The 72,089-nt window shown below is 36.7% G+C and overlaps 3 protein-coding genes across 3 annotated transcripts; all 3 read left to right on the forward strand.

Moving 5' to 3' along the window:
* The first annotated feature begins 13,708 nt into the window (after positions 1-13,708).
* On the forward strand, positions 13,709-18,931 carry pold3 (polymerase (DNA-directed), delta 3, accessory subunit). The gene is made up of 12 exons (XM_015056977.1): positions 13,709-13,858; positions 14,261-14,316; positions 14,911-15,010; positions 15,098-15,137; positions 15,666-15,798; positions 15,879-16,134; positions 16,216-16,285; positions 17,227-17,362; positions 17,463-17,566; positions 17,757-17,836; positions 17,918-17,996; positions 18,520-18,931. Exons 1-12 carry the CDS (start codon positions 13,802-13,804, stop codon positions 18,720-18,722), a joined length of 1,314 nt encoding a protein of 437 aa, XP_014912463.1. The 5' UTR covers positions 13,709-13,801; the 3' UTR covers positions 18,723-18,931.
* Positions 18,932-23,885: 4,954 nt separating this feature from the next.
* LOC106962517 (kinesin-1 heavy chain) lies at positions 23,886-47,029 on the forward strand. Its single transcript, XM_015056972.1, has 26 exons — positions 23,886-24,276; positions 31,568-31,655; positions 31,737-31,810; positions 31,892-31,996; positions 33,155-33,203; positions 33,651-33,706; positions 33,796-33,883; positions 33,989-34,113; positions 34,252-34,356; positions 35,591-35,736; positions 36,834-36,982; positions 37,081-37,268; positions 38,075-38,143; positions 38,349-38,555; positions 39,710-39,853; positions 39,955-40,146; positions 40,255-40,372; positions 41,620-41,675; positions 41,764-41,873; positions 43,020-43,121; positions 43,228-43,288; positions 43,368-43,439; positions 44,115-44,219; positions 44,359-44,575; positions 44,668-44,800; positions 45,553-47,029. Exons 1-26 carry the CDS (start codon positions 24,151-24,153, stop codon positions 45,554-45,556), a joined length of 2,889 nt encoding a protein of 962 aa, XP_014912458.1. The 5' UTR covers positions 23,886-24,150; the 3' UTR covers positions 45,557-47,029.
* A 2,822-nt stretch (positions 47,030-49,851) lies between these two features.
* Positions 49,852-59,528, forward strand: LOC106962516 (rho GTPase-activating protein 12-like). Its single transcript, XM_015056971.1, has 3 exons — positions 49,852-50,223; positions 57,638-58,394; positions 59,490-59,528. The coding sequence occupies exons 2-3, from the start codon at positions 57,711-57,713 to the stop codon at positions 59,526-59,528; spliced, it is 723 nt and encodes a 240-aa protein (XP_014912457.1). The 5' UTR covers positions 49,852-50,223; positions 57,638-57,710.
* Positions 59,529-72,089: the final 12,561 nt, after the last annotated feature.

Raw genomic sequence — 72,089 nt, forward strand, 5'->3', positions numbered from 1 at the left:
CAGAACACGCTGCGTTAGCAGAAGCTGCTTCGCTCTGAGTCGGATTATTCATAGATTTTAAAGTCAAGGATCTGCTGCCAGTGAGTCGCAAAACAAAACCCAAAGCAACTATCCATCTTCAAAGTTCATTTTATGGGAACATATTCAGTCTTCTTGTACCACTTGAAATATTTCACCACAGTCTGCAAAAGCATTGAAAAGTTCCTGCAAAGACTCTTGACATTTTATGCTAATCGTCACTTATTCGCCTCCATTTGACCTTGATGGAGACAGCAGCACCCTCAGGCCTGCAGGAGAAGAGTTGGTACTGATTTGATTCCAGCACAGATGTGCAGCACAACTGCATTCTGCACAGATTTCAGATTGGAGATATGCTCTCATTAAGGTGGATTTTATTTTTAGAGCATATGCAAAACATGATGAATGAGCATAAAAGCTAGTAATGTGGACCAAAAGGGACCAGCAAGCACTGCAAGAGTTTAAAAACTCCAATATGGCAAAAATCTTGGAACAAAGATCCTCTCTTCTCTGCAAAAACACAAAATATAATCATAGTATTGTTGGTCTAGTTTCTAGTGTTCACTTAAAATAAGTGAACCAATATTTCAGAAAAACATAGGAGCTTGTTAAAGTCAATAATTCCTTAATATTGGTTTTAAAAAGTCCTAGTTCCACTTGCAGATTATTTCACTTGTAACATGGGAAGACTGTCTTGTTCTAAGTTAAATAATCGACTAATAGTAAAGCTCCTATGTCTTACTGAAAAGTTACTTAAAAGTTAGTTTTGTCATATTTCAAGCGTACTATAAACTCAACCAAAATACTTAGTATGATTTGGTGTTTTTGCAATATTTTGACCATGCGTTTAAAGCTGCATAAACATAAATCCTTCCAAGTATTTTTGGTCTAGTTTCTACAGCAAATATCTTAATACACTTGAAATAAGATAAGACTAACTTACAAGTAACTTTAATCAAGATGTAGGTGCTTGTTTAATATCCTTAAAGCCTTAGTATTGATTAAAAATCTATCTTTATTCCACTGGCAGATTATTTCTCTTAACATGGAAAAAATGTCTTTATATAAGTGAAATGATCTGCCAGTGGAAAAAGTACTTTTTTAAATTAACATAAAGGAATTATTTGTTTAAAACAACCTCCTATATCTTTCTTATAAATCAGTTTTGTCTTATTTCAAGTGCACTAAAATGTTTGCACTAGAAAGTAGAATAAAAATACTTAGTAAGATTGCATGTTTTTAAGCCCTTTCTATTTAGCGTGATTCAGAAAAAGCGCTTCACTTCAGATGTTGCATTTATGAGAATTTAAGCAGCAGATATTTCACCCTCTGAGTGTGTTTGTCCATCTGTTGGTTGCACAAGCTTAAGTCATTTTTTGTAAGCAGAAAAGCTAAAAGCAACTCCGGCAGCAAAATCAAACCAAAACTGAAGGTGAAATAAAACGAAACAACAAACTGCCAGTTGCAGATTTAACTGACCGTAGCTGCCTGTGCGGCCATGCATTCAATAACAGAGTAATTCCTACTGTAGGGTGTAATTTAAAGGACTGAAAGTTGAAGTTCAATTTAGTTTACTAAATTCACAACCAATGTCATCTCAAGCCTCTTCACAAGACAAACAAAAAAGGACCAGAAGTGGTTATTCTTGGGTGTTTACCATAAAATCAGAGGCAATAAACTGGAATAATTTCATGGGAAAGGAAAACAACCAAACAAATTTTTTGCAGGGTTGCTTAGAGAAATCTTTCTTTGAATTGACTGGTGAAAGACATGAGTACTGATGTAAGTTTGTGGAAAAATTTTATCACAAGGTCTCTTGGGACGTTCCCAGCGTGTAAATTAAAGCAAAACAGGAAGCTATCGCCAACCTTGGTGCCCATCAAATCCTGGCACTCTCAGACGTCTGTAATGAGGTTTCATTCTGATCTCCCTCAGAATAAAATATAAACCCGACACTGTCACCTGGTACACAAAACCACCTCTGTGATGTTCCTGCGACAGTAGGATGACATTTTGTCATGATGGCCGCCAAACCCACACAGCCGTATTCACCTGAAGAAAACAATACCAGTCACACTGGCAATAAATCACAGTATTGACACAGAAAAGTCCCCCAGCTCCTGCAACCTGTCCTCCTCCTCTGTCTTTTGTTGGAGTGTGGTAACACCCACCTTCTCGTCCTCTGACAGGCGATCATTTAGCTCATTGACAGCTTGTCGCCATAACAACAGAAACACACAACGGAAAAAGACTGGGGAAGGTTTCTCTCCCCGTTCCTCTCCAAGTGGGTGTGTAAATATTGTTTTTGGTGCCTTGTTGACAGTTGGTTTGGGCAGTTTCAAAGAAAGAAAAGCTAAGTCTCATTATAGCTCTACTAATTGTGGCAGCTGTGACAGAAAACTTTTCATAAAATATTTAAAATGAATGGAGTATTTTAATTGGTTCCAAAACTTGAGTATTTTCTTTAAAACATGTGGTTGTTTACCATCTTTTAACTTACTGTCAAATGTGCTGCTTTTGATTTTTAAAAAATCCCTTAAACTCCTTCAAACTGTGTTGGAAAGTTTTTTTTAAATATATTTTAAGATATTTAACTAACTGATTCTGGTTGAGTACTGTGTTAAACTGATTCCAGTCTTACTTGACAGATAGAAACTACTTTGTATTATTTGGCAGTTATGAGTAAACAAACGATCACAAGGCTCCAGGAGCATGAAGCAGATAGGGCATTGTGGGTAAATTCAACCAAAACATATGCTAGCAAAGAAAATGGCTCTTGTTATTTTACAAAAAACAAAACAAAAATCCTACAACCAGTAAAATCTGACGCTACTCCATTTCTGTTTATATTTTGTGAAGAAGGAAGTTGCGCTCATGTCGTCTTCTGAGGTTTTTGTGTTGTTTCCTTCAGTGGTTCTTGGTGCAGCGCCCCCACAGGTGAAGTGGGGAACTGGTTTTTGATTAGTTCATTTGACAGTCAGTGAGAAAGACAACCACAGCAGCTGGAAACTTAACAAATCTTATAACTTTGGTCCCCAAATGAACAGAATCAGGTGTAAACAAATATCATAAGACTCCAGACGCAGGAAGCGGACTACAGAGCAGGGCACTCTGGGTAAATTCAACCAAAACAATGTAAACAATAGTGTTCCTGTCAACATTAAAGCATTAAAATCTGAGGCCAAATGAAAAACATTCCTGTAGATTTTCCAAGATTTTATCCATTTGCAGAACATTTTAGCTTTGTGCTGCCTCCCCACCCATTATATGAAATTATTTGTGTCATGCACTCTGAAAAAAAGTTTTAAGAAATAGTATTTATAGCCAAAAATAACCAAGTCAACTTTGAAAGTTATATTATTCAGCTCTACTGAAAAAATAACCATGCATCTGCAAGTAAAAACAGAAAAGCAATATTCTAAAATAATTTCCTTTTTAATTACCTCTTTAAGGCCAATGGATATGAAAACCCATCTAATCTCTTTCCAAGACTGAGAATTTCATTTTAAATATGACTGCACTCTAAAGACGAATCATAGTATTCAGGGTCTTTTTTTAATATTTTCTTTAAATCTGTAAATGTAAGCAAGGACGAATAAATGACACAGCAGAGATAACATTTTATCTCAGTTCTAAATGTCATTCCAGAGAAGCATCCAAGGTTAACATGTTCACCTCCCTTCACTATCTCTCCGAGTTCCTCAAAGCGCATCATTCCTGAAAGCAAAGCCGGAAAAAACGCTACAACCGAGAGCAGCCAGGAGGTCACCGGATTTCACGGGGAAATAAGTTCAGCTGTGAAGATGGGAGCGCAGCGCTACGCTGAGCATTAAATTTCCATTCATTAAAGAGTGAATTGAGACCCAGCATTTCACAGACTGTGAGCCAGTTTAGTCAGGCTCAATTTAGTTTTTATTAATCCCTTCATAAAATGAATATTCACACTGACACGCTGCACCCAAGTAAATTTCTATAGGGATTTAAATAAAGCATTGCAGATGTGTCAACCAGTGCTGAATCTCCAATTTAGGTTATGGAGTTTGTATAATAGCAGCTATAATTTAGCTGATTAAAATTCAGCCTAATGTGCTAAACATCATCTTTCCTTCAACAACTATTTGTCTGCAAAGATGTTTACAGGTAACATGTATAATCTGTTGACAGATTATACTTGCTATAATCTGTCAACAGGTAGTTTTTCTTTACTACCTGTTGACAGATTATAACAGCACTCATGCTGTCAAGATCTACAGCTGTGTCCGCTTTTATCATTTCTGGGCTTATTATTATCCAAAAGGTCTTGCCATAATCAGTTGTTGTTATTTCCATTAGGGTTTTCCATACATTTTCATTACTTTGTGTTTTTTTCCAAAAAAATCTTGTCTGGGGGCCTTTTATAACTTTAAATCCAAATAAGCTGCTCAACATTTTAACTCACACCTAAAATTGTCTTCAAACAGATGTGCAATTATACAACTGTACATCTATGAAAAGCAGAAGTGGCACCTCCTGCGCCACCACCAAGGATGTAACAAGCGGTTTCTAAATGGTAAGTCAGCAATAATAATAATAATAGCACTTGTCTTTTCCAGCAGCCATTGTACAGCGAATACAGTGGTAAAACATGTTGAGCTAGTTTGGGGTTGCTAGGAAACGGCAGTGTGACTGACTCTTAACAGCTCATTTAAAACATTAACTTATTGCCAAAAAACAATAAGTTAATGTTTTTGTTAAGGGCTTTGGTGTTTCTAGAAGCATTTGAGATCCAAATGGACGTATAAAAATGCGTAAATGATGAACTTTGCATAATGGATCCCCTTTAATTCAAAATGATTTATATTTTGGATTTCATAGACATGGATGACTTCAGTAATCTCACATCTATTTTATGCCATCAGATGTGAATGCCTTATCTGTGCAAACAAGCTGCATAATGCATGGTAGGTTACTACTGTACAGGCCTCTGTAGTGCAGTGGGGGCTAGTCGTGTTCTGGCAAATCTGAGGTTCAGATTCTTCATGAGTGTTTTGATGAGGCTTCAGGATGACTGAGCTGCACACTAACATGCAGGGTATTGACATGCAGCTCACTGTGAGGGCTGCGATCATCATGCAGATCTGGTAGTCGAAGTCTACAGAAACCTGTTGAGCTCTAAGTGTTGCTTTTTAATGATTAAGAAGACTACAATTACCATTCAGACCTGGTAGCAAGCAGCGAGAGAACAGGGCTTGTGTTTGTGCGTGCAGAGGATGAGAGTGTTTGCTAATAAGCTTTAAATGTGAGCGTTTTATTCTTTCTGAGGATGTTTTGCGCTTAGCAGCTTAAAGAAAAAAAGAAAATCAAAACAAATGCAAAAACATACCATAATAGTCAAGCAGAAAGCCGACTTCATTAGAAAAAGCTGTTAGCGTTCATGGGGAAATAATGTTAATAATGATTTTTGTTTGAGTCAGTGAAGCTAGAGACTAAAACGTCATGGTTGGAGCGCCGAGAGGTAATGACATGAAGAGAATATCTGCCAGATCCGCCAGAGATGAGCTTCGTTATCTTTAGCAGTAAACAAATTACTTGGCAGAATCTGACTTTTCTCACTAATAAGAGACATTTAATCAAATCTCCCTTTGAAGATTTAAATATTCATTTCTTTTACATTAAATACACAGATGCAAGATGTAAAAAGGAAGCTGCTTTGGCTTCGTACTTTTGTGACTGGATTTATTTTCCGGCTTTTACAATGTGTTGAATTCTGACACCTTCTTATAGTGACAGCGATTTTATTTACATCAATACTGATAGGAGGAAATATGGTCAATGTTTTATGATTACATAGTTTAAAAAGATGAGAGTGACTGAGAAATTATTCAAACATCTTTAAAAAAAAAATAAAAAAATACTATATTGTTTGTAATTTTCTCCTTGACATGTTTTCCAAACATGCTAGTCTCTGACTTGTGGAAGAAATTGTGTGTTGTCTTTTTCAAAAGACAAAAAAGAAATCCTACAACAGTTAAAATCTGACAATATGTCATTTCCTTCAGAGGTTCCTGGTGCAGCGCCCCCACAGGTGAGGAGGGGAACAGGTTTTTCAATTACTTTAGATAGTTTGACACAATGCAGTGTGAAAGTGAACCGCAGCACCTGAAAATATAACAAATGTTGCAACTTTCATCTAAAATCAAACCAAGTCTAAAGTACTACAAAATGTGAAAATACCCTAAAAGTCTTCCAGAAAATGCCAATAAAACATCAAGGAATGAACTATTAAACAGGCATAAATTATAAAAAGTGTAAATAAAAAAACATTATTTTAACTTTGATTATCTCCAAGTTTTGAAATCAAGTCAGCACTGTTGGATTTGGGGGTTAATAAGAACCCACAAACACCAACTTCTAGGGATTTTATTGTAATTTTTTCAACCTGAAGACAGAATCCTTTTGCAATACAGTTTGTAATGTAAAGGTATTACTTGGAAAAAAGTGAAATAAGCTTCGGGTTGTAATGTGGCAAAAACTAAAATATTTCAAGGAATAAGAAGGCATACATCTATAGATGTGATTGCAGTGATATCTGTATATCCATCTGTATTTCTTGTGTGCTTTGACCCATCTCATCTAAAATCTAAATCTAAATCTAGCAGAACTTTGTGGGTGCTTTGTGCAGACATGAAAAAGAAGGAATAAAGCAACTTTCAGAGAGAATAAACTCAGATTTTCAGATGTGAAACAAGCAACAGAAATGTTTCTTTGGTGTTTGACCTGAGTCAAACCTTGATGATGGATTCTTTTTTAGTTATATATTTTATAAGAAAATAAATGCAAACCCTCTGGAAAAGGCAAAGGACTCCTTTTATTCATCTGTGAAAATATCCCTGTACTTGCTGAGCCTGCCAACATTTTGAGGTACCATGCTCATTTCCTCTGATAACACATTCTGGCTGCTATGGTGCTTCAGATCCCTCAAAGATATCTCCTCCTAGAAAGATCTATAATGAATGTATTAGATATCCCCTGAGCCGCCTTTTTTCACAAACTTGATTGCTTTTCTGATTTAAAACGTCTGATAGCTCAGCGGAGAAGTAAAGCACCTAAATCCAACTTCCTAAATGTTCCACAGAAGTCGTGCCCTCCTTTGCGTCTCTCGGGGAAGAGGACACATGTGAAATAAGACGCACGGATCAGACAGATCCACAAAGAAACGCAAGAAACAAACAGACTGCACTACCTCCTACACATGTCTGCTTCAAAAGCTCCGATGCCTTTTCATGTCAGGAACCCCACGAAGAAGCTCCAGAGCAAAGATGAACATTTTCACAACATGTTTTCCTCACAAAGACAAGCTAAGGGCATTGTTGTCTCTACACATGATGCTGAATATGAAGCATAATTGTGTGTGCTGCTGGAGTGGAAGGACTGCAACCGTAGTAGAGATGAAATTCATTATCCAAACATGTTTTGGTCTCAGCGTGATGCTTCAAAGCCACAGAATGATGAAACTGACTGTGGTTTGTGAGGAGGCCTTTTGCTTCGCTTGTCTCTGATGTCGATGGTTCACTTCAATGAAACATTTTGACAAGATATTTCCCTTTAGTTGAGAAAGACGTCCAGATTGTCAGAGCACTTTGGGGAGTTCCTGCAGAAAAGAATTTACCGCTTTAAAGTTGTGACAGCTGTACAAACTTTGCTTTCAGCTCAAGATAACTGCAAAAACAAAATCTTACCAAGTATTTTTGCTCTTGTCGTTTCTAGAGCAAATATCTTAATACACTTGAAATAAGACAAAACTAACTTACAGGCAACTTTTCAGCAAGATACCGCAGCTTGTAATTCCTTAATATCGGTGAAAAAGTACTGACTATATGTGAAATTATCTTGGAACAATAAAAAAAAAGTAAGAGTAAATTTCCACCAAAAAAACCCCATAAATTTTAAGATTAATTTATCTCTAATTTTCTAGATAAAATAAGAAAATTTCTTAGTTTGAAAAGTCAAAAATTTACAAAGAACGAACGCAAATTTTGAGACTAATCTCAGAAATTTCTGAGTTTCAAAAGTAAAAAAGAAATTACAAGAAAAACTAAATTTTCACATCAATTAATCTCAGACATTTTCTTGAAACACACTAGAAAAATTTCTGAGGACGAAATGCTGACAATTTTCTAGTTTAGTACATGTCCAAGTTTTTTCTGGAAATTTTCAGAGCTTAATCTCAAAATTTCCTTGTTTTTTATAGCAAATTTTAAACTTTTGATACTCAGAAATTTCCTTATGTTTCTAGAAAGCTTCTGAGCTCAATCCCACAATTTCAGATTTTTTTCTAGTAAATTTTCAACTTCTCAAACTGAAATTTCTATGTTTTGTCTAGAAATTTCTTAGGTTATATCCAAACTTTCTGAGTTTTTTTGTGGAAATATACTCACTTTTTTTATTTATAACCGTTTTATGAAGTAGTGGCTGTGAGGCCCAGGAAATACCTTTTTTTGTTAAACTATCATTCTGATGTGGTCACAGTTCTCTGTGTTCAGAGTAACTTCACTAACTAATTACCAGCAGACGTTATCAGACTGACAGCAGCCATCATTCATGTGTGCAGCTGCCATTTCCCCCTGCCAGTTTGATCCAGTGACCTTTCAGTCATTTGTGTCATTTTAAAGCCACTCAGCTTCTTTCACCCTGAATTTTAATGACTTAGTTTGTCATCCACTCTGTGCACTTTATGTGGTGTTTTTTATTGAAATTACATGCTAGCTGTTGCTGTTGGTTTTACCCAGACAGGAAGTTGTAGCTGCGCCTCGGGCCCAGTGTCGGGCTCAGTGAGCGGGGAGGATCATTACCCGCCTCCCTGAGGATCTGGTCCCCGCTCCGCTTCACCCTCAACCCTTTGTGGTGCCTGCTGATAAGGCCAAGCTAATATCTGCTCAGTCTCAGAGTGCACTGGAAATGATTAGCACAGGCTGAGCTGCTGTCCACTCCATCAGGACAATAGGAGCTGGAATCTAGCCGCAGGGCTGTTGTTATTCTGAGAGAGAGCATGTACAGCACAAATCCCAACCAGGTGCTCAAAACAAAGAACGAAATACCGAAAGCATGAAAGATAAACCTAACAGCTGCGTTGTAAACAAAGTGCAACGGTTTCAACCGCTCACACAGTACATGCCCAGACTGTCAAAATGCCCTTGAGAAAGATCATTTTAATGGTTGTTTATATTGACAGGTGACAAAATGAAGAAACAATTCTCTAAAACAAAAAGAAAAATAGCTACTGTGAATAGGATAATAGAACATTATTCTCTCAGAATATAGTCATTGTCTTAAGCAGAGCTGGACAGTAACTAGTGCTGGATAATAAATCAATAATAGTATAGCAATAGCAAAGGACACATGATCAGTATCAGTAGATAATACAATATATAGCCCGCTGTGTTCCATTTATTGCATGAGTCTCCACCTGTATGCATACACCTACCGCGCACTTCACCGCCATTCGCAGCCTCAAGGTAGTAGTTCTGAGAGGAGAAAGGTTGTGATACTTCTTGTGTGACCTATGTGTTTCTGACGGCTTCTCTTTGTGTGGATCTGAAACAAAAAGAGTTGGGCAACCTGCGGGATCATTTGTCTTTAATTCTACATATGTATTTTCATACAATCACCATAACGGTAAGGTCAGTCTGGCAGAAAAACAAGCACTCCTTCTCGCCAGTGATCATCATGGCTTTAAAAAAAAAAAATCATAATTAAAATGACAATAACAACCATAACATTTTTGGGGATTACAGTGATCGGATAGTGGGTTTCTTTTACAATAAAGAAACAAGTGAGTGTCGATCTCAAAGAAAATAAAGCAATTAATTAAAATCTTCTGAAAACAAAATAAAATACTAACATTTTATTTACCAGATGCCTTTTCTGTTGTTGTTTTAGATTTAATAGACTTAAATTTCTGGAAAAATGAAAAAAAAAAAATAATAATAATAATAAATTCCATCTTAGTCCTAACCATCTGCTGCAGTAATAAAGCGATTATGTAAAAACATACCTGCATTTTCACACAATGAGCACCGATGTAAGGTCAGTCTGGCAGAAAAACAAGGAAAGCCGCAGTGTTGCAGCGTGGGAACTTTCCACCATGCTTTCACACGAGCTAAACGATTCTAAAACACGAAAATACCAGCATAACAGCAGAACTATTGTGACCTACACTAAACACATTGCAATGATATGCAAAAATGAAAACTATAAACATACTTTATAAGCACCTCTTTAGTAATCGTCATTGAGGATTACCCACAATACCTTGCTTTCCAAGGGTGATTGCAGTATAACTTCTGACCAGCAGATGGAGCATTTTAGCAGGATTTATCAGGATGCCCGGACCGAAGTTGAAAATTGGACGTTATGCTGCTAGCCATAGCTGCTAGCACGGCTAGCACTTTCGTCAATGCTGCGTAACACCAATACAGACCGGAACACGGTTTGCTAAATAGTAAAACATAATTTAAGAAAGCATTGAGGCAAATAATTTGCCTCGATGAACATTAATAATTGAGGTACTCTTACTTTATTTGAAAAAATGTTTCTATTGCCTGATTTTATTATGTAATTATGTTATTTATATCAATTATTTTTATCTGTTTCTTTAAAATACTCAGATTTCCACATAGTTTTATATTTTTGTTCATCTGATGATGTGATTTTTAAATTTAAATGATTGATGTTTTGGTCAGATACTCTGAACTTGAGGAGTATTTTTTTCACCAAGTACTATTTTTACTCTTACTTGAGTATTTTTTAAATGTACTTATTTATTTGAGTGGCTACTTACTTGAGTAAAAATATATTTAAGTAGTGCTACCCTTTTTTGAGTACAATCTTTGGTTGTCTACCCACCTCAGGTCTTAAGACATTTGTTTTTACAAACAGGCAATATTAAAATGACAGACTTATTTAAACTTCTGTGTTTTATTGAGACTTTTATGTGACCTACACAACATAGTGCATAATTGCAAACTGGGAAATTATTCATTCTGTTTTACAAATAAAAGTCTGAAAAGTGTTGCATGGAATTGTATTCAAACTGGTTTTTACTGTGCACTCCACACATAATACATTTTGATCGACATGACATAAGCAATTTAAAATGTAGGAAAAAGCAAAGAATTGCACACAAACACTTGCATAACGTACAAAGGCATTTTGCACAAAGGAATGAGAAACTGCTTGTTTTTACTTTGCACAAGTGACACAATGATTTGAAGACTGAACAAATAGTTTTGAAAGTTCAATTTTGTTCTGAGGAATACACCAAAGCGACTTAGAAAAACTGTATTAAACCTCTATTTTACTAAGCACAAGAACAAGTACAAGTACAAGTTAAGAACAAGTCCTATTTCATTAAAGACAGATTTTCTTGTGCATGTCTGAAAATAATGGAAGGATTTTTTTAATACCTCACAACAAGGACGGAAAACCAACAGAATAACCAGGCAGCATGAGTCACTTTGGTAAAACTCATTATTTGCATCATTAATTCCTGCAGCTGTTCGGCATGTTTCCCTGAAAAACTACTTCTGGTTTATGCAGAGTTGAATGTGATAGGGCCAGAAATCAGATGATGGATTTCCACTTTGAGAAGACTGTTATCTTATTGCGCTTTGGAGGAAATGACATCTGAATCTGTGTTCGATACGACTCAGATCACGTACAACTGTGACTCATCCTCATGTTTGTGTGAAGCAGCAGGTTAAAAACAGCTCAGATATTGAGTTACTTTGGTAACTTAACAAAGAGATTAGATCTGTAATTAAAAACTGTAGACTGATGTTCTTATCTAGACATAGAAGTTCGATACTGGCTGTTTGTTCAGTGAGGGCAGCAGGGAAAGTAAAACCCATAATTAATCTCCACATTGACATATTTCAATTCAATTACAGTGGAGATGGTACTTCTTTATATCTTTTTAATGTTTTCACCCTTTGTTAAGCTGAAACACACACACTTCTGCAACTTTCAAACAATTTATTTTCAAATATATACATGAAAAGTTATGCATGTATATTTATATTCCATAATTTGAACTGTGATACCCCTAAATAAAATCCACTGCAGACAAATAAATCAGGTTGAACAGTGAGTATTATGTAAAATTAACTTTTTTTTTAGCTTTATTTGTCATCCTTCCCTGTCAAACTCTCCCCTACACAGTTCTGCCAGGCTAGCAGCAATTAGCAAACACCGTATGAACTGCTTAATTGACCAACTACTGTAAACGACTGTAAATGGGATAAAGGAGGTGCAATGTTGTGATGACGTATTGAAGGCGAAGTGTCAGAAAGAGTAGGAGCATCTTAAAGAGACAGAGGCCCAATTCCCAGACATCAAACTACAAAGTTAAATTTCTTATAAGTTATTTTTGATATATGCAGCATTTTTAGAACTGAAGATAACATAGTTACTAGATTGTGCTGATTGCACTATATGCTTGGACTTTAAGGCACAACCATAAGGAAATGTAGCGGTAATTGCAACAAAAAGTTTGATTCAGGATAGATAAAAACAAACGCATGCCACACTTTATAGATTTATAGATTATTTTATGTACAACATGATAAGATGCTATGAGAACACAAGTACTTCTGCAAACCTCATATGTTCATACAATTTCCTCATGTTGTTTTTGTGTCAGTCAAAAAATACCCAAACGTGATTACAACTGTGGAGGAAAAAACTTGGGAACTTTAATCTGGTAAATCAATTTTCATGAAATGCAAAAAAAAAGGTTCTTAATGATACAAAATAACTTGAAGATCACGGTCTGAATCGAATCAGATCCACTTGAGGATTTCGGTCTGCTCTGCATCTTCAAGGTCAGACAATTAGTCTTGTTCCTCGTCATCATTAGGGGAATATTTTTCCCGCCTCTGCAGCACGTCTTTGCCCTTCTGTTTGACATTTCTGTTGGATGTGGTCACGCAGCAGCCAACATCACAGCAGCAGCATGAATAGAAGATTTTCTTTAAATATTGCATCTACTGAGTGCAGAAACAAACATGCATCTTTGTGACAAATAGATTCATCAGTGTGCGTCATGCAGAGTGGGAAAAACATGTTCCTCCAGTTAGCTGAAACTTCTTTGAAGTAGTTTCAAAAATGTCAGTTTTCCCCAAGTTGATTTTTAAAGCAGCATAAATGTGACACAACTTCACTTCACTGTAGCTACAGTTCTTCCAACTCAAACTAAGATGAGTGAATCAAGTGAAAGAGTAACTGTCCACTAAATCTGTTAACATCACCAGCAACCAGTACATCATGGTATAGAATATTTATAAAATGTTTCCAAGAATAATATTAATCTCACAATATCTAATTTGGATTTAGGTGTAAACTTTGACTAGAGCACTACCAAAAAAAAAAAAAAAAAAAAAGATTTTCCATTACTTTTGTTTGTTTGTTCCCACTAAACAAACTGAAATTATTGCCTAATGACTGTCAAGTTGTTGTAGTAGCAGCAGCAGTAAATTGTTTATTGTTTCGAAAATTTGTGTTAGTTAATCATTTCACTGTTCTGTCCTCTTTTTTTGGAGAATCTCAGTTATTTTTACTACGGGGCGAAACTTAAATGAATGTGTGGTTGGCTGCATTGGCGCCTGTTAGCCTATAGAGGGCAGCCTACAGCTTCACGTTGCACCAGAACACGATGCAATCACGTGACTGTAAGCGGAAGTAAATAAACTGCTTTCCCGCGCAGTCAAATAACTACAAGCTAGGTGCTTGTGGAAAATCCGACACAATGGACGAGCTTTATTTGGATAATATTGACGAATATGTCAACGATCACAACAAAATAGTAAGAATATCTTAAATTTGTGACGTGTTCCGTCATATTTAATGTTGGATTTTCTTATTGTGCAAACATGTAGCCGCGGAATTACGTTGAATAATATATCAGTTAAATGTCTTATAGCTTTCAAAACAAAATACTTCCTTTTTCTAAGGGAGTTAATTGTACAGTATGAAAGGTTTAGTTCGTCTGACTCATTCGGCTTTAATTTTACAGTATAAATTTGGCTAACAGTCGACAGTTTTTTTTCTAACGGTTGAGTTGTTTCACTGAATACATGGAAACCCCAACAGCTACTTTAGAACAAGACTCAGCAGCAGATAGCTATACAATATCACTGTTAAATAAACTAGTTTTTATAGCTTCTCATGTAAACACAAAGTAATTTTATGTTTTCTTATTTCTCAGGTAACCTATAAGTGGCTCAGTCTGACTCTCGGAGTCCATGTCAATACAGCTAAACAGTAAGTAATCCTGGTTTTCTCAAAGGGAGAAGTATTGAAAAACATTACTGTGTCTTCATCTTCCTCATAGGTCAACAAATTTGATTTCTAACAATAAATCACCATCTGATGAGGAACTGTAAATTCATGTGAATACTAAAGACAAACATATACATGGTAAAATTAACACTAATGATGCAGTTTTATAACATGTGCTTTTAGTTATTATAGTTTTTTTTCATGTGATAACTATTATAATATTGAGTTAAACTCTAAAGAGTTTTTAAAAGGGAGATTTTATTTTATTTTAAAAAGGAGATTCTTAGTTTTGTTCATAATGTTTTACTTTTTTTCCAGAAAACTACAGGAAAAAACTTATTACACCTTGCAAAAATAACAGGCAATGTTCACTTCTAGTTATTGATTTCATGGTTTTTCAATCACACCATTATTATGTACATTTTTGGGTTAATAAATTTGGTTAAAATGGGAAAAAATGGAATTCAGAAACGGAATTGTGGGATTGGGAAAATAATAAAACATATTTCATATGTCTTGAAGTATGTTTTGAAATACATGCATCTTGAGTTAAATGCATGTAAAATGTGTTTCCAGGATGCTTTACCATTACTTGGAGCACAAGAGGAAGGAGAGCTCACCTCAGCTCCACGCCACATACCTCGTGTCTGGGAAGCTTGAGGACAAAGGTCAAACAGTGAGTAACAGGAGCTCCTCTGACTCTCACCTCATCTCTTTTTAAAACAGAAAATGTCAAGTTGATTTTATTTTATGATATTCTTAGTGCCACAAGGTGTCTGTTGTCAGAGAAGAACAATTGGAAGGTAAATATCACGTCCTTGTTTTCTTGTAGTTTCAGTCCTAAGTAATAAGTCCTAAGTTTATCATAGTTAACTAAAACTAGTGAAATAACAAACAATTACTTTACGCCATCAGTCTTTTTAGTAGCGGCACTTACGTTTGCAAAATGGAGACAGCAAAAGGTGGGAGAAAAAAACAGTCAGTTGGTTCAACAATAATTTAATAATTTTTTTTGAAAACGGTGTCTTGTGTTTAATATCCATTAACCAAATGATACATACTTAATCACAGTACAATTGTTTGGGCATTTTTAGGTGCAAAATTTAAAAAGGTCAAAGTGTGAAAAAACTAAAACTATACTTATAAAAACTAAACTAAACCTAATCATTATTTATTCAGTAAAAACCAGCAAAAATATTCTAAAACTAATTGAATAAGGCAATCACAAAGTCCCAACAAAATAAAACACAACTATTCTTTTTATTGGGATTTTCACTAATAAAGCACAAAAGAAACAAAAACTTGTCTTTAAAATTTGTTTTCCTCTGCAGATTTCAAATCCAAGATGAGCTTGATAGTGAGCGTTCATGTCTACAGCGTGCAGAAAGCTTTACTCAAAGACAGCGGCCCCCTCTACAGCGTTGACTACGATGCCGTTAAAGACAACCTGAAGAACTGCAGCAGGTTTTAAGATTTATTAATAAAATATCTGCTGGTTTTAACGCATTTAGCTGAGAAAAACCGTTGGGCTTTCTGATGTGTAGATACAGCGCGATCCGATGTGCCGGAGCAGTGCCCATGTCTGCTGTGGAGCTGCAGCAGGTCCAGGAAATCCAGCGAGCTCCTCCATCAGCACCTGAAAATAAAAAGTCCGCCATGAACGGGGACGCCAACATGGCCTCCAAACCATCAAGCAAACCACAGAAAGGCATCATGGGAATGTTTGCAAATAAATCTGCACCCAAAAATCAGGATAACGGCAAAGAAGTCAAGCCTGAACCAAAAGAAGAATCTCCTGTGGTAGGAGTTTTTGTTGTTGGTCATAGTTGATTGTTTTTATTGTTTTAAAGTAGAGATTTAGATTTTTGTTTTGTTTTTTAGCCAGAGGCTCCAAAAAGCAAACCAGCAGCAAAGTCCAGTCCGATGGCCAACTTCTTTGGCGTTCAAACAAGTGAGTTATATTATTATTATTAGAATGCAGGAATCATCTGAAAGTTTTTTCATTTAACTTCTTATGTCTTGATAAATTGATTTAATCAATTAGTTGTATTTTTTGTTTTTGTAGATTTAACTTTTGTAAAATCTGGATTTTTATTTTCACCAATATACTTTATTGTTTCTATAATTCAAAGTTATGTTATCACACCAAAGAACTACCATCTTGTTTCACAACCGTGTTTTGCAGATTGGTCTTTAAAGTCAGGTCAGTTCACAGAAGGGATGGTACAAATAGAGTTGTTGTGTTCCACAGTTGCCACATGCTTGATGAGTTTAAGGGATTAGCATTGTGTGATGTACAAAAACGTATTATACTTTATTGGAAAGCTACGATCCTTGAGATTCCCATGATTTATGCCAATAAAGGATACAATCATAAATGTAGACACTGTAAACACTTTTGTCAAGCCACTCAGAAATGCAAAATAATGTCTAACTCACCGTTCAAAACCTCATATCATTGACAGGACACAGGCATTGCAAAAAAACTGTATTTTCTGCATCCACAAGAGTCCAATTAAAGTACTAAAATAAAATAATTAGTCCACTACAAGTCCTTTGTCTGCAATCCAACATAATCTGCTGCTGAAAACCTTTGAAATTTCCTTCAGATGTGTCCATTTCTGACCAAGTTTTCTTTGTAGCATCTATACAAATTTTGGGGGGGGGTAAAAATTTGCAGGAAATTTAAGGGACTGTGAAATTACTTCAACTTTATTGACTTAATGTGTTATATTATTACTAGGATTGACCTAATTTTATATGCTTTTATAATTGGATTGTTTATTTTTCTGTACATAAACCAAATACCTGTCGTCTTGTAATGCACTGAGATTATATTTGTTCTGAATTGGAGTCATAGAAATAAACTGAATTGATTTGTCATCTCTCCAGAAAAATCAGAGAAACCTGCAGAGAAGCCGCAGGAGGCTCAGTTGGCCATCGCATCAGAGCAGCCGCATCAGAGAATGACGGCGCAGGAACCTGCAGCCGTGGAGCCACACATAGAAACCAAAACAGACCCCAGGAGGTTTGTCTTCACAGTCATATTTTTAATTATGAATTAAAGTGTGGATGCAGTATGTGTTAAAATATGAATGTTTTGAATCTGTTTTTAACAAACAAAAAAGCAAAACAAAGCGAATGGAAGAGTCTGATAGCGAGGAGGAGAAAATGGAGAAAAAGAAGAGGAGAAGGATCAAGAAACCACAACCAGACAGCAGCGATGAAGACAGTCAGTTTTTTACTTCTACTTTCTTTAATTCTGATATTTGATGAGCAGAAGAGAAAAATCTTAATATTCACAATTTCTTAAAGTCTATGTTCAGATTTAAAAGGCTGATGAATTAATTTTAATTGTAAAGCTTGACATCACCAGTCAAATTTACCTAGAAAACTGTCTGAAGTTAATCTTTTTTTACCAGTTATTCCAGATTCTCCACCTCAGATGAAAACAAGCGAGCCAAGTCCTAAAAAGGAGCCTGAGGCTGTCCAACATTCACATGTGAGTGAACAGAATCAGGTCATTCATGGAGCAACAAATACATTTTTCTGATGGACCTGGTTTGTTTTCTGTTGCATTCAGACGAGCTCTGGATCCAAAATAAGGAGGAGGAGAAAAGTCCTGAAGTCGCGTACCTTTATGGATGAGGAAGGATGCATTGGTAGGAACAAAATTATGAAATTAAATTTGATCTTTTTTACTTTTTTTTTTTAACATCCTTTGATTTTTGCTTATACATCCTTCAGTTCATCCATTCATTTATCAATCCTTCCATTAATCTCTTTATCCTTTTGGCCAACAGTCCAGTGTTTTTCAGTTAATCCAGGAGTCAGTCATCTTTCCGTACATCTATTTAGTTTTGTCCATCAGTCTATCTCTTCATATATACCTGTTCATTAAGTCTGATTAATCGATTATTGACATAACCATCAACATTCAAAGTGATCTTTTGCATCAATACTTTGGGACATAATTAGTTGATTTGAGAAAATTTGGATTATAAATTTGAAAATAACTTTTAATCTAATGGCTGTATTATTGTTGCTTTGTTTAAATAATTTACACATCTTCCTGGTTCAAGAAATAAATCCATAAGCAAGATGTTTGCCCTTTTGGTCTGAAACATGTTTTTTAGGGATAATAACTATACATTCATCTCCCACTCTGTTCTTTTTTTAACACAGTAACAGAAAAAGATTACGTGAGTGAATCTTACTCTGAGTCAGAAGATGACTTTCAGAGCACCAAACAAGCTCCACGCAACAATAAAGCAAAGCTAACGTCGAGCAGCAAAGACGACGACAAAAAGACTCAGAAGAAATCATCAGCGAGCTCAAATAAAGGAAGTAAACAAGCTTCCATTATGGGATTCTTCCAAAAGAAATGAGACATTTCTGTTGGCTCTGAGGAACGACGGCGAACTGTTGGCAGACATCCTGCGAAGACGTTTAGATAAACTGACTTAGTTCTCTTAAACGGACAGTCGAATGGCAGAAAAACACGTCTCAAATGGGCCTTTAAACATGTTTAATTCAGGAAGATCAAGTTTTTATGACACTTTTCTGATCAATTCAATAAACATGGAAATTAAACAAAGTGTGCTTTTTTGTGATTAATGGGGAAGGCTTCTGTGATTATTGTGGACAAAAAAAAACTGTAGCAAAACAAACTGATATGATTGGGCCAAAACAAGTCTAGTTAACAAGTGTTTGTGTGTTTTTAGCAATTGGAACCATATTGCATTGAAGGTTTTGGATTTCTAATGCGTTACTTTACATTACAGTTCTAAAACAAGTAGGGCTGAAACGATTGATCGGATTAATCGCGATGAGTCAATTATTTAAATAATTGTCAACTAATTTAGTCATCAATCATTAACTGCAGTATACAGACTCAAAAAAAAAACATTTGAAGTATTAAGTGAAACTGCACAAAAAATATATATACATTTTGCATTTTATTAGATAAAATTCAAGAGTTAAGGTGTGTTCAGCTGAACTTCCTCAGTTTGAGGTCCAGGTGGGTCTACAGCAGGACGACAGGTGACATCAAAATGCTGGGATGCAAAACAGAAAAAGATTAGTGCATAAAAAAAAGCATTAATTCATCAAGCTGCCACTTGAACCCTTCAGCCATCTTTTCAATTTTAAAGAGATGAATTCCTGCCAAAATAATACTTTTTTGGTATTTTATTTCAGGTTTTGGTCTGTTTTCTGAGTACCAACCTGTCTGAGGGCTCCTGGTGTCAAATATAGGTGTCCTGCTGTCCACATGGGCACCATGAGAACAGACGACAGGGTCATCGTCCAGCCCAAAGCGTAAGCCCAGTCAGGGTAAACATACCACTCATTAATCTTAACGTGTTGAAAATGAACCAGATGTAATATGAAGGAAATCTGGGAAATTTAACATAAACATGAGTGGATTTTGAAATATTATAAACATTTTTGTCTTTTTGTAAGAAGTTTTTTTTTTATCTCCCTAAGAGAATAACTTTTTTGTAAGAAGTTTTTTACAGAGAGATTGTGAATTTCCAGCAGAATTTAAATAAAACAGGTGGTTTGTGTCCTGTCATGTCTTCAATAATGCACAAAAGACGATCAGCTCCTAATTAAAGATGGGATTGTCTATTTTGAATATCTTAAGAATTACAAGACTAAAGAAATGTGTTTTATTTATGCTTTGCCAATAAAATCAGAGGCATTTAAACTGAGTAGTTTTCAGTGAGATGTAAGATGTGTGAAAAAAAAACTTCTATGGGAAAAAAGACTAGAAAAATCGAGAAAGAAATAATCATACTGTTGGCAGATTTTGGTGTAAAATTATACTTTTTAATCTTGTTTCTTTTTTTCTTTTTTAAATCAAGAAGTGAATTTCTGATTGAAAATGAGAGAAGCATCTCCCTAAGGGAATAACAAAAGTATTAATAACAAAACGTATTAGAAATATTTTTATTATCCTGAATAATAAGTGAAAAAACATGCCATTGGCATAATTGTGATCAAAACCTTATAACTGCTGAGCAACTTTTTGCATGTTTCATTTGGCATTTTGTCAATTTATCTTTTATGATGACTGCATGTCTTCACCATTTGAGGTTATGCCACTGTAGAAAAAAGTGAATTTAAGTCCTTTGTATCTTTACCAGTAGTGGTAGTTATTATCAGTACTGTTAATTTTATGACAAGTTTCACTTATCAAAAACTTCAGAGCATCGAATGCATATCATATTACCACAACAAACTATTTAATTGGGGTTTTATTAAACATGCCAACACTGTGACTAGTTTAGTTTATGGTTTGTGAAACATGTCCGCCTGGACTAAATGCGTGCGAAAACATCCTTGATGATGCTCTTGATCCATCGAGACACAATGTCTAAAATCTTATTTCACAGGAATATAGTAGGAGCAAATGAAACTAATGAAGAATTTTCATTAAAGAAAATGGTTTGTTGGTTTCCAGTGGCCATGCATACCTTGCTTTGTCTTCAAACTTATGTAGACAGTTTTATATTGTTTAAGTATATTAAGGTAGGTTTTATAGTACTAAATAGGCAGAGACTCCAGATCAGATGTGACCTCCAAGCACTTTGAATTGCCTTGTTGCTGAAAATGTGCTATATAAATAAAATTACCTTACCTTACCTTACCTCCACCACATTTAGCTGAGGAGACCATTTGTTCAGGATGTAAGATTAAAGACATATGAATACTTTGCCAGAGACTTTATATAAAGGAAAGGAAGATAGGCTGCAGGAGTTTTCTTAGAGTTCAAAGTTGGCTCAGAAGTCCTTCAGGAATGTGTACTCAGTTTTTTTGTTTTTACTTCATCTGACACATGACTGTGCTGTTAAAGTCAACACAAGAGAAGTGGTGGGAAATTGTGCATTACGACTTGGTAGTACACCTGTATTAGCCACAGAAAATATTCAATAATTTTCATGATTTTGCATGCAAAATGTTTACATGCAAATTTTGACATTTGAAAACACCTCTGGCAAAAGAACCACAGCAATAATCGTTTTAATTAAGTCACAAATGACTTATTTATTAATTTTGTTTTCTAATTTGAAAGACTTTTATTGTTAAGGCTACAGAAGAAGGACATGGTTATATTGTCATCTCTTTGCACTAAGTCTCATTGATGCCCACGGCCTAATGCTTTCACAATGAAAATAAATCTTCAGTACAAGCTACATGACTGTAATGAGCGAGACACAGCTGTCGACTAAGAGGCTTAGCTGGATGCTGAGCTGCATCGTACACAGAGTGGAGGGGGGCTCAAATAAATATGTAACTGTGTGGTAAATCAATCTATCAGTTGTTTTCTTTTTTACCGTTTTGTTTAAAGTGGCAGAATATTTAATACAGAATGAAACAAGAGCTGAAAGTCGAGCTTTCCTTTTATCCCAGAGCACCAGGCTGACAGATGAGATGCAGCAGGCAATGTGGTCTGCAGGGATGTGTTGTTCTGTAATGTTTAGGCTGCCAAGCTACCCCACCCTCTCACTCTTTCTGTGAACACACAAGTGGGCCAGTTGAACTGGTATTTGGATTAGCTAAGGACTGTTACTTGAAAAAGGATATCCTGTGGTGTTTCTGGGAGTGGTCTACAAATGTTAGCAGACACTGGTGGTTTACCGTGGCTTTCTGCTCCATAATGGCATCCGTTGAATGAGGTCAGACATGATTCATGTACTTTTTCTGTATTCGAAGAGGAGCTTACACAGCTGCAGCCTAAAAGACAGCTGATTCACAGGCTGAAGTTACTGTACATCCCACGTTGGGTGTAACAAAGACAGTGCTGTTCCTGATATTTCCCTTAAAGCAAATTAGATTAACTCAACTTGACGTATCCGAAATGTTAATTTATCCAGTGTTTCACTGAGAATTCAGGAGAACATTCAAGTTAAAGGGGACCTATGTGGTGGTGCAGGGGCAAAGCACAACCCAAGTAGTGAGTCGTCTCTTTGACGGTGGTCGCAGGTTCGATTCCCGGCCTGGTGACATTTGTCACATGTTTTCCCCCTCTCTCATTACCCTCTTTTCTGTTGAACTACTTTCAAATAAAGGCCTCTAGAGCCAACAAAACCTTAAAAAAGGTAAATAAATCAGGATAGGTCCATGGGCTACATAAAACATATTCATTACACTTTTTGCACAGTTCGTCTGCTCAGTTCTGCCAATTTTGAGCTCCTTGCAGAATGAGCTGTTTTAGGGTTTTATCACTTTTAGGCAAATGAACTGCTACTGGCCACGCCCTCACACCTCAATATTTACACTTGCATTTTATACAGAAAACAAAAAGATGCACAATGGTCAACAATAAAACTTGTCTTTTCCAGCAGCCATTGTAGCACACATACAGTGGTAAAATCAGCCTACCAAATGTCTAACAATGAAGTGAGTGGAGCTTTGGTTGTTTGTTAACTGGGCACTACCCACCCATCGTGATGTCATAATCAGGAATTTATTGAAATGGCTCGACTTCCAGACACCAAAATAATTTACATTATTGCCAGAAATTGGTATGGCAGGTTTGTTTTAGAACTTGGGCTGTTTCTAGAAGCAGTAGAAAGCCAAATGGAGGAACAAAACGTGCAAAAAGTGAATTTTACTTAACAGGTCCTCTTTATATGAGATTTGCTGATTTATGCTATGCAAATACACACCCCTCCCTTTGTAAAAAAACAAAACAAAAACAAAACAAAACAAAAACAAAACAGATAGATTCCTGAGAGATTTTGAGATTTGGCAGAAGAAAACTGTGATCCTAGTAAACTGAAGATAAAAGTGCAATACCTTAGTTTTTAATTCATCATTAAAGTAAAACTATGAAGACAAGAAAGGAAATTGGTCCAAAGATCCAATTAGATATTGGTATTGGTAATGCATCCTAATTCATTCAAAAGTGCAGTTTAAAATTTAAGGGTGCATTCACACCATCCCTGTTTGGTCCGCTTTAACAGACTTGGAATGTCCGGTTCGTTTGTGGAGCTGTGAAAGCGTAATCAAACCCTGATGCGGACCAAAAAACCGAGCTCTGGTCCATCTAAAAACCTAGACCTCTGTTTGGTTGAAGTGAACTCTGGTGCAGCTCGAACATATCTCTGCCTGCCAAGCGGATCGGAGACCCCTCTGGAAGCAGACTATAGAGCAGGGGATTCTGGGTAGATACAACCAAAACAAACACGCAAGTCTAGCAGGAGAAATGGTTCAACAACAAAGTCCCAAAACCGCCCACATTTCATTTTTGTTTACATTTTGTAAAGAAGAAAATTGCGCTTATGCCTTCTTCAGAAGTTTTTGTGTCGTTTTTTTCAGTAGTTCTTGATGCAGCGACACCACAGGCGATGGAAGGAACTACTTTTTCAAAGAGTTTCTATCTATCTATCTATCTATCTATCTGTCTGTCTGTCTACATCTATCTATCCAAAAATAACAGTGTAGAGGGTAGTGTCATGGTGCAAAAAGTCTGGCCAGGAAATGCAACCATAGCTTTAAGGCTGCTTTGTGTTTTTGTTGAGGGGAGCGCCCTTTGGGATGATGTCATTGTGATCCAGAGCAGGAGGGGCGAGGCGGACAGCCGCTCATCCACCGGTATCATGGCTTCCTAACCGGAGGGGGAAGTGACTGAGAGGAAAACAAGGACTTTTCTCTGTTGAATACCCGAATTATCACTGCCCTTTCCAGAACCCGAGATTTAGGACAGAGGGGTTCGGCCTCCCGACTCTCCGCCACTGGCCGCCCCTGGGATCCAGGCTCTTACTTTAGTTTTCGTATCGGTGAATTTCCATTCGTAAACCGTGGAAGATGGCCGACCCGGCGGAGTGCACCATCAAAGTGATGTGCCGTTTCAGGCCCCTGAACAGCTCCGAGGTTACCAGAGGCGACAAATACATTCCCAAATTTCAAGGGGAAGATACTGTCGTTATCGGGGTGAGTTGTTTTATTCTGAGTGCCCGCAGGCGGTTACTTGACAGAATGCTCTGACACATCTCGCCATTTCCGATTGTCCTGTAGCTACCGCGGTTAGCACCTTTAGCTTGTTAGCTTCAGCTAGCAGCGCTGAGCTGTCATTCAACAAAGCCACAGGCTGCCACAGGCTAAATTATCAACAATCCCAGTCCACCAACTTAGTATGTGGATTATTTATCAAGATATAATATATTTCGTTTCTATGCACCTGTAACTGTAAAGCTGACAGTTATGAACCGTTTGCGTCAGTATGAAGGGTAAATCAGCTTTGATATGGTGATGGCTAGCAAACAGTTAGCTAACAGGCTAGGCCAGCTTCTTCATTGCAGATTAACTGGCCCATGCTAGCAGGCTAGTTTTAATGCTGTAGCTTAATTAAAGCTAACATGAGCTATCTGGCCAGCTGGACACGTAGCGGACCCTCCTATAAACCGTGTCGTAGAGGAGGTCTGGCTATCACAAAGAAGTGTGTTGTCATTAGAGATAAGGGAACAGCTTGGAGATATAGTAATTATCGTGGTAATTAGATATAGTGTTGATCTAATTTAATGTATTTAAAGAGCCAATTCTCAACATGCGTCACTGTACACGCACAAGTCATCTCCAGGGATGTTCAGTTTTGTCAGATTTCTCCAACCTTTTACATTTAGAATGGAGAACATTATAGCAAACAGTTCAATTACATCCAGTTATATTTACTACCATAGATATTCACTCATGTTTTCCCAGCTGGTACCATGTCTGGTCTTCTGACCTGATAATTATTTTTTAGCAATTTTTTGGGGATTCTTCCTCCCTGTAAGGATTATAACTGTGAAGTACTGGATAGATGATGTTAAATCAATTTCTTATGATGATATGCCTGGTACAGAAACCAACACTAATTGCTCCTTTGGACCTATTTCATTCCTTACCTTCACAGTTACTTTAACAGTGAATTAGAAATTAAGATGGTACACTTTTATTTTCAGCCGTATTGAGAACTAATTTCAATTTTCATGTTTCTGCAAAGTTCAGCTCGAGAGCCGCGAGTAGCTCTTTGGCTCTGTGGCTCACTTAATATATTAAACAAATGAAATATTGCCCTATTTTCATGAAAAGCCCTGGCCCCACCCTAGCAACTTTGGTAAATATGGTTAAGAACTACCACTAACGATAACATGTAAAAGGAAAATATTCCAAAGGTTCTTTGACCGACGTGTCTTATTGACTAAAAATGGTGGGAGTTTGCAGTTTTGATCCAAAATCAGCCCACAAATTTAAATCAGCCAATATTTATCTTGAAGATCACTGGAAACTGGCTGATTCTGATCGATAGTTCATCTGTATACCACTCAGTCAAAATTCAGCTGACTTTAAGGGTTTCTTAAATTGATTTTTAAAATGGATTTCAAAAGAAGCCAACAGTTTCTGTTAAATATTCAGTGTTTTGTGAGGACAGAAGCATTCGCTCAGGGGTATTTTCTTTAGGACAGGAGAACAGAGACCACATAAATTACAGGCAGCAATACCTGCAGGTTATGCATAAACTGGGAGTAGACAATAAAAAGGCCAGAACCTATAAAAGCACAACTACAGAGATAATTCAGAACAAACCAAACCACTCAAACTATAAAGTAAATCAATAAGGAAAGTTTTAGGTCTGGTCTTAAAGCAGACAAGGTTTCTGACTAATGGACAAAACCTGAGGAAAAAAACCCTGCCCTTTGAAATCTGCCGTCCATTCAATTATTATATGATAAAGCACGCTTTCATTAAAGACAAGAAAACCCATTAAATTCGCGTTTAATTTAAACAGGCTTTTATTCATAGAGTTCATGCAACAACATATTAAGTGCAGCGTGAAATTAGGAAAGATGACATTGTTATATTATTCATGAATGTCATAATGAAAATATTGATTGGGGTTGACCCACCTCAATATGTCCTTTTTATCATTACAATGTCTCCACCACTCTTCCTTTGCTTTATGATCGAGGTCACATCTTGCCCAAGAAATCCAGTTGCATTTTTTGCTCTCATTGAGATTGATGATGATGATGGTTGTGATTCAGTGTGCTAACATTTCTGGTTTTACTTTATGAGTGACTTTTTAGAAGTTGCATGGTTGGGACTCAATCAGCCGTGTGGTGTCGGCGCTGTCATTCGCTCCCTGGTGATACAAACCCTTATCAGGCTTGGTCAGGATAAAAAGCTTTTGTGTAAAGAGGAAGTTTTATTTTCATTGGCCTGTACAGAACAATATAAAAATCCCAGTTTACACAAATTTACTCTGGCATGCATCAGTCCAGATTACGCCTGTCATGATGACGCATTTTTCTGGACGATAAATTGCCCCAGAAATTAATGTGAAAACAATAAGATTGTTGTTTTAAGACTGTTTCAAGTAATATGTTAATGACATAATGATGCAAACTTGCCCTCTCAAAGACCAGTAAACTTAAATTTTGTGCAGAACACACCACCATGCTGGAACTGGAAGATATCTTAAAAATCCAAAATAAAAGGCATTAACCCAAAACGATAAATAAAAAACAAATAAAAACAACATACAGCTAAGGTTGGGTGATATGAACTTTGAAATTTGTCACAATATTTTGTGGGACTATTGTGAAAACAATAAAATTATAATGGATCAGGTAACTGCTTTTGAAAAACATTCCTATTTAAAATTGACTTCTTCAGGATACCAGTTATTTAAAAAGTGTGATTTATATCACCAAACTGCACACACTAACTGAATTTAATCATATTTTCTATTGTACTGATATTTATCGACTCTCTTTTGCAACAAACTGTGGAGAAAATAGTAAAAATTCAGATGATGGTGTCAAATCATTAATTTAAATTTATCTAGACAATAAATCCTACATTTTATAATAAAAAATGTGAAAAATGGCTACACAAAACCATAAATCTCTCTGTATGCAAAATTGCCCTTCAGAAAATATTATTCATAAGAATGGAAATGATCAAGCTCCTTTTGATTTTTTTAAGAGATTAATTGATTCATTGTTGTGTGTGTCCGGTTTCATCCAGATCTGTTTGGCTGAAATGAACCTATTTGTTTTTTTGTTTTTTTTTATATATTTAGTTTGTTTCCTCTCATCTTCTTAGCTGTCTAAAAGTGTGCGCATATTCTGCCATAAAAACATGGTTAAATATTAGAATTTCCTTGTGGACTTTGACTGCAATATACTAACTCATACAAACTCATATAATCTCATATTAAACAGAGACTACAAAGCCTTAGAATTTTTCCTTTTGGGCTGATCAGATATTCATCCCATTCCTCTTTTATTTAAACTTTAGGTGTTAAATGTTGAATACAACAGAGTTATTCATTTGTTTCATGCAAAACAAAGGCGACTGTTGTAACTGCAGCCACTTCCTGAGCAGCCGTGCCGACTCTGGCTGCAGGCCTTTGGCTCTCAGAGCCCCTAAGGCGTGGTGCAGCCCTGCCCAGCTCAGAGTGCCAGTCATGCTGCTGGAACAGCAGTGCACGTTAGTGGAAACGCATGTGTTGCAAAGCAGCAGCCTGTTGCCTCTGATGGTGCATCTGCTTTGGCGAGTGCAGCACTCGTAGGTAGCAGCAGCAGCAGCAGCATTGCCCCCTGGGTAATCTCCTTGTTTTCTCTCCTGGTTACCAGCTGTTTGACCAATCAGGGTAGGCTGCTGGCCGGGAACTGGGCAATCTCTCGGGGTGGGGAGGGTAATTATTATCGTGATGTACTGATGCTCTAGAGTCATTTTGCTTTTATTTTTGGTTCATTTTTAGAAACCTGATGTTATGGCTGGGCAATATGGCTTAAAAATGATATCAGTTGTTTCAGAACGGATTCAATTGGCTATTTTAATTTTTTTTTCCGAAAGACAAAAAATATTCACAAAAAGTGAATTTTATTTCCACCATCCCTTCTGTTAGTTGTGGGATGTAGTATCAGGGAAAAACTATGAGATTGTTTTTTTTATTGCAAGAATGTAGATATTAGCAGAATAAATATGCAATTATACCAGAAGAATATCTTAAGTATAGGAAAAAGTTGTTTTAATGAGGAAAAAAGCTTGAATAGTTATTAAAATCTGACTTGACCAGCTCAGTTTGTTGTCCTTTCTTTGAAACAGACACATTAGTTTGCTCAATTCTTTAAAAATAATTTGATGCTGAAGTGTTCAAATTTGAAGTATTAGCTTATCTGTAAAACACATAAAGTGTAACTTTACAAGATGCTTACATTCCCCATTTAAATTTTTTTTGTTTCGTAAGTGATGCACCACTTCACTTTTTCACTTCTGATAAAAATATCTCAGTTTTTATACCGGCTGATACAGAAAAACAGCTGATTTGACTTAAAACATTTTTTTAACACAGACATAAATGTAAAGAATGACAAGTATATTTAATAACTCTGCACCAGTAAAGCACACTTAAACACTCCAATAGCTTCACAAGTTTGGTCAAACATGTAAAACAACACAACTTGAATTTATTCAGTCAGTGCAATTAACTGACAAATGTCCACTGATACTCAAACTAGAATTATTGTCAATATCGGCACTGATACAGATATCAAATCTGTGCATCTTTTTTATTTATATATATATATGAAGTTCTGTTTCAACTTTATTCTCATAATACTACGACTGTAATTCTGCAATAACATGACTTTTTTCTTGGAATTAATAAACGTAGCCTTTCCCTAACATTCCCTCCTAGAGCTGATGTGAGTTCAAAAATCTAAATAAATAAAAACCGTAAAACATGTTTATGAAACAAGATGGCGGCTTTGGACGGATTAACTTTGGTGAACCCAAATTCAGATTTGGGTTCACCAAAAATTTGATTAATTGATAAAATGTGTTTATCGCTAAGCCCTACTTGAGGTTTTGCCATTACCACATTGATATCACTGTACCTGAGTGGATACAGACTTTTATTTAAAAGCATCTCATTACAACATTCTGCTACTTTTTTGCCTGAAAGATAGGAAGATAAAATTTCCAGATGAGGTTGTACTGGTGGTGGAGTTACAAGCTTGATTCGGTGCTAAGGGCAAACACGTTTGTGAATTATTCATGCTGCTGCTGCTGCTTCTCCATTCACTTGTAGGCTAAAATATCAGATTATTATCCTATGGTTTCCTGTCATTTTCCTGGTTTCTATTCAGGAACCCAGGGAAGTCCCATCAAACAGAAATGAGCTATTTTTAGAGCATGGCAGATAACCTTGTGCACTGTAGGATGGCCTAGTTAAAGTCTGATTTCTGTTATGAAAGAAGCAAAGATTTTACCCAAAAACAAATTCAGTGATTTCAATTGATTTAGAGGACAACATTACACTGTGCTATGACAAAAGGGAGAGGGTGATCAAGCTCTTATCACTCCAACAATACATTACAGTGTAATTGCAATTTAAAACAGTAATCCAATTAGTGAGAAGTGTAAGTAACGAGGTCAATGGCTGCAGCGACAGTGAGGACGTTAAACCTCCCATTGTTTGCTCCCAACCTTTTGTCAGTTTGGATATCAGCTGCCTGCTGTGGTTAATGACCAGGATGTCGATCTCTGGAGGGAAATACTGCTGTTTCAAAATCCTGATCGGCTATACGCTAATGTGTGTATATATATATATATATATATATATATATATATATATATATATATATATATATATATATATATATATATATACAATGATGTCTTCTTTTTCCTTTTAGCTTAAATTAGGAGTATGTTTTGGATATTTAAAATGTCTTCCAGTTCCAGTGAATTTAAAGTTATTGATATTTGAGACTATGTTCTCGCATTATTATTACCCTTTTGTTACTTGAAAATGGTCTTAAAACCACAAGATTATCTTTTATTACAATAATTTCTGAGATAATTTATCGTCAATTAGAGTTTGTGGAGACAGGCATACTTGAATACTTTTCCAAGTTGTCATGCATCCCTCAGACAACCACACCTCTTCACAGCCAGAGATGAGTCAACTGGAAATGCGAATCCCCTAAACGCAGCACGCCGCCTCAGACAAACCTCAGAGTTGCTTGTAACATCAGATTCATTGCCCTTCGCTTTCCATCTTAAAGCAGCTGCATTGATCGCCTTCTCACTAGAATTGAGCCTCAAAGTTTTGATTGGCTCACAGGTTGCCAACATCAGCTACACTGTGCTTGATCCAATAGACTGTCTCCTAAACTGCTGCTTAAAGCTCATGAGCTGGTTTTGGGTCATTTTGCAGAATTCAGGTTTAAAATAATCAGTAATGTTAAAGTTTTATCACTTCCAAAAACTTCTTGTATCATAACACTGACAGAGATTAGCTGAGGTAAAACAATCTACTCCCAATTTCTCTACTGGACTCTACTTTGCCCAAAGTATTTTAAATATTCATTAACAAAAGATATGTATATAAATAAAAGTTGTGGTATAGTTTAAGCCTTGGCATGGTTTGCTGAGTTATATCGCAGAAGAATTCAACAAATATTTGTCGGGTTTATGTTAAACACACACCAAAAAACATGGGTAGAAAATATGGGTGATCATTTACTGCATCGTTTATCATTTGTTGTGATAAATTACTTGTAAAATTTTTATTTGTTGTTGTGATAAATATCTAATTATATTTAAAAAACAAAACTGTCCATAGTGTTGGGATTATTTTGACTATTTTTTTCCACAATTTGTTCGAGAGCCTGAATAAATACATAAATATTGTGTGCAGTTTAGTGATAAAATCACACTTAACTTTTAAGTGGCTGGTGTCCTGAAGAAGCACATTAGACATGGATTGAATTGAAAATCATCCTGTTTTAATGTGTTGTCAAATACAAAAAGTAGATTTTTATTGTTTTGTTTTAGCTTTTATACATTTAAAGAAGAAAAGTTTGTATTTTTTTCCCCATTATAGGCAAAATTGGCTGTTTTCACTCATTAGATAATCAATGAATCACAAACCATTTCTTTAAAAAAACAGGTTCAAATTTTTCCCTTTTACCACACAGCTAAAGCCGGTGTGTGACACTTTTACTGTTTTTGTGAAAACACTAAAGCATCATGAGCTTTTGAGCCAAGTTGGCAAGTAGGTGTGAAGTGTTCAGTGTCCTGAACAGAGCTGAGAGCATCGTGGTTGGTTTATGTAACAGACTTGTGAAAGGTTGAAGTACGTTAAACGCACTTTGCAGCCATGTTGTAAAAATGTCCTTTGTTTTCAGATAAACTGTTGCTCATGATATTTTCCTCTTTATTTCAGGGTAAACCCTACATGTTTGACAGAGTGTTTCAGTCAAATACAACACAAGAACAAGTCTACAATGCTTGTGCCCAAAAGATTGTAAAAGGTGAGATTTACAGCTTCAGCCAAAGCCGAAGCCATTTGAATCGTCGTTTCACCGTTTTATTATTGTCCGTTTTCCAAATAGATGTTCTTGAGGGATACAATGGGACAATTTTTGCTTATGGACAGACGTCATCTGGGAAAACACACACCATGGAGGTAAGAAGTAACTTAGTAATACTTTCAGGTCATCACATTTAAGATTCTTCTCTTTAAATTGCCTTTGCTTTCTGTTTTTAGGGGAATCTCCATGACACAGACGCAATGGGCATCATCCCCAGGATAGTACAGGACATTTTCAACTACATCTATTCCATGGATGAAAACCTGGAGTTTCATATTAAAGTAAGGATGTTGTTTTGATGACATTTTCTTCATGGTTTGGTTTTTTATTTTATGAAATGACATGCAGTTTTGTTCTGCTGCATCATGTTTCCTGTGTTTTTCAGTTTATTTTCTAAATACACTTCTGGTTTTTGTCTTGCAGCTCATAGTGCAACAAATAGTCTTGAGAAAATATTCAAAATTTTTCTGATATTACAAACCTTAAAGTATTTTATTGGGATTTTATGCGATCGACAAACAGAAAATAACATTTAATTGGAGTTTGCCAAAAGGAGATCAAAATGTAACTTTATGGTCAACGTGCAAAACCTTGTGTGTAGCACAAAATGAGCATTGCATGTGGCAGCATCAGGATGTGTGAATAGAATAAATGCAGGGCAGTGACGTAAGAAAAAAGTTCAGAGGCTATAAAAGCTTAGATTCTGCAGTTGAGGTTCACCTTCCAGCAGGACAACAACTGAAACGTAGAGCAGGACTAAAGCATATTCATGACTTGGACCGGCTCAGTCAAAGTCCAGGCCTACATTTTAATCAGAATCTGTGGCAATACTTAAACATTGATGTTCACAGATTTTTTTTTCCATCCAAGAACAGGACAGGAGAAGAAAAAACTCAGAAATGTTGAGATTAGACTAAAAAAAAATCGGAAATTTCCAAATGTTGAAAATTTTCGACTTTAGGAGTCGAAAATTTTCGACTTTTTTTTGTTGCTACTTTTAAAATTTTGGAGCTTAGAAATGTCTTTATTTTTCTAGAAAATCTGAGATTAAATTGAAAATTTGAGTTTTTTGGTGGATATTTACACTTTCTTTTCTCTCCAATGGCCCTACTATGCTGTCGTATGAATATAAATACAAACCATCCAATCAGTTTTTTATGTAAAATGAAAGGCAATCCAGGTTTTCTCTCCTTCCACTCCTGTTAAAATGCATCATAATTAATGGTTGTACTGTAAAAGTTTATTGGTATTCATGAAAGTTACTGTATCTGAAATAAAAATTAAAACAAGATGAAAAAAATAAACACTTAATCTCATCTCTTGATGACATTTTTTACAAGATTTAAATGCTTTATCAATAGTAAACAAAACAACCAGTAAGCTTTTGTGTATTCTCTCTGCTGAATAACTAAATAATGTGGATCTTTCTCTGTTTGCAGGTTTCATATTTTGAAATCTACTTAGACAAAATCCGAGACCTTTTGGATGGTAGGTGAATCCGTCGCCTTTCCTTAATTATTCCATACTGTGACAGCAGATGTGACAGAGAAAACTGCCAACAGCGTAAAAATGTTGGAACAGAGGGAATAGTTATTATAATCACTTGGAGGCAGACTGTTTGAGCAATAAATGCTCTTAATTTTAATTGTCAGTATTCCACGTTTACAACAGGTGGGCTGTTTAAAAGTGTCATATGTGGCTATGACTGAAAACAAGGTGTGGAACATATTTGGTAGTTTTATATATGGTGGAGTTCAGTTGTTTATTTTTAGCTTTTATATAAGAACAAACATTCTAGGAAAAGGTCAGGGACTCATAAATGGTGTGCAGATATTTAGGAGAACCAAAGAAAAATGCACTGATGCAATTAAAATTGTTTGACTTCATATAACCTTTATTTGTGTTATGAAACGACTGCTTTTACTTTCTTTCCAGTGTCGAAGACCAATTTATCAGTGCATGAAGATAAAAACAGAGTACCCTACGTCAAGGTGAGACCTGCTGTCCTGTGAAACATCTGGTAAAACCAGCTAAGGGAGCTGAATAAACCTGTTTTATTTCCCATTTTCTTTTTTTAAAGGGCTGCACTGAGAGGTTTGTGTGCAGCCCAGAGGAAGTCATGGACACGATTGATGAAGGCAAATCTAACAGACATGTAGCAGTCACAAGTAAGAAGCCATCCTGCTCTTTGCAGCAACTCAAACTGTTTATTTTCAGGCTTATTTGGGTTTATTGCAGGTGACCTTCTGACCAAAACCGTTTTTGCTCCTTAGACATGAACGAGCACAGCTCTAGGAGTCACAGCATCTTCCTGATAAACGTTAAGCAGGAGAACACTCAGACAGAGCAGAAGCTCAGTGGGAAACTCTACCTGGTGGATCTGGCTGGTAGTGAAAAGGTGACAGAAACGTCTGAGATAATCAGCCATATTTGTTGCACTCCAGCTGCGTTGCTTGAATTTGTGATTACGTTTGCAGTGTCACTTCTGTGCTTTGGGTTTCTTATGTGGTTTTGGTGTTTTTTCTGTGGTCTGCAGGTTAGTAAAACCGGTGCAGAGGGAGCCGTACTCGATGAAGCCAAGAACATCAACAAGTCTCTGTCATCTCTGGGAAACGTCATTTCTGCGTTGGCTGAAGGAACGGTGAGTTGTTTTGTTTTAATTCACCACAGAGCCGGGAAAAGTCAGGATAACTCAGGAAAAAATATTTAAATTTCCAGATTCCATCCATCCAGTCTTTAATCTATCCCTCCATACAACCGTCATCCTTCCAGTTTTTGATTTATACATCCATCTGTCCAGTCTATGATCCATTCATTCAGTTTGTATCTGTTCAATCAATCACATGAAACATTGCAGATTCCCAGTTATTGACATTTACAACCTACCTGAGCAATCTGTTGCTTTATGATTTGTTGAACATGCAGATAATGGAGGGTAATTTTGTTTTTTAATACTCAAATGTCCAGAACATCTTCAACATTGGACTTTGGATAAGATAATTTGAAAGTAAAATCTGTGCTAACATTAATGGGTAAAAAGCTTCCTGAAAATGCAGATTTGATCAGTAAAATTAATATACAAACTGTTACTCCACAACCGAATGAACATGTATCTGTTTTGACGTAATTATTCTGCAGAGCACTGAATCTCTTCCACCCTGAGGCAGTGATTTTTATTTAAATTGTTTTTATTTAAATTACATGTTAACGTCTTAATATGAGTCGTTGCTACTTATAAGAGCGGAAAGAACAGGAGCACAGCCTGTTTGCCAGCTGCACAGCCTGGAGCTTGAGCTTCCATGATGAAAACAAACATGTTTTCTGTTTTCTTTGTGCTGAATTTCCATTTTAAGACATCTACAGGTCCTTTGTGTCGCAGAAATAACTTTGCGCAGATAAAAACTCTCCTCCTAGCAACGCCTCGCTCAAGCTTTTCTTTCTCATTTCACCCTTTTCACTTTGATCAAGTGTAGGTTTGTTCTGCGGCTCATTCGCTCTGTAAACAACCTGCGGCGGACAGCTGCTGAGATATTTATGACGCTCTGAAACAAATTAGCTATTGTCTGGAGATGTCTCCTTCCCCGCTGAGCAGAATGTGTTGTAAGGAACGATGGCAGCCTGCTGCAGCGTGGCTGTTTTTACTCAAAGTGATCATATATCAGGTGATTTGGTAATGACCAGGTAGTTGTGAGAACAGAAACATAACCTGCTAAATCTCAGTGTTTCAGACTGGAACATCTCAGTTCAGGAAATGCCAGCTGTGTTTCAGTTCTTGTTCTCTTTTCTAACTTTGGTTTTTCCCATTTATAATGTATAAATAGTATGAATTAGTCATTCAGCTCCGTTACGATGCAATCTTCTGTTCATGCTTTCAGGCCTACATCCCTTACCGAGACAGCAAGATGACCCGTATCCTGCAGGACTCTCTGGGTGGTAACTGTCGAACCACCATAGTGATCTGCTGCTCACCTTCCTCCTACAACGAGGCTGAAACCAAATCCACCCTGATGTTTGGACAAAGGTAACCCAGAAGAACAGACTGAACAGCTTTACTTTTTGGCACAAAAGAGTGACTGAATGTTGGGTCTCTTCTTTTGTTTGGAAATCAAGTTTATTTGAATGTCACATTTCATGGATTGTTCAAAGAGCTCTGCATGCTAAATGCATAATACAGTTTCCAATTATGAATAAACACAACGTTTTGTAAAATCGCATTAGATATTTTGATCAATTTCAATTATGAATCCAAATAAACTTTAAGCATGTGGGGTTTTAGCCTTAATTGACAGGAGCTCAGTGTTTCAGCTGGTTTGCAGTTTTCTGGAGGTTTTTTCCCTCGTGTTCTAGAAATGTGTTTCCGGTGATAGAAGGCTGATTTTGTAATTGTCTTTGTGTCTCTTTGAAGGTCCATCACTACACCCAGATTTTGGACCTGATGATTAGTTTCTGTAGTAATTGAAGCTGTGATCTGACTATAGATCATTTATCTTTTGAAAAACCTCAATATTGTGAATTACAGCTTCAAAAACATCTAAAGATAAATTAGTCTTTTTTATTTTGTTACTGTATTGTGATCCTAGACTGAAAAACAGCAATCCAACTTTAATTTGAGTATAATTTGGAACTCAGTCTGTATGAATGCCAGTTAAGGGAATCATTAACTGGCAGCCCTGCTGTTACTGCTTTGTTCAGCTCTCTTTTACCAGCATCTACTCTTTAATTTTTCACAAGGTTGGAGCATATAAAAAGAGGGATCTTTCTTCATTCCTCTTTGCACAATCTCTCGCAATCATCCATAATCGAGTCTGGGTCGTATTTGCATGTTGTGTAAATGTAACCAGTGTTAGAATCACCGTACCAGTCCAAATAGTTTAGCAAACTTAAAATGAATTCACTGTTGTAGTGGTTGGACTAGAAAAGTGTTTTTTCCAGGATAAATTAGCCTTTCTGTTGCATCATTTATACCCCAGGGACACCAAAAGATAAGCATTACTAATTAAAAACTTGCATTATTAAAGAAAAATGTGAAATTTTGTTCTCAAACTGAAATATTAGGAGCTTGCTTTGCTGATTACATTCATTCCAGTTTCCTGATTTTTATTTTTTTCAAACATCCAGAGCAAAGACCATTAAGAACACGGTGACGGTGAACATCGAGCTGACAGCAGAGCAGTGGAAGCAGAAATACGAGAGGGAGAAGGAGAAGAACAAAACTCTGAGGAACACCATCAACTGGCTGGAGAACGAGCTCAACCGCTGGAGAAACGGTGAGGCAGAACCCGCTCCGGTTTCACTGGTTCCGGCCTAAATCACCTCTCTGCAGACCTCATTGTGTATTTTTTCTGTTTTCTTTACTCGACACCAGGAGAGAGCGTTCCCGTGGAGGAGCAGTTCGACAAAGAGAAGGCGAACGCCGAGGTGCTTGCTCTGGACAACATCATCAACGAAAAGTCGGCCTCAACGCCCAATGTGCCCGGCGTTCGTCTCACCGACGTAGAGAAGGACAAGTGTGAGGCAGAGCTGACGAAGCTTTACAAACAGCTGGACGATAAGGTGAGGCAGAGCAAACTGCAGCAGTCTGTAACGTAGATGAATATAGTTTTAGGTTTCCATTCAAGCCTTAAAGAAGTGTGGCACTGTGCTGCTCTGCTGCAAAAACCGCAGGAATCAACATTTGGTGTAGTGGTTCAGTGAAAGCAAGTATCAAAATAATTGGGATTCAGCTGCAAATGTTGGTGTTTTTCAGGCTCTTATGTTCCCTTTAGTGACAGAGTTTATTCTTAGACCCTTATATACATGCTTCAAGTATCAGTTAAGTGTTTCCGGGTTGCTTAAAGGGATCTGTTATGTAAAATGAAACATTTTTGTATTTCTTTTTGGATCTGTACTTCTTCTAAAATCAGCCCAAGCATTAAAAAGAACCTTGCAGTTATTTTTGTTTTAGCAGTAAGCAATAAGTTAATGTTTTTTTTGGCGTCTAGAAAGTGAGCCGTTTCAAAAACCTCCTGATTAAGACGCATTCACAGGCTCTGTGCCGTTACCTAGCAACCCCAGCGGCGTCACCTAGCAACCCATATGGAATTTCAGCATGTTTGGTCAGATGGTTTTACTACTGTACAATGGCTGCTGGAAAAGGGAGAAATGAATAGAGTTGATGATGAAGAAGAAAAGCTTTGTTGTGTTATTTATGTTAATATTCTTAAAAATGTTAAAATCTGCTTTGTTAATCCCTTATTCAGCTGATTTTTCTATGTTTTTTTGGCTTCAGATATGGAAAACAATTGCCACTGGTTTTGTAGTTGGGGGTTGTTAAGTCAGTCTTGTAATTTAAATTTGTTTTTTGCCTTTTTAATATTCAGGATGAAGAAATCAACCAGCAGAGCCAGTTGGTAGAGAAGCTGAAGCAGCAGATGCTCGACCAGGAGGAGGTGAGATCTGAAGGTCCAACAGATGGGAAGGACGAAATGTTCAATGTAGTTTAACAGACACTGGGGGTTGCAGACAACAAGTCAGTGAATTAAACTGAGCTAAAACAGATTTAATTTAATATTCCTGACCTGTAGGAACAGTTAAAATGTTGTATTATTTCTCTCTTACTGAGAAGTTTAAAACCTAATGGCCCATGTTGTTCAGCTGCTGGCTTCCTCCCGGAGGGATCACGAGAACCTACAGGCGGAGCTGAACCGCCTTCAGACGGAGAACGAGGCCTCCAAGGAGGAGGTGAAGGAGGTGCTGCAGGCCCTGGAGGAGCTGGCTGTCAACTACGACCAAAAGAGCCAGGAGGTGGAGGACAAGACCAAGGAGTTTGAGTCCATCAGTGAGGAGCTCAGCCAAAAATCTGTAAGGATGGCACAGAAAAAGTCACTTCCACAGAAAAACTCACAGATACTGCAAGGTATCCGAGTTGTTTTTACTCAGATACCTTACAGTAGCAGAGCTAGATGCTTCATTTATTTATTTACAGTTTAAAATTGAACATAAAAGTTTTGAATGAAAAGAAGTTGGAACAAGTAAATCTTAGTCAGTTTGTGATTCCATGAGCAACTAAGCAGCAATCAACCATCCATGTAGATGCATCTTTAAATGTAAAATAGCCAATAAGTTTATGTGCAAATAACAAAGAAAAGAAAAACATATCTTTTGTAATGATACAGCATGTCACAGACATTAAAAATTTTAAAATGTAAGAAACTTTTAAATTGATCTGTCAAAACATCAATGGGTCAATTTAATGTTTTTTTAAAATATTTGTTTTTGAATTAGCACTACATCTACTACATCTAGCCACAAATGTAACCTGGCATGAAATCTTTAATAATTATCCATGATACTATTATTCACAAGCCTGAAGTCGGATTTCCCTTAAAAAATATATTTTCAATGTGATTTCAGTTTCAAACCAAAGTAAATCCCTTTCAGACAATGCAGCAGTGGAGACAGGAAGTAATTAATTCATCAAACATGGCCGAGTATTTCAACAGTCAGGTGACTTGGTTTATTATTGTCACGAGAAACTGTCGAAAGGTTAAGCTTCAACTCTGGCTGGGCCAGATTATCTCTCTTTCAAGCACACAGTTTCACTGTGTCAGTCATAAATACACTGCCAAAAAAAAACCTTACCAGGTATTTGTATCTAGTTTCTAGTGCAAATATCTTTGTACACTTGAAATAAGACAAAACTAACTTATAGGTATCTTTTCAGCAGTATACAGGAGCTTGTTTTAAGTGAGTAGTTCCTTAATATTGAAATTTGCTAGTTTCATTGGCAGATTATTTCACTTGTAACAAGACATTTTTCCTTTGTTATAAGTGAAATAATCTGCCAGGGGAACTAGTACCTTTTCATCAATATTGCTGAAAATTTACTTGTAAGTTAGTTTTTGTCTTTTTCAAGTGTGCTAACATATTTAGAAACTAGAACACAACTGCTTGGTAAGATGTTGTAGTTTTGCAGTGTAATGAATAATGTTTTATAATCTCCTGTTTGCTTGCAGTCCATCTTGTCCTCTCTGGACTCTGAGCTCCAGAAGCTGAAGGAAATGTCCAATCACCAGAAGAAGAGAGTGACTGAGATGATGTCATCTCTGCTCAAAGACTTGGCTGAAATTGGCATTGCTGTTGGCAGCAATGACATCAAGGTACCAGGACTGTTTCTGCATTTTTTTCTCTCATGTTTGACTTTTTCTTCCTTCCGTTTAATTTAATCTCATCCTTTTTGATTCTTGGGGTAATTTCGTAGCAACACGAGGGCGGCAGCGGCCTGATAGACGAGGAGTTCACAGTGGCTCGTCTCTACATCAGCAAGCTGAAGTCGGAGGTGAAGACGATGGTGAAGCGCTGCAAGCAGCTGGAGGGCATCCAGTCTGAGAGCAACAAAAAGATGGACGAGAACGAGAAAGAACTGGCTGCCTGTCAGCTGCGCATCTCCCAGGTATTTAAAACTTTAAGAACGTCTATATGGAGGTACAAATACCTCTGTTTCTGAATTTTCTTGATGGTTATCTTTGTTGTAAGCATGAGGAATGTTGTCTGTCCACAGCATGAGGCTAAAATCAAGTCCCTGACTGAGTATCTCCAGAATGTGGAGCAGAAGAAGAGGCAGCTGGAGGAGAACGTCGACTCGCTCAATGAGGAGCTTGTGAAGCTCAGCGCTCAGGGTACGTCTCTTTTTTATCGAGTCAGTGTGTATGAGCATCCTTCAAGACTCTTACTTTTATCTGTCTACAATTAAGGCCTTAAAATGTCCTAAAGATGCAGTATGCAACTTTTTAAAAGAATTTTAGATATTTGTTAAAACTGTTTTCTGTGTTGTAATGGTGTAATATGAGACAGATGATCTGTGAAAAGGTCGACCTCCTCCACCTCTTCCCTGAGTTTCTTTTAACATTTGAAGAAATGCACCGCTCCCGACCAAAAACAACCAATCACAACCAGGAGGAGGGTCTTTGCGCTGTCGCTGCTAAATGTACTAATGGCAAAGAAATGATTTGTAGTTACAGGAAAATCTTTTATCTACCGTCATCAGTGGATATGCTAACTAGCCTTAGCATTAACAACATTCTATGCTAGCAGGATAGAGTAGCGCCTCCAGGAGGTAGATTGACAGCGCTAAGACCCGCCTCCTGGCTCTGATTGGTTGTTTGTAGTTGGCACTGGGAGAAGGCAGGAGTTTTTTTTTCTTCCTCATACTGTTTTGTCACAACGTGGTGACGGTTTCAACAAATATGACAACATATTTTATAAAAAATTATATACTGCAGCTATATAATTTTTTTTTCATTTGAACAAAAGTAAGTTGGCCTTAAAGACATTAATCAGAGCTTAAATTTTGTCTTGACAAGACTGCTTAATCTAGTATATTGTTTTGATTTGTTTTTTTAGTGCAAAACTTTTCTGTCATAAGTTTGAGTTGCAGTGCGTATGCCGTTTATTTGTATATTCAGAGATGAAGGACATTTCATGACCATTTTAAAAGGAGAGGTGATGGTACCAAGTTACTAAGACATCTTCATTGTGTTCTGTGACTTGAGACGGTTGAGGCTATCGCTGTCTGCTAACATACCCCTGCTAGCTAGCCAGCCAACTAGCTTTTTTTACATCTATCATGGGTTAGTGAAACTTTATCCACAGTTGGCGTTAAATTTGCTATGACCTAACAGAATCGGGAGTTAATTAAAGAACCTAGCACCCAGAGTTGTGACTGCTACCGAGTCAGAACTCTGTAGCAGTAGAGTTATGGAAACAACCCACCTGTTTCTTTATTTGGAATATTATTAGGTACTTGGGAATGCTTTTTGCTCGTAAAACGGTTAAAAAAGTCAATTAAAACTTTGTCTGTTTCACTGCATTTGATTATTTCAATATGTTGACCTTTTTTAACCAATGGGAATCTTCTCTTGTACAGAGAAAGTTCATGCAATGGAGAAGGAAAATGAGATCCAGACTGCTAATGAAGTTAAGGTAAGTCTCATTTAAATCACTGCTTTATGGGAACTGAAGTTAAATCTGTGTGTAAAATGTCTAAAATTATATTTATGTTTGTGTTCAGGAAGCGGTGGAGAAGCAGATCCACTCCCACCGTGAAGCCCACCAGAAACAGATCAGCAGCCTGAGAGACGAGCTGGACAACAAGGAGAAACTCATCACCGAGCTGCAGGAGTAAGACCTCTTTAATTTTTAATCAAATGAAATGCAGGCTCTGTAATTAATCGCAATTAATTGAAAACTATATGTTGACAAAATAAGCAACATTTTCAATCCAGTAACCTTTTTTGTTGCTAAATTATTCAGTAAATGGATATATGAGCTCAACAAAGGGGAAACATCAAAGAAGACCGATTATGCAGAATTCACTTTTTCATATGTTTTTGTTCTTCCATTTGGGTCTGAAGTAGGGCTGTTGTAAACGAATATTTTAGTAATCGAGTAATCTATCGATTATTCTTACGATTAATCAAGTTATCAGATAAAAAAAATATGTGTAAATTAAAATATTGGTGGGGGTGCTGTGGTGGCGCAGGGGCAAAGCACAACCCACGTATTGAGGCCTTGGTCCTCGTGGCGGTGGTCGCAGGTTTGATTCCCGGCCTGGTGACATTTCCCGCATGTCTTCCCCCTCTCTCAATACCCTATTTCCTGTCGAACTACTTTCAAATAAAGGCCACTAGAGCCAACAAAACCTTAAAAAAAAAAAAAGAAAAAAAAAGGTAAATCTTATATAACACTGGTGTTACTATCGGATATCATTATCATTCAAATTTTCGGCTGCTGCAAAAAATAAATGTGTTGTTGTTGAATCACTAGCTAGAAACCACTTGCTGCATTCTTGTTGGTTGTGCAGGAGGCTCTACTAATGCTTTTCAAAGATGTGCACTTGCATAATTACGCATCTGTTTGCTGCCATTTTCACGTGAGTGTAAACGTTGAGTTGGGAGGGCGTGGCCAGCTGCAACTTATTTGGATTTAAGTTGACAAGACGCCCTAAAACAACTGAAACTGAGCAGACGAAAAGCTCATTGTCTACAAAAGATTTTGTGAAAAAACTGTAATGAACATGCTTTGTTTAACCCACAGATCTATTCTAACATTTTCAAGGAAAAATGTTAGATCACCTTTGAAATCTGATATAGATTAATCAGAATTGACGCATTAAAGTTCCAACCCTACTGTAGTTTGTGTCTGCTGGTGCTGCTTTACTCAGACGAATATTAAGACGAAGATTAAACTTTAGATCTACTCGTATTGAGTTGAGATGGTGCACTGAGGCAGATATTTTAATCGTTACTCGGTTTTATTTCCTCCCAGCTTGAACCAGAAGATCATGCTGGAGCAGGAGAGGCTCAAAGTGGAGCACGAGAAGCTGAAGTCCACCGACCAGGAGAAGAGCCGCAAGCTGCACGAGCTCACGTAGGTTTCGCACACGTACAGAAAGCCCAGCTTGGTGCAGATTCATCAGTTTGCTGCTGACGTTTGACACGCGGTTACCGTTTCTGATGTGCTTCCTGTTATTCAGGGTGATGCAGGACAGACGGGAGCAGGCCAGACAGGACCTGAAGGGGCTGGAAGAGACAGTGGTGCGTTCAGTAATGACTTAGGCTGCATTACTTCTACTTGTTTTGAGTTTTTACCTCATTTGATCTTTTTCTGTTGCAGGCAAAAGAGCTGCAGACTCTCCACAACCTGAGGAAACTCTTTGTTCAGGATTTGGCTACCAGAGTCAAGAAGGTGATTGCTTTTTATCTTACATGTGTGTGTGTGGCACTGATTTATTTAGGGCTGCAAGTAATGTTTATTAACAATTTATTGGATAAAAATAATTGCCACATTCTGCTAATTTTTTATGCAGCATTAGAAACGCATTAAAAAATGCAAGTAAACATAATTTAGTCAATAACTAATCCATTAAAATAAACATTTTATTGCTTAAAATGCAATTGCAGCGTTTCTTTAGTGAACGTACGATCATTTGTAGGATGCTTCTACAGCTAAAAATACTTCAGTGTGTGATGATATTTTTTTCAGTTGGTCAATTAATAATTGGACAGCAAAAGGTGCTTGATATGTTTTGTTTTTTTAAACAGAATTTGATGCAGGTGAGGCTAGAAATGGCGCTTGAGTTCTGGGTAGAACATATTTACAAACAAATTAATTTTTTATCTTAAATTCAACATATGTATGTATTTATGTATTTTTTGGCTTTATTACTCCTCTGAGTGTGTTGTTCTTCCAGCACGTGTTTTATTTTAGTTTTTTTGTATAATCCCGTTAACGATTAATCAATTATTAAATTAGTTGATTATTTCAGTAATCGATTTATTAATCCGATTAATCGTTTCAGCCCTACAGTCACTGATTTTTACTTATTTGTGTCTGTAACTTGTACTTTATTTACCTTTTCAGAGTGCGGAGATGGACTCTGATGACACAGGAGGCAGCGCGGCACAAAAACAGAAAATCTCCTTTCTTGAGAACAATCTTGAGCAACTCACCAAGGTTCACAAACAGGTAGGAGTCACCATTTTTTAAACGCTTCTACCATCTTGGTTGTTATGGTAACCACTTCTCTACTGCTCAGTTAGCTTTATTTTACCAACCGGATTTTTTTCCTGTGGTCCTTTTCTGACGAACTGAATTTGTTCCCCAGCTGGTTCGTGATAATGCAGACCTGCGCTGTGAGCTTCCAAAACTGGAAAAACGTCTTCGCGCTACGGCTGAGCGGGTCAAGGCGTTGGAATCTGCACTGAAGGAGGCCAAGGAGAACGCCGCACGCGACCGCAAGCGCTACCAGCAGGAGGTGGACCGCATCAAGGAAGCCGTCCGGGCCAAGAACATGGCCCGGAGGGGACACTCGGCCCAGATCGGTTAGTAGGCGGACGAGCTGGGAAGCGCATCTATTCATGTTTTCTGGAGCTGTAATAAAAGACAAATCCGTTCTTGTTCACCACTTCTCTAGCCAAACCCATCCGGCCCGGACAGCCGCCGGCTGCATCTCCAACCCACCCCAACATCAACCGCAGCGGAGGCGGCTTCTACCAGAACAGCCAGCCGGTGGCCATCAGGGGAGGAGGCAGCAAGCCGGATAAAAAGTGAGTGCAGAAGACGTTTTGTTTGCTGTTATTATGCATGGGTTCCCACACTTACAGCTGCAGTACTTAACTTTTATAAAACAAAATATATTTTTACATATTTGTTGAAACTGTCACCATGTCATGATAGTGTAGCATGAGGCAGATAATCTGTGAAAAGAATAACGCTCCTCTGTCTTCTCCCAGTGCTAAATAGAAACAACCAATCAGAGCCAGGAGGCGGGTCTCAGTGCTGTCAATCATGCCCATGTGCGCTTCTCATCCTATCTCTCACTCTCTTGCTCTCTGATACTTTTCCCCATCAGCAGAGCCTGTCATGAATGCTAATGTTAGTTAGCATAACCACCAATGCATTCAGGAGATTGACAGCACTAAGACCCGTCTCCTGGCTGTGATTGGTTGTTTTTTGGTCTTCAGATGGCAGCAGCTGCTCAGAGAGGAGGTGGAAAAGATTTTCAGAATATCTGTCTTATTACATGCTGTCACAACATGGTGACTGGTTCAGCAAATATTTAAAAAAACATCTTCTAAGAGTTACATACTGAAACTTTAAAGTATACATTCATGTGCTTCTTTTTGTTGGTTTATCACATAAATACCAAATAAGATACATTCAATATTTTGTTTGTAACAAAATGAGTAAAAAGTTCAGCAGTGCTTCTTTCAAGCTGAAACAACCAGCAGCTTGATTGTTTTTCATTCTTTAAGTGTGATGTTTTATGGACGCCATCTTGTTTTGTTATACTCCACAGCTGAAGAGCCGCAGAATAGAAGAATGACACCACAGAAGAAGAGCAACGTCACCCACCTGCCCACCCACCCGACAACTTGTCATTCCATTACAGCAAACTGGTGCCGCTGCGGAGCCACGAAGGAGTTTTGGATTTATAAATATATATATATAAATATTCCCGGCCTGTACAGCTCCCCAAACACTTCCACCCACCCCTCACTCCTCTAGTTCTCAATATGAATATCTCTCTTTCTCTTATGGGATATAATAATTTAAATAAATGAAAAGAAACAGTAATTTTAATTTACAAGAAGCAGGATAATATTCTTATTCACCAAACCAAACTAAGTCTCGAGCGCAGCCTTGTTTGTTTTTTGTTTTGTTTTTTTGAGGGGTTTTTTGGCGAGCGAAACCGTGCACGATCTCGAATGTTTAGCTTCGGTTTCGTTTTTGTTTTGCACAGTCTGTCATCACCCGTCGTCTTCGTGCGAGTAGTTCTGCACTGTGCCAAGCTGAATGTAAACGGTAGCAAGAAAACAAACTCCTAAAAGAAGGGGAAAAAAAAGACCAAAAAAATGAAGAAAAGAGCTCGATCTTATAGGCTAACTTCTGTACATTTTATTACGTCTTCTGAGTTAACCACAGTTTTCTCTGTATAGATTTTACATGCTTCATAAAGGAGGAAATTAAACTTGTTTTGCGTCGAGTAGAAGGTGTCGAACACTACTGTTTCTGTGCTTGTACAGATGTAAAATCGGCACTACTGCACACGTTTCCCCGGAGAGAAAACTGCAAGGAAACGGCTAAAAAAAAATTTTAAAAGAAGGATTTAAAAATAATAAATATAATAATAATGAAAAGAAAGCCGTGCAACAGTTGTACTGTAGATGTATTTAACTAAATACCTGTGGAGGCCATTTGTTCTTATCATCAAGTTAAATTAAAACTGTACTTGTTGGTGGCTTCGTTGGAAGGATTTGAAAAATGCAGAGGGATGAAGTGGGAAAATGAGAATGATCCGGTTAACACAGCAAACTTCCACCCTTTTGGCCTACACAAAGTTGCTAAATGTAATGTTTTTAACTAATATAAGTGGGTATCGTCGCTGTTAATAGACTCTATTTATGTATGTCAGCACACAAACTGCAGCCGATTAGACAGAAATTGAAACTCACAATCGTCACACAATCGTCGTCGTCCAGGAGCTAAAAAAACAATTTCTCTACAAGGGTGCCTCGCTTCTTCAATCATCTTCTTCCCTACTTTTTCTTCTTTTTTTGTAGATGTAAGACCTGTTTTATGCTGGGTTTTATGTGCTGTTATTGTTCAATAGATGGTGTAGATGTTTGATCGATAAGTTTGGGAGATGGGTTGATGGATTGGATCCTCGCTGCTGATCAGCCAGTCAGGAACAGCGAGGTCAAAGGAAGGAAAAACACAAATTGCACATTAATCTTATGTCGTCACGTCGGTGAAAATAAAAGGGTTTATTTAACTAAAACTAACCAGCGGGTGTAGGATTTTTTTTTAGTGTTGTATTTGTTGTATATTTTTTATTTTAGTTTCCACCGCGTTTGTTTTTGGTGTTAATCCTTTAAAGCCCCAGTGCATTGGCGAGAAAGCTGAACCCCAGCATGAGAACACTAACACCTTGCATAAGTGCAATATACTGTAAGATACACTGTATGTCGGTCAGTTTGCTCCTGCCACTCCTCCTTTTGTTTCTCATTGAAGGCTTCTTTCATCACTAGAAACCTGAAACAGCTTTTTATAACGCTGAGACGAAGAAAAAAAAGCTCCTTTTCTGTCGTTTAATTATGAAAACAGATGAAAGAATCCTCAATGGAAAGGAAAAAGTGAGAGCACTGGAGCAAATCCAGCTCCAAAGGGAGGATGGTGTCACGTTTAGACAGGAAAGTCGGGTTTTTCTCGCACTATTCTGAAAAGAAAACGAATAGTAAAAAAAATGTAAAAAGCACTCCATTATGCGGCTGTTTTAGCTTGGAGGTGTAAAGAAGTTTCCAAAGCCCTGTGAAGAGAATAAATGGCTGTCATTGTGTTTCATGAGGTGCAGAGAAGAATATGTAGACGTCTGTGATAATCTGGATTACACTGCAAAAACATAAAATGTTACATATTTTTGGTCTGGTTTCTAGTTCAAATATTAGAACTAGAAACTAGTTTCAAATATTAGAAACTAATTTTTGAAACTAGATACAGGAGCTAGTTTTAAGTAAATAATCTCTTAATATCAACAAAAAATGTACTAATTTCATTGGCAGATTATTTCACTTATAACAAATGAAAAATGTATTATAAGTGAAATAATCTGCCAATGGAGCTAATATATTTTCATCAATATAAAGGAATTATTGACTTAAAATAAGCTGCTATATCTATATAAAAGTTACTTATAAGTTGTTTTTTTCTTGCACTAGGAGCTAGACCAAAAATACTTGGTAAGAATTTGTTTTTTTGCAGTGTAGATAAAACTACTCGATCGTAAACCTTAAAAAAAAAGTTTATCCTATGATCTTCCACCAAAAACTGGATATGAAATGGGTTGCAAAGATCTTATGGTGTTTGCCGAAATTACGTTTTTGCATTGATTCTAAATTAAAACAAAAGTGTAGCCTTTTTTTATTACTGTGTAATAGTTGGTCGATTTTTAAAGGACAGTAGTTTTTTTTTTTTTTTTTTTTTTTTTTCTGCAGGGGGGTGGGGTTTGGGTCAGTGAACGCGGTACTGGATCATTCCTGGAGAACTGGGGCACAAGTCTAACAGGGCTCTGATGATATGGACAGAGACGGGAAGTTTAATGAGATCACAGTTTTGGATTGACTGCATGATGTAAATGTATGTGTGATTAAATAATTATGAGAAAATCGGTCACTTTTCCTGTCTGGTTACTACAATTTCTATTGTCAAGTTAACAGTTTTATGGTTTCTACTTTTTGCTTAAATGTAACGATCTTGTTCAAGAATGGACAAGAAGTTGAGTTTATGGGCAAGTTAGCTTTATTTGTAAACAAGGTAATTGAGAGCTTTATGATAAGAAAATAAAACAAGCTAGCAAAATGATTATGATACAGGGGAAAAGTAGAAAAACTGACCTCCTATGACCAGTTCTGGTCTGCTCTGCATCCGCAGAACCAAAAATGGAGAAGCAGCATTCAGATTCTATGCACCAAAAATATGGAACAAACTTCCAGAAAACTGCAAAACAGCCGAAACACTGAGTTCCTTTAAATCTAGACTCAAAACACACCTGTTTAGAGTTGCTATTTGAACGATAAATTAAAGATCAACATATTTGATGTCTATCATGGCACTTGACAAAATGTAATATTTGTTCTTTAATTAGTGATGATATTTTGGTCACTTTTTGTGTTTTTATAATGTAAAGCACTTTGCTTATTGCTGATATTAGCAATACAAATAAATTTGATTAATTGATTATGATGTTCCAGATATAATGAGTCAAAAGCAACTCTGAACAGGTGGGTTTTAGCCTGGATTTAAAAGAACTCAGTGTTTTGGCTGTTTTGCAGTTTTCTGGAAGTTTGTTTTAGATTTGTGGAGCATATAAGCTGAAAGGTGCTTCTCCATATTTGGAGAACATGGAGATTCTCCAAACATGGTTCTGGGATGCAAAGCAGACCAGAACCTGAATACTTGAGAGGTCTGGAAGGTTGCCATGACAACAGCAGATTTTTAATGTATTGTGATGCTAAGCCGTTCAGTGATTTATAGAAGGGAGTATTTTAAAGTCTATTCTCTGAGTATAGGAAGCTGGTGGACAGAGTTATTTTAGTTAGACCTGTGAATACAGTTGCACAATGCCACTAAAGATTAACTTCTGGATGAGCTTTTCTACTAGGCCGACTCCTTTAATCCTAGAAATGTTCTTCACGTGTTAGAAGGCTGATTTTGTAACTGTCTTTATGTGGTTCTGGACGTTCACCCAGATTCAGGCCGGATCACTAGTTTCTAGCTGTAATAACTGAAGTTGTGCTGACTGTAGATTCCTCTTTAGGTCCAAAGATAACTCCAGTTTTGTTCCTGTTCAGTTGGAGAAACTTGTGGCACCTCCGTGTTTTGTTTTTAAGCATCTATCTAGCACTTGTAGTTTTACATTATTGCCGCGAGAGAGCGCTTATTCCCTGTTTGCATCTTTAACACCTGAGGGGCTCGAACCATGTCATTCCTTATAAAGACGATGGCTCACTCTCACCGTATTTCCGTGACAAATATCTAAAGAGCCTCTTGGAAAAAACGCACACTTAGTCAACTGATAATATCTGGATGCGCAATATCACACAGTTCGCAAAATAATTACATCTTAGCACACTGTAAATAAATCATCTTTTCGTTTCCGCTGAAAAGTCTTCACAGTGAAATGTCGCGTGAGTAGACGATCTTTGCTGAAAGGTGGTTGCCGAAGTTGTCAGAAGCAGGCGAGAGTCCACGAGAACGGGAACTGTTGTGGATTACCCACCCCACACATACCGAACAGGGAAGGACGGGATTGTCCGAGAAACTTTAAAAAAATAAATAAGAAAAAGACAACCGTTCAATCGGACACGGTGGCAGCTCCGAGGAGAAAAGTTTCCCGGGATTTAAGTTCGCAGAGGAGCGCCGGAGTTCGCCGTCCTTTCCCGGGAGGACTCACAAGCGGAGGCACGTTCAGGTGCGGATCTTTGGCTGGGACACTCAGGAATGTTTTAGCCACAAAGCTAATTAGCTAGGCTAATGTTAGCGACAGATTAAGGCAGGACGGTGGACATTTAAGACGAAACTTTGCTTTAAAATTCATAAACATGAGCTACAATTAAATCTGCAGCCTGTTCTTAAAGCGCATAAATGAATTTTCACACTTTGTAAATATAAAAACAGGAGCAGGAAATGTAATTTTCTCACTATATTTGGCGAACTAGTAACATTAAGTCAAAATAAATAATACAAGTCAAGACATATATTTGTCTTTTTTTTAAATCGTAAAACTGATAGAAATTGTATAGTTTTGCGAAATGACAGTAAGTAAATAAATCTGTTTAAAGCAAACATCCATTTATACTCCCTAAAGGTTCAGTTTGCGTCACAATAAATCTGATTTATTTGTAGTTTATAGTGTATTTTTATCTCACATTGACAGTCAAATTATAACAGCAAATTCACTTCATAAATCATAGTTTTACATTTAAATAGTTGGTTGATAGTCAAAACTGGAGCACAAAACCTTCACATAGAAAATGATTATTGGTTTTGGCTAAAAATAACAACAAAAATAATCACAGTTCTGTTTGTCCTGACCATTTTAGTACAGAAAGAACAATATATAGATACATATTGACATATACTTTAAAAAAAATATCTTTCCGGTCAGTTAAACTGGGGCGATAAAAACATGTGGTGTTTATGTATGTCATGTTGCAATCTGTGTTAAGTTAAGCAGAGAAGCGATGTAGGCAGAATGTTTGTTTCATTTTGTTGACATGTATAATCTAAATAATAATGTCATCAAATATTGGTTATCAGCAACAACAGCAGTACTAATACCAGATATTATTGGCCCAAATGTTGTGTTCATATTTATTATACCTTTTATATAACGATGCGTTCATTCAGAGATGCATCAATCAAGCTTTTGTGGGCTGATACTACTGTATTTTTTTAATCTGATCTGCCAGTTTGAATTAATCTTTTCACACTATGACGCATCATAATTTACTTGTGTGATTAAGTTTTAGTTTAATTAAAGTTGAAAAGAACATAAAAAGCGTTTCAGGTTCTTTGATATTTTAGAATCCAGTGAAAATTAGGGAAAGCAAACAAACATGCAAAAAACAAAAACATTTTCGTGCCAATAACCAGAACTAGCTCAATGATTGGTGCATTACTAGATTTGTAGGTTTAAGTTTTCCATAAATCACAGTTTAACCTTTGTCCGTCATTGTTTTTCAGTTTTCTTTTCTATGTGTCAAATAAATAATGCATTATTTGCCGTAGATATATAGTGGATATAGCACATTTTCCAAAGGATCCCAAGGACACCTGACATTAAGGACCATTTTTCCGTTGAGATATTGGTTGTGTGGGAGGAGAAATGTGGGACGACCTGCTCCGATGCCTCCTCCAGACACGGCCTTCCTGCTTGTGCGCTGGCAGGTTGTGTGTGTTCCCGTTTAAGTGGGCTGCAGCTGACTGTGTGACAGATTGTGGTTATACTCGTCCTAATGAACCTCAGGGAGCTGGGTCTCCTGGAAAGTGTTGGTGTGACGTTCCTAACTGGGGCGGTTTGTGCGTAAACAGAGTTGTTTGGGGCAACTTGGGGGCCTATATTTGGTGTGGCTGCATGCAGAGGTCACAGCCTGACTGGCTCTGCTAATTTCTAATGTTCGTCATTTTCCATCCAGTGTGTCAAAGAAACTTAAAAAGTCTGAAATTCATTTAAAAAGTAATTTGGTCTTAAATTTGGTCTTTTCAGAACTGGGTAATCTGGTATATTCTATGTAATCTCTGTGACTGGAGACGGTTGAGATCACGCTAACTAGCTGCTAACATATCCTTGCCAGCGAGCCAGCTTTTTTTTGCGTCTATCATGGCTAAAGTGCTAATTTATTGCCAGTTATCTGGATAAAGTTCATCCATTTCTGTGGAGCTAGAGGTCTTAAATTTAATTCATAATGATCTTAAAAAGTCTTAAGTCTAAGTTGGTGAAACTGTGTTATTCACCTTAAAGGAAGCGCTTACGCATGAGTTAGTGCTGACTCTATCTCTAGGTTTTTTGGGGGAGGTTATCAATAGAAGTGCTAAGTTGCGTTTCTAGTCGCCCACAAAACGATCCTGAAACTGAAACTCCAAAACCAGCGACTTTGAAATGAGTTGAGACTAAATGCTTATTTGGTGCATGTAAATGTATGTTAATTAAATCACAAGCTTTGTGCCAAACCAGTTTTTCTTGAGGAGATATAAAAAACCATGTCACTAAAACGTCTACGCTCAGAAAAGTGTCTATTTAAAAATATTATAGCAGCAAAGTGACAATTAATATACAAATATTTTAAAAACTTCAGATTTCAATAAGAATTGTTGATTTAATTATGTTTGGTTCAAATGCAGGGCAGTTAAAACCAAGGAGTTTCCAATGGGCAGAATTTAGTAATTATTTAATATGATAAAATATAATTAAATTCTACTTAGTATTTTTGATAGCATGATAAATAATTAAAAGTTTCTTTTTGCTATGAATAGGCTATTTGTTTTGTAAAATTAATTTAGCTCAGTTACGTTTTTTAAGTGTAGTGTTATGCACAGATGTATATTAAAGAGGAAGTTCAGATTTTTTTGTATTTATTTTTTTGGTGTAAAATCATTGTCTTTTGTCTTCTTCATTTAGAGAAAATATAGATAATTTCCCAGGTAAAGATAGTCATAAAAGTGGTTTTCCACCACCTTAAGCACCTCTATTTTCTGTAATACCAATGCATCAAGAAACCTTTTATCTGCTGTTATGTTTGCTCTAAAGAGTTATTTACCAGAAATCAACCAATCCTAGCAGACACTTACTTCCTCCTGCCTTTCTTTTTTGTCCAAGAATTGCAGCAGATCATGGAAAAAAGCTGCTTCAGGTGATGATAGCTCTGAATCAGATGATGAAATAAGATTATCTCAATTTATGCATCAAAGAATATGTTTACCACTTTTATCTGATTTCTTCTTGTTGAACTCAGAAAAGTACATCAAGGGGAAAATGGATGATTTTTTGATGCTTTATCTGTTATTTAGATAAAATTCAGGTATTTTTCAACAAATATAATAGCCATTGATGTATGCATGTTAAGAAAATGTTTTAAGTGTATCCAGCAACTTGTAGTCTCTTAAACTAGGGATGCACCGATATGAGGATTTAGGCCGATACCGATATCCGATATTAATGCTGCTGTTTTGGTTGATAACTGATATTTACTAGGAGTGCACAGACAAATCGTTCGGCTGATAAATCAGCCTTGATTTCCCTAATTATGGTAATCAACCAATACTTTCATGGGAAACTGATCTCATCCACTGTTATCGACCTCCCCAAAAGTCTGAAAATCAGCCACTTTGACACCTTTTGACAACTGAGCAACTTTGTCAATATATCAAGCGACTCTTCAGACAAATCAGTATCAGAATTAGGACGGCACGGTTCTCAAAGATCGGTGATCGGCCAGAAAACTGTAATTGGTGGAACTGTATGTGGTTCCCAATCTGGAGGCCTTTGCTGCATCTCTTCCTCACAACAAAACTTTAAAACATTTTTTTTTTTTTCTTGTTTTGGACTTTGTGATCACCTGTCAGAGCCGGTCATGGGAAGATTGGCTGAACCTGAAGGAAATGCAATTAAAATAAAATGAATGAATATGTTATTATATTATATTTTAAGAAAAAAATAATCGAATTTGGTATGAAAACAAATCTGTGATTTTCATTTTTAAACAAGATTACTCAGCTTTATCTGGTATTTAAACTTCTGTTTTTAGAAAATGTTTTTACAGTTTTTTCCCCTAAACTTTGCAAGTCTGTTTTCACTGAGTCATGATAAAAATATTCACATTGGCCCTCATGAGTACAGACGTTTTAACACTCCTAAGAACTTCCTATCTTTATAAGTACATCATTATAATGCAAATTTCCAACTATTGCTCTCGCTGTAACAAAAGTTCAGTGTTACTTCCCTTCTCTCAGATTTCACCAGAATGGGTGAGTGATTTCCTCTGTGTGATGAAAGCAACCGAATCACAGTAATCAGTGGCATCCCGGCCTCAGAGCCCTGCAAACAGGAATCATGTGAAACGGTCAGCAGCTGAGACGGGCGTGCTTTTTTTTTTTTTTTCTGCATGTTTCCTCACTCTGTTATTCATGTCTCAAACCTCCAGACCACGCCTCTCTGTAAAGCTTATTACCATCACTTTAAATTAACGTACCGCCTCTGATTTTGCTGATTGGACTCTGGGAAGATTTGTGCGGTTTGCTAAATACCAACGCAGAAGCAGAGGCTTAGTCTAGGTGGGGATAAGTAAAAAAGACAAACAGCCTGAGGGTAATTAATCTTCCTCACGCCTTTCTTTATGAAGAACAAAGGCCAGGAAGTATCCATTGTTTTCAGCTAAATTATTTTCAAAACTTTCTATAATTTGCTTTAGAGAGAGAAACATACAAACTACACTGTTGAAAGTGTTTGTAATGATCCATTTTTTAAAAACGTTTTTATTATTTGCTAATACACTATTTTCTTCTAATGCTATTTAAAGTTGAAAACCTTAATTTCTCACATTACATCCTTAAGTCTGAGCATATTTCCGTTTTTCCAATAATTAAAGTGAATCTAAGCAGTTACAAAAAATAATTGTACTAAAAGTATTTATCATTTAGAAAACTTGACTTGATTGTATCTCTGTTATACAAATGGATTTCAACCAGAAAATGAGGCGTTTCCTTCTGCTTCCTTTAAATAAAGGGTCTCCAAAGGGAGGCCTGAGGGCCATTTGTGGCCTTTGAATTGATTTTGTTTGGTCCCTGACCACAAATCAAGAATGGTAAGAAATTTGGTCAACAAATTAGAAAAAATCAGTGACAGAGAAAATTAGGAAATTGTCTGTTTTCCTTTTTTATGTTTTGAATTTTTAATAATATACAAATTTAATAAAAGATTTGTTTATTGTTAAACAGGGAAGAGTAAAAAAGGGAAAGAAAAGTCAAAATAACAAAATTTTTGCATTTTTAATTAATGAATTTTGTGGCTCATCAGTAGTTTAAATTTGCCAGTTTTGGGCCCAGGGTACAAACTTTGGACATCACTGATCAAGAAACAGCTGGAAAATAAGCCTTTTCCCAGCATTTATTCTCGTTGATGATGATGATGTATTTCTGATTTCCATCCAGAAGTGTCAGAGTTTTACATGTTTCTGTTTTTGCATTGGGAAATCATTTTAATTTGATTGCTTTGGCACAAATAGACATTGTCTTGCTTTATTTAATGGGATGTATTCAAGTAAACAATTTAAACCAACTCATCAAGACGGCAACAAAAATGAATTGATACAGTTGATGTGCTAAAACAGATTTAATCTATTCATTTTAATTTTATGGTCGTCCTCTCTAGTGCAGCTGGTTGAATTAAAAGATTAAAGGTGAACAAGGAAAGCTTCCTCTTGTTCTTTGTATTTTTCATTTGGTTAATGGATTTCTGTCCAGACCAGCCACTTAATCTGTGGGGAAATTATCCAGTGGATCGGGAATAATCCTGGCACGTTTAGCCTAATCACACCTAATCACTGATCTTCATAAAGCTACTGTCCAGCTGATCGAAAATGCTGCTTAATAACTGGAAACGTTTTACTTTTTAACTGCAGTAGCTTTTAAATTCTGTTGGAGGGGCCACATAAATTCAGTTTCAGGGCCCACAAATGGCCCACGCGCCGCACTTTGGGACACCACCGACATAAAGTATGTGCATTCCAAGTTAGCTACGGCTAATGAAACCTGGAGATGTAAGTATTATTAATTCAGTGCAGTGCGCACAGCAGTGGGAAAAATAACAGAAAAATCGTTGAACAACAACAAAAACATTCATATTCTTCTTTTCTCTTGCGCTCTCTGTTGGCTACAATACACACAGACTTGTTGCCATAGCAACCGACTGACAACAGCACTACTAATGTATCGGGATTCAACACCAAAAAAAGTGTTGAAGTGTTGAAAATTAGTAGCAAAGCAGTGCGTCCCTTTTCCTTTTTATATACCACATGTACATTTCAGATTTAGCGTGTTATGTTGACAACTTGACTGCTAAAAACAATGGCAGTCATCATCCGCAGTAAGCACTTTTTTTCCCTTTCCTCCAGCAGGATCTTTGGACGTCACAGTGCAACGAGTCCATAGAAATGTTGGGATTTGGTTGTTGATATCACCTGCTAGAATGACTTTAGTTTTACTTTTTTAGCTTAAACTTCTACTCCTGGTTGTGTGTTTATTTTTATTTATTTTCAAATAGGGAAAAAAGCTGAGTAAACTTTTTCTGTTTTGACCAAGTTTTGGTTTTGCAAAAAGGAGGGAAAGCACAGGCTGTAGAGGAAGTAGCGCTCTGAATTTACGACACAAGACAACATGAGATCACTGCTGAGAAACGGATTACAACACAACTAGTTTTTTCTCTCTTTCTTTGGACCCTCAAGTTGTATTTATAAAGAAAATGCCTCGTATAAAAGCTTGTATATTTTATTCAATCTGCTGCTAAGTGTAGATAAATAGTGGAAACAATGGCTTACACTTAGATGTTGTACGAGGGACGTTAGGTGTGTTTGTGTGTTTATAAAAGTGACATCAGCAGAAAGCTATGTGAGTGACTCTACTGATCTCCCCGCTCAGCAGCAACATGCCTGAGTTGTTACTGTACCTACTGTCCTTTAGCTCAGCGCAGAGCAAAGTAAATGAAGACTGCATGACTCGCCTCGCTCCCCTCCTGGCTAATCTCATGTGATGATTTCAAGTTCTGAGCGGGACGGTGCATTCAGCCTTTAAAGAGGATTAAATCCTCTCCTATTGTATCTTATTTGTCCACTGTGATTGGTTTCCCAGAGTATTAGGCTTCAGAAACCGATGGTGCCTTTGTTTAAACATTTGTTGCATAAGAGATTAAAAATAGAAATAATTTCTGATTTCTTCTTCTCTTTTTTTTCCAGAACATCAAAGTTTTAACATTTCTCCACCTTAAATTTTGAACTTTCTTTAAACATGGGCACAATTCTTTAATTTTCTTTAAGTTAAAGTTTCTCAAACTGACTAATAAATGTTTTGCTATTTTATGAAGGTAAAACATCTTCACAGCTAGGCCAAATGAGTCAGGGCAGTAACGGGAAACTGTGCCTAAGTTTGAGCTTTTTGTAATAATCAGGTGCATTTATCATATTCATACTGTTGTTTATAAATGTGGAATCTAAAATCTTCTGTTCAAAACTCCTACAGGCAACAAAATGGCATTAAGTAGGCCTGTCATGATAACAAATTTTTGCTGTGCAATAAATTGTATTTATTTGATTTTGTGTTTGCTCTGTTTCCAGGTCTGCTGCTGAGCCATGGTGGTAAATATTTCCCTCTTATGCTGAGCCGCCTTGTGGGACAGTCAGAGGCATCATGGCGGATTTGCCCATCGCGCCGGGCGAGATCTACATCGAAGTCGAGTACGACTATGAGTACAAGTCCAAGGACCGCGTCATCACCATTCGGGAAGGGGAATGTTACATGCTGATGAAGAAAGCTAATGAGGACTGGTGGCAGGTGAGGAAAGACGAAACCACAAAGCCGTTTTACGTACCGGCTCAGTATGTGCGTGAGGTCCGGAAAGCCCTCATGCCGCCACCGAAACCCCTCTCACACTCCCACTCTGCGTCTGGAAACTCCAACCCACGCAGCGGCGCTTCCCTCTGGGTGAAACCAAACACTCTGGACCTGGGGATCAATAACCAAGCCGCTGACTCCCTTCACCGAAACGAGTCCAAAACCCGGCGCTCTCCTTCCGCCCAAACTGCCTCTTCAGCCCACTTCAGTCCCCCGATCCCCCGCAGGAACAGTAACCACCACCATGCTCCCGGTACGCCCACCGAGCACGAGCGCTGTCTTGCAGAAATCCTTGTTCAGGGCGGCTTACCCCTAAAAGGCTCGTCCAGCACCCTGCCTCGCACCCGCACCCGGTCGCCGGACTCGCTGAGGGCGCCGCCGGACGCCACGCAGCACTGCGACTCCGCAGGAGAGGAGAGACGCACCAACGACTCAGAGTCGGGAGATGAACTGAGCAGCTCTTCGACTGAACATCTCCAGGTCAGAATCGTCTTCTGTTGCTTTAAGCACGTTGGTCAGCAGCAGGGGTGCCGGGTTTCCTGCAGTGTTTTATAAGCCTGGCGTTTGTTTTATAAGCTTGGCATGGCTGGTTTATTTATCTTAGTTTTATTAAAGTTAGCATTATAGCTTAGGTTTTGTTAATAATGTCTTCCATTAATGCATAATTACTAGTGATATTTTCAAATTCTCTGTCAGTATAGTAGACTGCCGGATGATTGCCCTAGCGCCCCGACCACCGGGATTAGAAAGTTTTCAGGGCGAAGCCCTGGGGATGCAAGCAGTTAATCAACTTGGCATTAATTAATGGTTTATTAGATTAAAATTAGTCCCAATCGATTAGCAACCTACTTTTAGTGTTGTAGTTTGGCCTCCATCCAGTAGAGGGCGCTGGTGGTTATAGGAATGAAAAACTTTCCAAACAGAAACATTCTCTTCATGTGGTTCTGTTTTGAAATATAAATATTTGGCAAGCTTCTTGAAGCTTCACTATGCAACTTTTAAAAAATATATTTTTTTTTTACATATTTGTTGAAACTTTCACTTTCATGACTGTATGGCATGAGCAGATAATCTGTGAAAAAAATTGAGCTCCTCCACCTTTGGCAATGTCACATTGCTAACTAGAAGCAACCAATCAGAGCCAGGAGGAGGGTCTTAGCGCTGTCAATCACCCAAATATGGAGCTGCTGCTAAACCCCACTCCATCCCTTTTTAAATGTGCAGTGCGTAACTTTTATTTTTAAAATGTGCCAAAGTTTTTAAAGTAAGACAAAAAACCTTTTCAAACATTTTTAAATGTCTCCTTAAACATTGTTTGAACAAGGTTGAAAATATTTAACCAAGTAACTAAGCAAGTACAAGAAAAATACATATCTTATTGATATTTAAATTAAAGAAGGTAAAACATCTTCACAGATGTGCATTTAGATGAAAATACTGCATAAAGTTTTCCTTAGAAGGTTGTTCTTAGTGTTTTATCTTAAAATACTGAGCCAACTCTCTTCTTTGTATTGACTAAAAATACCAACTCCTTTGTTTTTGTTTTTGACCTTTTCTGTTCGCTGCGGTGTTCAGCATCATGTGTCCCCTCTCACCGACGTCACAACAGACTGATTATGTTTTCTCTGAAAGGTTATCAGAAGCTCAGCATATGCAGTTTCAGTACATAAAGCGGAGCTCCTTCCTTCCTCAACATTTCTTTGCCCCAGTTTAATAGCAACAAAGGTCAAAGTAGTTACGCTCATTCCATTTTGTCCTCAAGCAGTCCGGCTTTGGCTGTCAGCAACTCGTCTGCACTAAACTCGTTCCTGGGTCAGGTCAGTGTTACCTGACACACATGCATTTAGCATTTTAAAATTTTATCATTTATTGTTTTAGACTCTGAGCATTTAAAATAAAAATCAGAGGTACTGTGAATGTGAACGCTGCATATCACTGCGTGTTTCCAGTCCTGCTGAAATGCAGCCGCAGCTAAAACTCCTGAAAGCAATCACCAAAAAGAGTAACGATGCTCAACTCTGTGCCAGTTTAATTACGTAATGGTTGAAGATGCAGTTGGTTTGAAAATTTAAAACATGCAAATATTTATAGCTGTGTGACAACAAGGACAATAAATTATAATTTTATGGGGGTTTTTATGCTTTAGTTGAGTATTTTTGGCTGCAGAACAACCATTTATGAAGCAAAGAAATTATTTATCAGAAGTACTTTGTTTTCTTTGAACCCGTTTGTCTAGAGCAGGGATGTACAAACTTTTTGTCACTTGGGGGCCAAGAAAATAATAATAGTAAAAAAACAATTATTATTATAATTATCATTAGTTTGTAATTGGGTTATGTTGGATCCAAACCTTAAAAATGATTTAGCATGTTTGCTATATTCAAAGAAAGACGTGTAGTTTTCAAATTATTTTGGTCTTAATTGAACAAATTTATTTGCAGTTATAAGAACAGGATTTGGGTCACTTTCCTTCAGAATGCATGCTAATATTTCACCAAGTTCAAGTATTTAATTAGGACAATGTGAACTGTATGGCCTACGAGATAATTTGCTAAAAAATAAAGGGAACTGAGCTAAATAGAAACCGATTTTCGGTAAAAGTCTCTAGATAAACGAGGTTCTATTTATGATAAAATCTTGTGATAAAAAGACGAATACTTTGTGTTGGACTTCAACTAATTTTCTGGCAATGGAAAATGTTATTTTCTTACTTAAAAAGCAGTAGAATTATGTTTATTTGCATATTTTAATGTACTTCGAATGGTGCGTAAAAAGCTTAAATGAAAAAATTGCAGAAAGTGACAATTTTCATCATAGTAATACGAATAATAACAATACTTATACTTTATTATATTATAAAATGACACTAAGTATATAGATAACACATAATTCTGCGCCTTTAATGGTATTAAGAACAAATTTAAGGCAAAGAAACCCAAAAGAAGTAGGAAAATGTTCTAAACCAGAACCACAGTGTAAATGGAACAGAGTAGAGGCGCGTGTGTTTGTCCGGCGGTTGGGTCGCACTCCTTTTTTCAAGCCTCTCCAGCTCCTGCTGACACGCTGCTCAAGTGGAGAGTTAAGAGTGGGATGTGCCGAAGTTGCCAAGCTCTTATCTGCTGGCTGGAGCAAACACAGAGAACCACTTTGTCAACAAGCAGTTGCCTCTGCTCTTTCATTGTTTAATCCCCTAGCTGTTGTCTCAAACTGATTTCACTTAGTTATGGCCAGTAAAAAGAGAGGTTTGGTTTGTTTTTCAAAAATAAAGGATATTATGAAAAAATTCAGTATTTTTTGTTGCTTACGTCAACGTCATGCTGCATCAATGCAGTAAATAACACAAAAACACGCCCAACCAAATACTGAGTGCATGGAAATGAGGATATTTCTGACATTTCTTATTTAGAAAATACTTTTTTGATCTTATGTAATATTCTAAATGTCTAAGACTTTAGATTTTCTAAAACAAGTGTCAAAAATGGACATCTTCAATAAGGTTGAAATGATCAATTGGATTAATCGTGATTAATCAATTATTGATTAATTGTCAACTAATATAGTAATCATTAACTGGAGTATACAGACTCAAAAAAAGTAAATTTGCTGAAAAACAACACATTTAGAACAGTAATTAAGAGAAAACTACAAGGTAAATATATTTGCTTGCAAGACGAAAACAACTTGGTTTGTAAAAATGTTTTACTCAGAACTTCTCAAATAGTTAGTTTTAGCTTCACCTGGTTCAGATTCACATTCATTTAAAAGAAAACTGAGTTATGTTTATTTTAATACAGTTTGAATATTGTGTAAAAAAGAGTTAACTGGTCAAATGAAAAATCTGCACAATGTGCTAATTTGTCTGATAAATCATCAGTTTAAAAATATATTTTTTAATCTTTTGTAATATTCTTAATATCTGAAACAAAAATGTTGCATTTTCACTACGCATTAGTCATAATCCTCAAATTTACTAGAAATATTTCACTGGATGTATACTGAATCTTTTATAAAAACAAGTGACCTTTTCACAATGTTCTACTTTGTTTTTGCTGTTTTTGTATGTCAAACATTAGAAATGAATGAAGAAATGCCTGTAAACAAGCCAGTCATGATATTTCTATTGCGGTTGACCATAAATTCTAAATATTTCAAACTCACCATCTGATACATCACTGTACCAACGTGCTTTCACCGCCTGAAAAAGCTTCCAGCCGCCTGGGATTGGACAGTGAACTCAGTGAAGCAGACGCTCCCCTGTAGCCACTTAATAGAATAGCTGTCAAGGTCTCAGTGTGTTTTAATTTGCTGCTTCGCTGCACTTTCTCGTCTGCTGCTTTTCATCATCCCGCTGCCTCCGGGATCATAATAATCCTTCGTCATTTGCTGTAAAATGTTTGTAAGAACCCAACATGATGAGCTGAAGCTAAAAGTCACTTTTCCTCTAGAAAGCATTCTGTTTAGAGCCGTCTCTCTGCTGCAGCCGACTGCAGGACAAGGCATCAGTTTTAAAAAGTAAGCTTTAGGTGAAGGATAACTCTGCATTGTTTGATTTAGTGTGATTCACCATGCAGAGTTCAAATATTGCATCTTCCATATGATTGTTGGAGGCATCGGTTTTGATGATTTGTGTGGAGAGAATGGTCTGACTTTAGGGCGTTAAAATTGTGGTTGCTTGAAGAAAAAATTAGATTCCTGTTTGTTTCTTCCAACCAGTTCCCAGTTGCCTCAGGTGGCATAAACCCTGAAATAGGCTGACCTAAAAAATGAGGTCATGGGGGTGGGGAGTTGAGTCGGTCTCGTTGGACTGTCAAATATTTTTAGGATGTATTCCCACCTGATGGTCCAGTAGACTCTGTCTGATTGGTAACCAAAATTGCAACATTTGTTATATTTTCAGCTGCTGTATTTTGCTTTCATGCTGCACTGTGTCAAACACACCAAACTATTCCCCTCCTCACCTGTGGTGGTGCTGCACCAATAACTACTGAGGTAAACGACCACACCAAAGTTCCCTTCAACCGAACCGAGACAGATTTGTAGGTGGACCAGAGTTTGCTTTTTTGGTCCTCACCAGAATTTGATTGTGTATTCATACATACTAAAATAAACCGAACTTTAAAATCGAATTAACTACGGTTTAATTAAACCGGAATAAGCAGAGCTGGTGTGCATGCACCCTAAAATAATAATTTTTTATTTTTTTTTTTCACAGTTATTACTTATTTTTTAAATGCAGTTTAAAAATTGGGTGCAACGTCAACAAGCTTACTCGCAATTTGGAGTTGTGTGTTGCTTGCAGACCCTGCACCCTTGGTTTAACTGAAATCTAATGTCGTTGTACCTGGGTGTTCAATACATCTTTTATCTTTTGGACAATTAATCTTAAATATTAAAACTGATGGTGTGTAAATCAGTTGCTTCTTGGCACTTTTAACTTCTGTCTCACCACTTGAAGTAGTTTGAGACTTTACTTATCCCCTCTGAACCTTGATTGTCACAGTTAATAGCACCTCTCCACCCTGATGAGCCCCACTGCTCTTTATGAAATGAAATGTAATCAGCTTAAAACCTCCAACTACTCCCAGACACAAGATTGATTGGAGGAAGCAATTCCTCGTGTGTTTGATTGCCTCCTTACATTCACACAGCTTCTCGTGTCCTAATTAGATCTTTTTCCAATTGATTTGCAAAAAGTGACACAAGGAAGAAGTTGAGCAAAGTAAAAACACTGATTCTGGGAACACCTGAGTGGTTTGCATTGTCTGTTGATTCTCCGTTTATTGAGATGTCCGATGGTAGCAGCATCCCAAATGTCCTTCAGCTGTAGACCTTCAGATGGAAACACGGCAAAGCTCAGGTCGTAATTTGGAAAAATGCAAGATTGTTTTTTTATATCCTTGGACTGTTTTGTTTTTAATCTTTTCGTACACTTTGTACTAAAAGAAGATTGTGACTTTGACCTAAACGAGGCCACCACCAGTTTGCTAATTTCATCCCAGATCTCATCTTAGTTTGAAACAGATCTCATCTTAGGGCTGAAACGATTAATCAGAAAATTAATTGATCAGCGATTGATTAATCGTTTACAAACTCAAAACATGCTATTTACTGACAGGGTAAATGGCATGTTTACTTTTTGTAAACATGCCAGAGCAAACATGCCAAAACATACTTTTTTACAAAAAGTAAACATGCCAGAGCAGTGATTAAGCCAAAACTGTGAAAAAATACATACATTTTCCATTTAAGATAAAAAAATAAATAAATCTGTAAATTTGTTCTCCCAGATCCCTTCAAGTCTTCCAGATGCACAGTTTTTGCTTCACCTGGTACAAATTCTTAAAAAAAAAGAAAAGAAAAGAAAAAAAATCTCCTAGATTAACCAATTATTAATTTCTTAATCCAAAACATAATCAACAGATAATCCCTATATGTGAAAAGCTCAGAAACGTATATCATCACATAAAGATGATATAAGTATTTTTTTAGCTGCAGATGCATCTGCTGCTACAAATGCACTGCAAAACCACAACATCTTCCTAAGTAATTTTGGTCTGGTTTCTGGTGGACGTATCTTGAAATAAGACAAAACTAACTCGCAAGTAATTTTTTAGAAAGCAATAAAAACGTGTTTAATATTTGTGAAAACATACTGGTTACATTGGCAGATAACAGGTGAAAAATGCTTTGTTATAAGTGACCAAATAAGAGTTTGTGTTTTCGCAGTGACTGAATGCTGTATTGTTGCATTTTTATCAGTAAAACATTTATTTTCTTATTTAAAACAGGATTTTGATTGTTCTTAATGTGTTTCTAATGTTGTATCAAAAAGGTTAAATGAAAAATCTGCAAAATGTGACATTTTTTTGTTTGATTAATCATCAGAATAATTGATTACTGATATAATTGTTAGTTGCAGCCCTAATTATTGACTCATTTGACCTGAAGGAATGGCTCTAGAAGTCATTTTTGGTGACAGAGCAGCAGTTATTAAATAATAAGAAACGTTCTGGAGGAGAGCAGTAAACTGCGGTGTTGTCTGCTGCGTGTGAATCAGTGTCACAAAGCGTCAGCCTGACGGGTTTGTTGTTCTCTTGTATCATATTATGCGCACGCTTGAAGCTTCAGGCCGTCTGGCAGCTGACCTTCTGCCTTACTGGACGGTTTTGAGCAACAGGGCGTCGGGTGAGACACTCTGACCTTGTGATTTAGCTAAATACTTCCCTTTTGTTTTATTTATGAAATCATCTCTTCAAATTCCACTTAACTGTTTAATCTGTTTTTTTTTTGTAAGTCTAAATCAGACATGTAACTAGTAATGTTTATATCTTGAGTTTCACATGTTGCTTTTTGACTTGAACTCATTTCAGCTGTGATTTAAAGCAATCACTGGTTGTAAACTGAGCTATAAAGAGCAGAAATACTTAGTAGAATAGAAATACATGAGAAATGTGTGGGGTTAGGGGTGGGCATTTATTGTATTGTTTATCAATTATGACGATAAGAATTTAGATTTATCGTTTTCGTAATAAATTCTGATTTATGACAGAATAAAACATAACCATCCAGCATTATCGGAAATGTTTTCTCCACCAAGAGCATCAATAAATATAATTAAAATTGAAAATATGATTAAATCTTGTTACTGTGTGCGGTTTGGTGATACAAATCACATTTTTTTTAATTAACTGAAGAAGCCAATTTTAAATAAGAATGTTTCTAAAGACCAGTTTTTGTGTTTGTGGTGCTATGAATGCTAAATGTGTCATGGTGATAAATTTTGTTGGATGATAAATTGTCCCAAAAATTATTGCAATATACAATATTATTATTTTGAGAATATTTTCAACTAATTTATTAATAATAATGACTTATTGGTGCGAGTGTACTTTCTCAAAAATAATAAAAAAAAAAACTTTAATTTCTAAAGAACATTTATCACTGGATCCGGAAGAGAATTTAAATATCAAAAATAAAAATAAAAGAAACAGTAATAAAATGGATTATAAAGCCTCTGTAACCAAAAATCACATTTCAATAAATAATAATCAATCAGATTAGACAGGGAAAACAGGCAAAAGTGGCAGGAAGTGCAAACGAACTACTTCGTACTTGGTGCCGATATTAAAGGGCAGCGTCTCTTTAACAAACATCGTCATTTTAATTTAACATGCAGTTAATTGATTTATTGCTAATACGTAGTTCCCATGTGACACCAAACGTCTGTGAACTTTGTAGCTGACGGCCATCTTGGCAGGCGGTTACTATGACAACAATAAACAAGCCAAAAGCTTAGCAGTAGCTCTTGCCTTTTTCCTAATATAAACAATATAAGTACATTACAACTATTATTTGATCACAATTTTTGAGTACTTTACCCACTTCTGTGTAAGATATCAGTCATATTTACTGTAGTACTTAGTAGCAAAATTAGCTTAGCTAACGTAGCTTTTATCTGCTAGCTAAGACGGACAAGTAGCCTATGTTTTTGTTCCTACATGTGCTCACTCTGCCAGTCACCAGAACCTTGTTATTCACTCTAAGAGTTCAGACGTCCTTTACTTTTAATTGTCTCATATGGTGAGACAATCTGACAGCAGCCATTTTGTCCATGCATTTTTCTCTTGCACATTGGTCAAGAGTGTTCACATATTTTCTTTTTGTCGGTTTCGAAGCCATGTGTCCGCTATGCATTGCGCTGCACTTGTCTACCAAGATGGCGCGGCTCACTTCCGGTCCAGACTTGTGGGAACCAGAAGCCGTACACTTACCTAAATTATCATCATTTTTGTCATTATCGCAATACTAGCACAACATTTTGTTACGGAATAAGTCCATATCTGTCCTGTTTACTAATAATTAGGTATGATCCAGTTTAAAATGTTACCGTTTCCAGTGATTTGAGGAACAGATGTGTGGTAGTCTTTCTCTGTCTTTGTGGAGATTTTTCTAATCCCTCTGGGAGCTTTACAGTGATATGTGTGTGTGCGCATGTTGATTATTATGTCAGCTGCGGCGTGTGTGTCAGGGGCAGCATTATGGCATTATGAAAGGACAGGTCAAGCTACGTTTGTTGTGGCAGGCCACTGCTGATTTCCCCCTCTCTGTTTATGTAAGAACCAGTGAGTTAGAGTCGATGTATAAAAGGAGGGCTTGAGGGGTTTCTCATAGTGGGATCATCTGGTTTGCCACAGGGACAAGTCAGACTCTCACACACTCACAGAGAGAGAGAGAGAGAGAGAGAGTTGGTGAATAGGCAGGAACTGCTGTGTTCCTCTGCATCATCAGCATCCTTCATCAGTGCTGCTGGCTGGAAAGCTTATTGTTTCTCTGCAGCTTTGACTCTGCTGTTGGACAGTATGTACCCAGACGAGAATGAGACGGTAAGCCGCATTCTTTATCTCTGCTTTTATTCGCTGCTGCAAGTTTATCTGCCTTTTTGCACAGCAATTTTTTTTTCTGCAAAGTCAGTGCAACCTTCACTTTTGTTGTGTGACATTTAGTTCATGCAGGTGATACGGCTGATTCATAGTTTTCTGTTTCACACAAAGACTTTGTTTTAATTTTGTGCTCATATTGTTTTCATTGATGATTCTGCTGCCAGTAAATATTCTCTACCACTGCTCCCAGTGCAGTAGAGAATATTTACCACTGAAGTTTGCCTCAGAGACTTTTTAGTGTACAGCATTGATTTAATCTGTATTTCAGAAGTTTTGAGTTAACCTGAAATATTTTATCTGAGTGTGGGAAGCGGCAGGGCAGCCAGAGGATGCACTCAGCGTTTGACTCCGTGCATTACATAACCGTCAGCTACGTAACGTTTGTTTGGACAGCTGCCTGGTGAGATGAGCTCTGGGCAGAACCCATGATGACACAGGAGTTTCAGTGAGGACAGATCATTCTGTGGTATTAACTTTGGGATTTTCAATAAACTCTGCAGGTGAATAATATGAAAGATGGAACAGTTACTTCTCTGAATTGCAAATGAAATTCTCAGCACCAACTCCCTCGCTGATATTCTACCAACATCAGTGTGTTTTGGACTAAATTACTTTATGTGTTGGGGTTGTTTCTTTACAGATTCATCTCAATAAATTATTTTATAATTGAAAAGTTAATTTATTTCACAAAGTAAAATACATTCTATAGTCTAACTATACACAAACTGATGTTTTCAAACCTTTATTTCTGTTTTTATAATGATTATTTTATGCAAAAATGAATAAAAACATGACTAATCAAAGATAAAAAGATTTTTATTCAGGAATGAGGGCTTGATAAAAAGCATGCTTAATATCTGCTTAAGGATTATTTTCAAATGTTACTTTTAATCTGACTAGGAATAATCAAATTGATTGCTATGAATCTATTAATCATCTACTAATTTAGTAATTGATTAATCATTAACTGGAGGATATAGACTCAAAAAAGGCATTTGCTGAAAAAACAACACAATCAGAGCAGTAATTAAGATAAAACTACAAAAAATTATAAATTTTGCATTTAAGATTTAAAAAATAACTTTTGTTTCATTAATTGATCATTTTAACCTCACTAGGTTCAATTTCTTTAAAAAAATGAAATAAAATAAAATAAAATAAAAAATACTACTAAGCACCTTTTTCTACCAGTTATTAGGTTTTTCCAAAAAAATAACAAAGGGATTGATGTTAAGTCATGCAGAAAAGTCCTGGGTTTTTCTCATGTTGATGCTATTTTTTAGCTGCAGCTGCATCTTTGGCTACAAATGATTAAACGTCACCAAAAGGAACGTTATGTTACTGCACTTTAGGCAACGAAGTGATTATTTATATGCATTTCTTTGCATTTTTTAAATAAATTTGCAATGTTGTATAAACAGGCATAAGTGGTTAAATCTCCAGAATTTCTAAATTATTTCTATTCGATTATTTGTCAGGAGAATCGATTACTAAAATAATGATTAAATCTGACAAATGAGCCTCATCTGAACACAATATTCAGATTTACTGAGACGTAACGTTCATGAAACCTTCTTTATCTCTACAACCATTCTGACCCTGCACAAGACTAGAGCAGTTCAAAGCCTAAGCAAAGCGATCAGTTTCCTCCTGACAGACTGTGCAGCTGCTAAGCGATTAACAATTAACTGTAGCTCCATACAATAAAATCCTCTAATGTAAATAAAGGTTTACTTCCTGCCCAGCCCATGTGTGCTCTTGCTTCTCTAGCTGACGCAGCATGCATTACGGTTTCCTTTATCCAGCCGAAGTGATTGTTCTGGTGCCCTTTGTTCTTTGAAGTCGAAAAATCGGATAATTATTTAACACGCTAACTTGGAAGCTGGTTTTGAAATGATAGAGTGTAAATGTCTCATTCAGAGTATCTGTGTTGCTGAAAGTCTCTTAAATAAAAATGATTGCTCTTGAGCCTGTAGTAAAGTTAAAACATTAGGTCTTGCAGAAATAACTAACCCTCTTCACAGATTTAAAGCATTGACTCATTTTTATTCACACTTTATCAAATTGGACGTTTTCTAGCTTCTCTGCATGAAATTAATTCAATGTTTTCAGTTTGTGTTGTAGCAGTGTCAGCAAATTCAAGATGCAGAGAAAATTTTTTGGTGGAAAAACTGAGTATCTCCAGTTTTTCCAAACTTTTACTCATCTGAGTTCTTCTTTCTAACAACATTTTTCTGTTTTGCGTTTGCAATCCCCTATTTTCTGTATACAGGTTTTCTAAAAGTTTCTAAACTACAAAATATGTCCATGATTCTGTTCAAGCCGTTTAAAATCCTTTGACTGCCAGCCAGCTGACTACACAGTGTTTTTGCAGCATCATAGATCATTGTTACTTTTTCTGTTTCAACTGAAACAAACAGACTGGGTTTTACATTTTGGTTTAAATTTTTGCATAAATACATGAACTGCCATGCCATGAAAACTTGGAGGTTGTTTGTCTTGAATAAAACTTGTGTGCTTGAAAAGCAGATTTAAGTTGTGATCCAGAAATCTAGATTTGGTTAAACTTTTGGTGAATTTCAAAACTATAAATGCTTATTCTAAAATTTTTCTGTTTGCCTACTTTTAATGCCTTTCTTAATGTCTTTATTGCAAAAATGTTCAGTTTGTTTCGTCTTCTGGCACAAGCATAACTGCAACTTATCAAATGTAGAATGGATGGTTCATATCCAAGGGTCTGCAGCCTGCAGCTTTAACTCTTATCTGCTGTGCTGTCATATAACCAAATAAGAAATGTTTTTGATTAAAGAGGCCATAAAAAAATTGTGGTTTTATCAATTTTTCTGTATCTGCATGAAATATCTACAAAGGAGCACCAGTAGAGCAGCGTTTTTAAAAAATAATTTAATGCTGTTTAGCTTAAGGTTTTGTGGGCGACTTCTCGTTCTTCTCTTTGCATATCTGAATGTGTTTAAGACTGAAATAGATCCCATTATGTTTTGCAGAAGTGCAGTTCCTTTACATGAGTCATTTGCATTCCTTATCTTTTGTTTTGTTTTTCCATCTCTTTATATGCAGCCAGTCTTCAACAGATTTCTCTTGTAAAAGAGATTTTTTCACCTCAATGAGACAAAGCTGGTTAAATAAAGATTATTATCATAGGAAGGGCTCACTCAGCTGGCCTTATTCTGTAAAACAGTTATTTTCCGCCTTTATATAAGTTAGAAGACTCATGTTGTTAAAATAAAACAATGAAATTCTAATATTTTTTGGCTCTAGCTGGTTGAATTGTTCATATGTTTATGTTTTATTAAATCAGAACAGTCCAGACTGGTTTGGTCACAAATACCTACGATCTACTAAAAGCTTACAGTTATATATATGTCTGCAGAAGGTCACTGCGCTTTAGCAGTTGATTTTCATTTCCTATTATGCAAAAGCTTCATTTTAGTTTCTAGATTTGTTGTTAGGTGTTGATATGGCCTTACGGATTAGAGGTCAAAGGTTGGAGTAACCGGTTTACACATGGCAGCAAACTGGAATGATCAGATCATCCCAGCTTGAGCCTTTTCAATCTCCCTGTCTGACACCGGTCTGGTCAATGTGTTCTGCAATACAAGGTTACAGAAACGAGATCTGGACCCACCCAGCCGGAGTTACGGGAGTGGCTATGCTCATGTGCAACCTCTTTTATTTCCGGTAGCGTTTCTGCTTGCACAAAAGTTTCAAAGCCTCTCTGTGTGTGAAACTTGATTGCCTCATTTTTGATGAGATGTGGGACAAAACGGGTTCCAACATTTCCTCGTAGCTGAAGGCCTCCTTATTTGGAGTTGCACCATAAATTAACCCGGACATGCCAAGGCAAGCGTTCACAGGCATGATGGCAGCAGCTTGCAATGTGAAGTAATTTCTGGCTGAATCATCTTTTAACCAGACTGCTACAAAACCAAAACCCTGGTGTCTCTTTAAGACGTAGCTTAAGTATAAAATGCTGCCATTTTGAATTTGATCAAGCAGCAAAGAAACTAAGTTTTTAACAGACTTACACAGCGGTACGACACATTGTTTCAAATAAAGCCTAAACATATATCTTAGTTTGCTAAAGTGATACTATAGCTAATTAATTTGCTGGTTTAGCTAGTTAGCTTACAGTAGACTTTGCAGAAAGAGACAGTATTTTTTAAAAAGTTACATTTCCCTTTTGTAGACGTAGGTAACCACGTTACTGTGATCCTGCTAGTTCAGATTGTTACAAGAAAAATCCAAGTTATCCTAGTTATGCAGATGATACTCTGCTCTATATTGCAATGTCTCAACATGACTATGAACCCATTAAAGCAACAAATAAATGTGTGGATGTACCATAACTTTCTTCAACTGAACAGAAAGAAACCTGAAGTTATTAAATTGGAACTATTAATGGACGATCACTAATCGATAAAAAGTTCTGGGAAGAACCCAGAACAAGAATCAAACATGGGGAACCAACATTTAGCTTTTTTGTTTTTCTTTTTGTTGTTGTTACCCTTGCCTTTTTGTCTTTCTATTGGTTTTGTTGTTTTGTTCCTATTTTCTTTTAATTTATGTAAAGCACTTTGTACTGCGTTATTGCTGAAAATGAGCTATATATATATATATATATATATATAACAAAAATTACCTCTACAACTAGAAACTAATGATCAGGCCTGAAACATGGTTGTACTCATAGACTCTGACCTGAACCTTCAGAGTC

The sequence above is a fragment of the Poecilia latipinna genome, unplaced genomic scaffold (assembly GCF_001443285.1).
Source record: "Poecilia latipinna isolate Pla-1442-1.1 unplaced genomic scaffold, P_latipinna-1.0 Scaffold1424, whole genome shotgun sequence".
In the NCBI taxonomy this organism is placed as follows: Eukaryota; Metazoa; Chordata; class Actinopteri; order Cyprinodontiformes; family Poeciliidae; genus Poecilia; species Poecilia latipinna.

What these genes read in the sequence shown, in the direction of transcription:
- pold3 (XM_015056977.1), top strand. Translation starts at nt 13,802, where the DNA reads ATGGACGAGCTTTATTTGGATAATATTGACGAATATGTCAACGATCAC. An exon ending in CAAAAGAAGAATCTCCTGTG is followed by an intron (nt 16,135 to 16,215) that starts GTAGGAGTTTTT and finishes TTTGTTTTTTAG; the next exon opens with CCAGAGGCTCCAAAAAGCAA. An exon ending in AGGCTGTCCAACATTCACAT is followed by an intron (nt 17,837 to 17,917) that starts GTGAGTGAACAG and finishes TGTTGCATTCAG; the next exon opens with ACGAGCTCTGGATCCAAAAT.
- LOC106962517 (XM_015056972.1), top strand. Translation starts at nt 24,151, where the DNA reads ATGGCCGACCCGGCGGAGTGCACCATCAAAGTGATGTGCCGTTTCAGG. An exon ending in TTGGCAGCAATGACATCAAG is followed by an intron (nt 39,854 to 39,954) that starts GTACCAGGACTG and finishes GTAATTTCGTAG; the next exon opens with CAACACGAGGGCGGCAGCGG. An exon ending in AGACTGCTAATGAAGTTAAG is followed by an intron (nt 41,676 to 41,763) that starts GTAAGTCTCATT and finishes GTTTGTGTTCAG; the next exon opens with GAAGCGGTGGAGAAGCAGAT.
- LOC106962516 (XM_015056971.1), top strand. Translation starts at nt 57,711, where the DNA reads ATGGCGGATTTGCCCATCGCGCCGGGCGAGATCTACATCGAAGTCGAG. An exon ending in CTTCGACTGAACATCTCCAG is followed by an intron (nt 58,395 to 59,489) that starts GTCAGAATCGTC and finishes TGCGGTGTTCAG; the next exon opens with CATCATGTGTCCCCTCTCAC.